General features: G+C 40.5%; 1 protein-coding gene across 1 annotated transcript; it reads left to right on the forward strand.

Annotated features, from left to right (window-relative positions):
- The first annotated feature begins 6,365 nt into the window (after positions 1-6,365).
- On the forward strand, positions 6,366-49,869 carry ROR2 (receptor tyrosine kinase like orphan receptor 2). The gene is made up of 8 exons (XM_026081963.1): positions 6,366-6,438; positions 16,452-16,739; positions 17,758-17,788; positions 37,958-38,085; positions 42,050-42,364; positions 44,317-44,562; positions 46,176-46,378; positions 48,069-49,869. The coding sequence occupies exons 1-8, from the start codon at positions 6,366-6,368 to the stop codon at positions 49,509-49,511; spliced, it is 2,727 nt and encodes a 908-aa protein (XP_025937748.1). The 3' UTR covers positions 49,512-49,869.
- Positions 49,870-72,089: the final 22,220 nt, after the last annotated feature.

The raw sequence follows: 72,089 nt of genomic DNA on the forward strand, positions 1-72,089 counted from the left end.
AAGTCATTGGAAAATACTTTTTGGATGGCTAAAAAATAAATTTAAGTAGTTTAGCCAATCTCTGTGGTAGCTACGTCTCTGTGCCCTGCAAACAGTACGTTTTGCTCCTGACAGCAAGCCAAGCAATGTCCGTTTTTAAGACTGCACGGTCGTCTGAGTAGAGCAACTGAAACAAAAAGCGCAGGTAATTTTCCCCACCCTCAGCTATTTTTATTTGAAACTACGGCAGTTAAGCAACATGCGCCGCAGAGGTCCCAATCTGCCACGGCTGTGAAAGGGCTGTACTGATTTTATGCTACTAACTGCGCCTTTTGTAGGCTATTCACCGCCCCGCACAGGTTTGCCAAGCCCACTCTGCGCTGGGTTGCCAGGGGCTGCAGATGTCGGAAAAGCGACGTTGCAATGAAAGGCCCTGATTCAGCGAGCCAAGTCGCCAGCCTCCCCCCAGCCAAAGTAATCAGATTGGCAGCTGAATCAAAGCATACAGTGGGCCCTTTGTCCGGGCACTCCAGAGGTTAGTAATTGACAGGATGGCAGCGCAGTTTTACGAAGAAAAGAACAGAATATTAGGCGGTATTAGGCTGAAGAGAGTCGGGGAGTGTTTGTTTTTATTATTGGAATGAAGTTAGAACCTGAGCTGAAGGTTACAGTAGTGAGAAGCAAAGGCTGCGCGTTGCTGTTTCAATTGGAAAATAGTTTCAGCTCCACGAATAGCATTATTGATAAGTGGAAGAAACAAAGAAAAATCAGTGGCTTCCCTAAATGTAGCTGTATGCAGTTGTTAGGATTGAAAGATTTATTCTTAAGCTTTGGGAATTAGCATACGATGACAGAGGAATGGTTGTTTTCCTCACAGAATCATAAGACTGGGAAGGATCTTGAGAGGTCCTCCTTCAGCCTGGCAAAAAGAAATATTGACGGTATCTATGCAACATCACATGCTATCGAAGCTTGCCTAATGGTTGCCCCGTCGTTGAAGACCTGTAGAGATGACTTTGTTGCCTATTTGTGCTATCTGCACCAGTGCTATGCTCTCCGTACTATTAGAAAGCTTTTCCTGATGTCTAGCAATAAATCTTCCTTGTTACAGTCTAAGTCCATTACTTCTGGTTTCATCCACCCTGGAAAATTTCATCCATGGGGACCTATGTATTTGAAGAATGCTAGCTTTCAGTCCATGCTTAATTTTCTCTCCTTCCAAGTAAGCAGCCTTAGTCATTCATTTCTTCCTTGCATTAGTCATGTTTTCTAGACCATCCTCATGGCCCTAGTTGTGGTCTTTCAGTTTGACCCATATCTACCTCGAAACATGAGGCACAACACTGGAGAAAGCACTAACGCCGAGCAGACGGGAAGGATTGCTGCTGGTTATATGTCCCGGTCTGATGTTTGCCTCATTTGCAATAGCTTGTGATTGTTGACTCTTGCTCAATTCTAATCCATGTAAGCCAATTCAGTGATGGCTTTTATGTTGGTTATTACTCATCTCTCTGCTTTATTGTAAATGCTTAAAAATAACTTATTTGTTCTATTATTTTTTTCCAGGAATTGATGTTAAGCTGATAGGTCTATAATTCTCTGGCACTCCTTTTTACCCTTTTAATAAATAGTAGGAACTATTTGTGCAATTTCCAGTCTTTTAGGATCTCATCTGCGCTCTGCAAGAACTGAAAGACAGCCATTAACATTGCATGACATTGCATCAGCCAGCTCTTAACTGCTCTAAATTAATCAAGCGCCCTCTGGTTGAATATACCTGACTCCATTATTCTCTTTCTGCTTGAGGCGGAGGCCTTGTCTTGTCCCTGCTAGCAATTATGATAACCACCCGCTTGTGACTGGCTTTTTTAGTGAAGATTAATGCATTGTTTTTATGTCTGTTTAGAGCCATGAACATTTGGAAGTCTGTTCATCGCAATTACCTCTCAAATACCGAATGATCTCTGAACTCCTAACCATTTCAGAAGCAAAAAGTGAATTCTTATATGATGAATGGTGTATGCCCTGTGAGTTGACATCATGATCATTTGGGCAATTTGGTTTTCAAATGTGTAAAAGGACATGCCTGTCTCAGTATTACAGGATGCGTACTTGTGTGTGTCCTTGGTCATCAGCACCCAAAATGCGGCAGTGGGGCTGCCTCCTCTGGATTCCTTCTCAGGAAACAAATCTTCCTTATATTCCACCTTACAAGTGTTGTCTTTTATTTTTTAAGAGAAGGGGATTGACAAAAGCAGGGATGATTATTTATATTCAAATTGGAGAAGGGTTTGCTATATTGCTTGTTTTCTTGCTGCAGTTTACTGTAATAAGCCAAAGAGAGAGAATATTAACTTGTGTTTTATACATCAGAAATATGGGATATTGACTTTAAAGATGCTTTCTCTTTTGGTAAAACTAACAGTTTGGGTTTTCCTTGAAATTCAAATAGCTCGCTTTATTGCCCAGAAAAGTTAAGAAATATCTTTATTCAATCTGCATTCAAGCCAAGTTCTGGTTGTTTTGGAGTCCCATCTGCTGCTGCAGTGTGCAGCGTTAGAGCCTTCTGAGGAGGACACTACTCATCTTTTCTACCTGATGCTATTACTGCGAATGTAGTTTGAAGAAAAATGTTCAGAAATAAGCAGTGATGCATTTAAGTGTGTGAGCACAGAACATATCTAAGCTAAAAACGTGAGAGCAACTGTACTGGAGGAGACCAGAAGTCCATCCAACCCTGTATCTTGTCTCTAACAGCAGCAAAAAGGAGATGCTGAAAGAGAAGCACAAGAACAGGGCTTATATAATACTTCCTCTGAGATTTTTCCTAGCCTCCAACCATTTTTGTTTTATAATAGCTGTTTGTAGGTTGCTGTTAATTTGCAAGTATTATGGTTTGCTCACTTGCAAGTTACTTTTTTTTCCCTAGTATTGTATGACAATGCTGTAGTTGTCATATATATGCAAAAGATGCGACTATCCAGTGTCTATTATCTTTGCATCTGAAATCAATTTATTAAACAGTTAGGATTTATCTTAACAGTAGCTGCTTGTTTGTCGAGGCTGACAGACGTGGAAGTCAGACATCTAAAGTTACTTTTGTGTATTTTTTCCCATTCTGGCAGCAGGAGAGCATGTAAAAATGCCAGGAAAATATATGAAAATAGCAGGAAGAAAAGCAAAATGAGATACCCAGGCTGGAAACTTGGAAAATGGGAAAAGGGATCTAAGATAAAAATCAGAGATGTAGGCAGAAGCACAGTTGTGTAGGGGTCCTTAAAAAAAGTATGAGGGTGCAGACTTGTATAAGTCAGTAAGGCACATAATAGGGTTGCATCTGCTCTACAGTTGGGGGAATGAAGGAGAGGAGGCAACAAGGATTACTATCTGTTGGGCACAGCACCATGGTCTCACTCATAGCCAGAAAAAATGCACTGTTAGGAATTCAAAATCAGGAAGACTAAAGAGAATTATTCAACAGGAGTGGACAGGACTTTTCCTCTGAGCAGTTCTTTGACTGCAGGATTCTTTTATACTGATTAACTCAAGAGGAAGAAGCTTTCTTTGGTTGTAGTGACTTGTTGGTAATCTGATCCAGCAGCATTTATGGTGTAGAAAACTTGTAATTTTTCATGTTGATAATAACTTGATAGTATCTTAAATTGGAGTTCAGAAACTTCAGGGTTAAGACTGAGAGTGCATAATAAATGTGGGCTAAGTGGAATTTTGCAGTTTAGAGTATAGAAAACATAAATATTTCCTTCATAAAAAAAAACAGTTTGGGTGAAAGATCTGTTTTTACAGAATGCACAAAGGATTTTCAATTTTTATGTTGCTTAGTCATCAAGACTTTGCTGGTAGGTGCTGTCTGTGGTTTGTAATTATCCTTTCTGATAAGGCACATCTGGAGATAAATGTTCCTGCCAGACATAAACATGGCAAGCAGAAGAATGAATCACACAAAACTATTGAAATGTTTTTCAAATCAGCAACCGCTTTTGTCTCGTTCCATCTTTAACTGAAAAGCTTTAAATAATCAAGAGATACGGCCCTGGGAAGGAGGGAAAGGAGAGGAAAAAAATTCTGCATCCATTTCTCTAAATTTTGAATGTCTTTTCCTATTATGAATCCCACTAAATGACTAAAGGAATGACTAAACCACCAGAAGAAAAGTTGAGTGCACAGCATTAAAGCAAAAGTGGCATTCAGATCATGGGCAGCTGGGAGTCTGGAGAAGGACTGAATCTAAGCTAATCAGATGTCCCCGAGAATGGGTTTCTGTAAATTATATGTTATCCCGTAAATCCTGGTGGATTCTGATCGCCTGAACGGGCCGAGTGCATGTGGCCTGAAAGAACAGTCACTTGTCCTACTCTGCCTGTTATTCCAATGTCTCATCCGAAATCTTGGTTTTAACTCCACTGCATCTGGTAAATGGTGGTGTCCCATTCTGAACTCCTTGTGGGACCTAGAGGAGGTCAAGCAGAAGCAAGGGAATAAAGGTGAACTTGCCGTGCTGCCCCCACGGTGAAACAAGGTTATTTATCTCTACTATCATGCATTTATCAGTTCACCCCAAATCAAACAAATCAGCAAAACCTCTGTATAGTAGAGACTCAGGCTTTGAGTCTGCCTCATGCCCTGCGCTTCACTCAGGGGTAAAGACCAACTGGGACAGGATTGGCAAGGGCAATTTAAGATGCCACAGCCTTTGGCCACCCGTTTCCCATTTCTCCCTCCCTTTTGCAGAAGCAAATTTCTGTAGCCCAGGACTAGGAACGATAGATGATGTCTGTCCATGCCTCAGCTGTTCCAGTTCAAAGGAGTGTGTCTTACCATGGATAGAGCCCTATTTTCCCCATTACTCTCACTGTGGTGACTGGGAACGAGCTCACAACTCACTTGACATCAGCACTGTGGGGCTGGTAGCCTCAAGCAGTGGGAGAAGAAGGGAGAGATGGAGTAATGACAAGGTGGCAGTAATGTCACAGAATAACTTCAGACCCACTGCGCAGTAGAGGATGTCTCTGCTTCCAGTGTTTCACCTGGTAAACTTAAAGGCAAATTGTCTAAGCCATCTGTTCTCAAATAACGGGCAAAAGTATAACAGGAAAAAAAAAAAAAGACAATCTCAATTCTTTTCTTCTTTAACTGTGTGGGGGGAAGATAGAGATGGGCCTACCTGTGTGTCACTGCTGTGACTTGGAGCCAGAATGTTGTCGTGGGGTTTATTTACACTGAAGGAAGGGGAATGGGCACAAAAGGAAGAGTGAGAGCCTTTTATCTAGTGCCAGTTTGCACACCTGCCAAAGCACTACCTACAACGAGTTTCAGATTTGTCACTTCGGATGCTGACAGCCTTAGATTTGCGTGCTGTGTCTTGGCAATTTGCTGAAGCAAGCAGGGACTTAGATATCTAAATCCTGCCATCTGCACCCACAGGCAATTGCCGCTGCAGGACAGCGAGTACAAATTACTGAGGATACAAAAATATAGGCGATGTCATTTGAGAAGTTGTTTTAGTAAAAGCAACCCTGTAACTTTATCTGACTTATAAATTCAGCTCTATTGCTTATAGAATGGTATTTTTAAAAGGAAGAAGGGCCAGGAAAACCCAGAGTTTATAATTAGTCAAGTGTCTGTAAGATCTGCAAGAGCAAAACACCCTGTCAGTGTTCTCTGTGGGAACTGTGAGCTAGCAAACATTTTTTGTAGCTTGTGCTGAGATATTTTAGATACATCTAAGGAAGACAAGCAAAAAGATATTCATTTCATCGCCATTAGGAATACTTGGGTGGTGGTGATGAGTTCAGTATAGTTCAGTTTCTGGAAAAGTGATAAAATCATCAGGGAAAAATACTAAATTTTACTAAATTATACTAAAAATACTAAGCTCTCCTTTGTGGGACATGTCATTTAGAGGTGTGTTGCAGCATAGGATAAGAAAGCCAGCAGAGATGATGAGTCTAACCTGTGAAAATAGAATTTGAGTTACTGTAAAATAATTTCAAAAGCAGATTTATGCCCTTTTGTACTTGTGATGGTCAAGCAAGTTCTGGTACTGCTTAGGTTGCTGGGCCTCTGCTGCTTCTGGAAATGTTTGATTCCTTTGTAAAATTGTGTGAATTTTATTTAGGTGAGAACTAGAATGTATTTTCTAATGCTGTCAGCGAAGCATAAGTTGTTCCACAGAACTGCATACAGGAAAGCTTTCTAATATGCAATGGATAAATCCTGATCTCCTTGTTAGTAGGTGTTTCCGGTGTGCTGCTGTGAGACCAGGATTTGGACTGAATGAGTTGCAGAACTCACCATCTTAATTCTGTTGAAGAGGAGAAAGACCTCAGACCTAAATTCAACAATTCTTTTTTTTCTTCCTAGGCGAAATGGAAATTCCAGATTCAAATGACCCCTTAGGTCAAGTGGATGGACTTGAGAGACCAATTCCAACACCCAAAGGTAAAATTAATCATAGTTCCAATACTCTTTTTCTTTTTTCAAGTGTAAGCATACTTTAGAATCCTGTTGTTATATGTTTGCTTGATTTACCTGTGAATAAATGTCTGTGAGAAAGGTAGCCTCACACGACTTCATACTCTTGACTCTAAGCAGGGATATTAACTAGGTTTCAGGAGTCTATAAAAAATAATTTTTAAGCATGTTCTTAAGGCATATGCTGAGGCATTGGATGATTGACCAAATACAGAGGGCTGTTGTAATTACCTGCCATATTGTCTCTCAGGTGGCTGCCAGGAAAAGAATTTGAATTTTTTAAGTACCACATTGGGTGTCTATGTATAAATCTAAAGAATCGGTATCTCTGAATATCTTTGTTTTAGATAATTAAGTCTAACCCATGACAACATAAGAATACTTACTTTTTAAGTAGCTCTGAATGTTAGTGATTTTTTTAAAGCAGACCATAATAGCAAAATTTCTGGTAATTTGTTGGTGAGCATAAATTTACATTATACTTTGTCACACTTGGACCATAGATCCAATTTCTATTCTTGTTTCTGTAAGTTTTCTCGTTAACAAATGTGCATCTTTACTGCAAACTGTGATTCCAGTTAAGTGGTGCAACTTCCTAAAGTAGAACAATTTCAGTGTTTTACCTGAGAAACACATGTGAGACAGAAGAAATGCAAGATTAGTTTTTAGCTTTCTTAATTGTGATACAGATTTTTCTTGGTATGGATCCACTGTTACAGTAAAGTCAACCCTTATAACTTAGCAAAAATGACAGATAGTTTCATTAGCATGAAGAACTTGACCTGCTTTCTGCCTTATCATTAGCAGTCTCAGCAAGATAAGAACATGTTGAAGTCTAAAAAGCTCTGCGATACTGGCCAGACTTTCCCCTTGGAGTTTCTCTTTCAGGAGAAGATAAAATTTTGAGACCTTGGAATATGGTTCCTGCTCTCCTAATATCTCATATAATGTAATCCTTTCTATTGTACTTCACCTTAAAGCTAGTTACACTGCTACCTTGGTTATGCCTATTGAAAGATTGTTCAGAACCTTCCATTAATTTTCCATTACTTTCTATCCTTAACTAGATAGAAAAAATAGCATGGATTAAAAAAATGGCATGTTTACTTTTGCATGTCTCTAACTAGGTTCCTTGTGACCATTGACGTGGGACGCTGTGCCCTTCCCACGTGGGAGGAAGACTCAGTGCACTCCTCTTCCCAACCCTCTTCCTGTTCCTGAAGCTCACAAATTATTTTAAACTGTTGTTCTCTGTTATGGGAATGAATTTCAGTAACACAGTCATTCCTGCCAGCAGCACTGCATGCTATAGCTGTTTTATCCACTCCACACTCAAGTACCCACTACTTCTCATGGCAGAGGGTCCACGTTTAATCTTTAACTGCATCCAACAGGCTTGTTTACTTGGCAAGTTAGTTCCATTCTGCTCTTTTGTTATGTCTGGACTTTTAAGACTGCAGACATGAAAGAAAATGATTTTTTATGTGGCATTGCTTGGTTAAATTCTTGCCCAGAAAGGAGTTGCAGTTATTTCCTTTTTTTTATGCAGGGCCACAGGCAATACCTGTCTGAGGAAGTAATTAATCACATCTCAAACATTTCTACATCATAAGGATTTTGTATTTCCTTCAGAAAAAAAAGAGACCCTTGTTCTTATATGACTCGTTGCTATAGAATCACTAGCTAGTTTCCAGCAAGCATGGTCTAGAAATGGTCTCATTTTGCTCCTCTTTTGTGGCTACAAAATTCTCCAAGTAAGCAAAAATCCTTTGGTTTGTATTTTTTGTTTCTTTGGTTTGAATCTTAACCTGTGTGTTTCTATATCATACCACAAATGCATGAAGCTTTTGTTTTAAGAATCATTGCACAGTTCTATTTCAGACTTTGTGCATACCATGAGACCCTTAAAAAGAGTCCTACAGCTTCTTACATCACATCATCTTGCTTTCCTTTCTTGAGAAAAGTTTAGTTAGCCTGATTTGCTTTTGACCTCTATTCTTTCCTTTCTCCTTGATGGCAGAATTGACACAAAAGAGGCTTGAAAATAATAGTAGATAGGCCTTAATAGTGACAAAAGTTTGATCCACTTTAGAAGAACTAAGTGTAGATCAACGTCTCCTCCAAATCCTCCAGAAGTCTTGAAAAATGATTCTGTCCCCGAAGAAGTAACAAGGTTAAGCAAGATATTATTAATTGTGTGCATTTAAAAAAGGTTGCACGTGTCTTCCTTCAAGTGAAACTAGCCTTCTAAAGTTGATGGGATAGGACCATGACTTTGCCAGGGCTTTAAGGAGAATTTACTTGTACCCATTTCCTTTAACTGAGCACCTGAAATGCCAGAACAAGGCTGCCTCTGAGCTCGGTTTCACTCAGAACCAGCGTAGAGCAATGAGCTTTTGCTATGGAAGAACTGGGGTCTACTGGGTATGCTGGAATAAAAATAAAGGGGTTTGAAAACAAATCTCCCCCCACACCAGTGAATCCTTGCAATGGTGGTCCTTTCCTCAGATCTTGATCTCAATCCAGTGACTGTCAGTGGCTTTCTGTGTTAGAACAAACCCTTTCCTGGTTCCTGAAAAATCTCTTTCCACCTGCTCTGAGCTGGGACTGTGTCAGCTCCCTCCTCCTCTCCAGAAACATCACAAGCAAACTAAAGAGTTGTCAACTGTGTCACAAGTGGAAACCAGCTGGGTTTTTTTGGTAATGAGTACTGCTGGTGTGCGCAGCGTTACATAGGACATCAGAGAGGAATTCACTGCTCACAATTTCATACTCTTAAAACATACCCAGGGAAGGAATTAAAGGGTCCAGTACTGACCCTTCATACATGTATGAGCTGCCAGTAAAATCTTATATCAGAAATGCTGTCTGGTGGCAGAGGTGTTGGAGCAATACACTTTAATGGTCAAAGAAGTACATAAGTAAGGGCAAATTGCAGCAGCTGAGATGTTCAGTGAGGTGAAATGCTCTGGGAGACACGATGCTTCAAGCCTCTGACCTTCAGTGTGTGGCTTCTCCACAAGTCAGTCCAGGAACTCTAGCTCCTTTGGAAAGGCTCTTGTCTTTTCATCTCTTTCTCTCTCGCTCGCTCTCTTTTTTTTTTTTTTTGACTGAATGAAGATGTTGAGCTCTTGTTCAACATACTTCTTTTTTCTAGTTACAGGCTTTTTTTCTTGTTAAGAAAAACATATACAATAAAACCCATTTATGATTGGACTGTCCTGGTTGCTTTGATTTGAAATGAGGTTACATGTCAGGAGTCATTCGTATATACTCCCTAGGTAGTGACTTTTCATCTGCACGACTGGTGACCCTAAGGACAGTGCACACTCCAACTGCACTGTTGTGTCCCCCCCAAGATCTGTTCCTAAATAGGCAGCAGCCTGGGACAGAAGGTAACTCTCTGTTCACAAACTCCACTGAGAGCTCAGAAAGCAAGACCATACTACCCAGTAGACTTCGAAAACAGGGCTAGGTAGATGCTCAGTCCTTTAAATATGGGAAAATATTGCTCAAAAATTAATTTCCTTCTGCCAAGAGGACAGAGCTAACCTCACTGTCTACACTGGTTTCGGAGATTGTGGGGGACCATGTTCAGCTTGTGGCAATGTTTCAATAGTAATTCTGCTTCATTCCTGAATTGACTGTAATTTGTTCCAAAGCACATCTGAAGTGTCCAGCTGCTTGTTTAAGTGCATGTGATCCAAATTGCTTTATTTTACATGCTTGTGACTGCATTTTTATACATTGAGATCACACATAATATGGAAGACTGGGTGCAAATAATGTGATTAAATTATGCTGTAAAGGTATCACTTCATCTGGAAACACTATGTAGCGATACCTAATTCAGTGCGGTTTCCTTAACTGCTCACGTGTATTTTAGGAGGGCTGCCAGCTGCCCTTCCATCTGCTAACCTGCCTCCAATGTGTTGCTGCAGATTGCTCATCTTCATGTGGTGGTTAAATACAGAGGGAGAGGGGTGAAGACTTGGGGATGGTGTTTAGGAAGAGGGGCTGTGCAAGAAATTAGGAGTCTTAGATCTTTCTCCCCTCCTTATTAGGATGGTATTTCTCAGTGTTTTTCCAGAAATGGCTTATTTGTGGAGGGAATCACTTTACTGGACTCCAGGCACCAGCTAAGGTGTGCTGGTTTGACCCATGTCTCCTAAACTCTTGTACTTACAGCAGTATTGCTGTACACGTCTCTAGAAAGAATGCTTTGAATTTTAGTAACTTTTACCTTTGTTTCCTCTTATGGTTGCATTTGGTTCTTTTATAAACCAGAACACTGTGGCACACTTTGATATTCTTTGTGTGCTACCTGTCAATTGTCTGAATATTTTATGCTTGTTACTCTGTTCATAAGAAGACATTATTTGTACCGGTAAGTTTAATATTAATATGTTAATATTCTGCCATTCCATAGGCTAAAATATTTTCTTTGTGTGTGTAGAATTTTTCTTATTTATTAACAAAAAAAAATTATGTCTTATTATAGGAAATGATTGAATTGTCTCCTAATGGAAATATCATTACTTGAGCTACTTAAAATGTTTTCCAAAAAAAACCCCTTTTTAATTAGAAATGAGATTTCATTAACCTGAAAAAAATGCCATTATTGAAGTTAGTCATTTGAAAAAAACTTGAGTGAGAGAACTCATGTTCTTTTATTGATATCTGAGAATGTGAAGAAAGGGTTATTCGAAGGCAAAAAAATAAAAAAGAACAGGGAGGGAGAAAAAAAGAAAAAGCAAGCGGCTGAGGGAATGAAAATACCACATTGCTTTTTAAACAAATGGTAATGTATGTTTTATTTTTTAATGGTTTTGAACATTGTATCAAAATACTTGGAAAGTTTTAACAGATGATTCTAAAAATGCTCTAAATTATATGCAGTTATGCAGACAGAAAATATTTCTTTTTAAGCAGCTGAGTTTAAAGTTTTTAACATTTAAAGCTAACAGATGAGTTTATGGATTTTTTTGATTCTTTGATTTAAAATTATTTTTTATATATATATATATATATATGTCTTATCTAGAAAGATGTGTTCTAAAAGATGATAAAATACAAGTGTAATTATTATTGTTGCTTCCTCTGAAGAGGTTGCTTGTATTTTCAAATATCTAGCAATTTAAGACTCAAACTTTCCATCCCTTTCTCAGAAATTAGACATTTTATATGTTTGTTTCCCTTATGTGGTACAGGAAGAAAAGGGAATCAACTGTTCCACGAAAAGGCACAATTATCTCATTCCCCTAGCAGGGCGGGAACATGGGAAGACATGTAACTTGGAATCGTATCCTACAGATTTACCACTTAGTCAATGTGTAAATTTGGCAAGCCACTTAAGCACTCCTTGCTTTAATTTCCACATTTGGAAAATAAGGTTGACGATATTTTCCCATCTCATGAGACTCTAACATGCATAAATCGTTAGGAGTTCCCAGATAAAAAGAGTTTAAAAATTTTAATAAGTACTACGAACATATTCAAGGACCCATCTTGAAGCTGTTGAAAATCAGTATTGCATAATTATTTTTAAAATCAATAAAGGCAAAAAGGAACAAAAAGAAGAATAGAAATCAAAACTCAAAGCAAAATCAGATAAACCAGAATTAATTTGATTCAAAATAGCTAAAGAGATTTAAAAATATATGTATATATATTTTTTTAGAGGACAGATCCAACTTGTAAATCACAGCTAAGGTCTTAAAAAAACCAGAAGCAGGAACAATCATTTTGTATTATGTTTATGCTATGCTTAGCACAGAAGGTTTGAACTTATAACATGGACTTCTAAGTGCCAGAATAATATAAATAGAACTAAGAAAAATAATATGCATATGGGGACACAGTGACAGTTGCATCCTTTATGGTTTTAGCTTAATACCTGTACTTGTGCATATGACAATAATTCGACATTCCTATTCACGTGTGGGAAAATTTTACTTTTATATTCTTGCCAAAACACACAAAATGGCCCTTTCCTCTTAATCTGAATTTGCTGTGGGATTCTGTTTGATATATTTATATCAAATTTATTTCTTTTTAAAACATGAAGGACTGGCAACCTAACAAAGGCATTTCAAAGTATGAAAGAGTTTTGCCAACATTAATGTCAGTTATTTCCCTAAACTATTCATAGGGTACGTTAGGGTATCATACTATAACATAATATATAGATTAAGTTCTATTATCCTTTCATAACATCTTGACAGAACGGTTTTTACTCTGTTCAAGCAAAACAAACTGTTAGTATCATTTGTAAACTATGCTGGAAACCATAACAAAAGCGAAATTTAATTTAGAGCACCTCTGCCCAGAGCAAATGCAGAAATATCCATCAGAGGGCTTTTCCCTTTGAAATACTTTAAGCGTACAGATGTCCAAGCCAAAGACCACTGAAGGCAAAGGAAGTGTTTTCCCTCATTTCAGGGGGTCGTGGACAAAGGCCACTATAGAAAATAGTCTATAACAAGAATTGTTATATAACGGAGAAAACTGCTCTCCATTATACTCAGATTAAAAAACAAAATCTATTTGAATAGCCATATCCCAAAGGAAGTATAATTGTTTGTAATACGACATTTACTTAGTATTACTATTTAAACATAGTGAGCCCAAACCACTTTAAAGAGAGTATTTATTCTATGTTTCATAGGTATGTCAGTATTAAAACAGACTAGTAAATCTGTTCCAGGTTAAAAAAAACCAAAACAGTTGTTTGGTACAAAATACAGGACTCAAGTTAAATAGAATACAAGTTCTAGTGCTTTAATTTTCCTCCGTATCTGGCCAAATGGGTATTTATTACAAGGGAGAGAGAGATCCGTTGCAAAAGTTTGCTTCACATGTTGCTGGGTATTCTTGAGGTGCCCAAGTCAGCGTAGGAAACAGCTTGTTCTTACCCCAAATCATTGCATCAAACCGGAAGCCGCACCATATTTGTGGCGTGCCATGCATCATAAAAAGCAACTGCTCATTATCGCCGCAGAAATTAAATAAGGAAAACATTCTTAAGAATACAGGCGGTTAAATTTTCCACTCTGTTTGAAAGATTTGCAATTATGGGTTATCTAAAGCGGATTCCAAATAACAGGGCAGCTTAACAAATGGCTGGCCGCTCTGTCGCACAATTACTTCAGATTTAGTAAGTATATAAACACCAGTCTTGGGTATCATTTCTCGAAGAGGAAATGAAAGTCCCGAATAAAGCCTGTGCACTTGGGGGTATTGGGCCAGGCAGTGGATGGGTAGCGTGTCACGCTAATGTTTCTGAACTTCTCTGCCAAACTTTGAAGAAAACACTAGTGCTGCAAAGTTCAGCAGGTTAAAATATTTATTACTCCATTTGTAATAACTGTAGTTTAAAACACTGCAGAAAATGCCTGTAAAATTGGCAGGAGAAATAATGAACTAAAGCCAAATTCTGACCTGCAGGAAATGGATTCAGTTACACTGACTCCAGGGGAAGTGCATCTAATCACACCTGAATTTGGCCATAAATCTCTGGCATTGCTTTCTGTGATAATAGTTTTGTTCTAGTTATTAACAGGATCTGATTCATAAATTCATGTGAAATATTCTGGGTTGCTTCAAAGCTACGGGCCAAATTACTTCCTACAGTAACTCTAGTTTAACCGGAATAACAGCGAGGCTTAACCTGGAGTTTGATCTTGAATTAATGACATTCCTTGGTCCTAATAAGTGAATTTAATAGCTATTTTCAGCTATCTTCCTCTTCTCTTCCTGGCCCTACTCTGTGGTTCAGCTGCACCGTTTGAGAATAAACTACAGATCAGATAAAGTGACAAAACAAGGGTTTTTCTTTTTCTTTTTAATAATGAGTTACAGGTGAGATGGTCAGGGAAACTCCTTTTCCACTTTGTAAGTAGGATGGGTCATGCTTCCTAATAAAAATGCTGATGTATGTAAATTGCTAACTTAAATAAATAAGCTTTAGTAAATTGTTTCTATTCCACGTAATAACAAGGTAATATGCCGATTTCTGTCACCTACAAGAATGTCATCTTATTAATTCTAATTCTACAGTTGTAAAATTTGACTGTAAACCACAATAAATAAGCATGACATTTCAGAAAACATTTGGGTGCTCTTTCTCCTTTTTTCTTTTTTTTTTAACCAGGTATTGAAGGTCCTTGAAAAACAAATGTCTCTTGTGTTCTGTCAAAAGGTTTTAAATTCCACTAAAGGTTTGTAGGCTAAGAGCAGGGAAAACTGAAGTGAAGTTACAGACAGACTAATTTATCATTTTATGAGAAAAGAGGGCAACAAAATATTTTTCCTGTAAATTTGCAATGTCGTATGGATATCTTAAGTCTTTTGTTTTTACTTCATTTTCTGTGTGCACACTAAATTTACACTTGCCTGCACTGTATTTCCATACTGTCTGTCAGAGCATGATTTCTTTTGAAAGGCCACTTGTAGACAGCAGTGTAATACCCAGTAAGACCCAGATTTCCAGCAAAATGTGGTTTTCCCAGTTCATTGTATTCTGATGTTTCTTCTACCACTTGCTCACCTCTCCAGCACTGTACCTAGCCATTACAGAGGAATTGAGGTTCATGGTCATGTCAAACATAGATCAAGGCAGAGCATCAATTTTCTCCAGGTATTTCAGCAAGTAGACTGAGAACGTTGACCATTACATTTCTGGTGTTGGACTCCTGCACAGTAAAATGCTATTTCCAAATCAAGCAGATGCCAAATAGTCTACCTGATGGGAAATGGCACATGTAGACATGCATCAAAGTCTTACCAGTTATAATGTATTGGTAGTATTTTGCATTTTTGGATCCAGATGACATAAAAATGTGGTGTAATGTAAAGTATGCTTAATGCTCTGTGCCTAGTTAGTGTAAATCCAAGCAAACCTGTGAGCATGACAGCTGGATGCTATTCTTACTTGTTTTGACTATCTCACTATTATTTCAATAGAACTACATGCTTTCAAGCTCTCAACATGTGATGAGTCAGTTGCAAGACTTCTAACACCAAATTAACTTTAACAATAACAGATAAAAATTTTGACTGCCGAGTTTTTTACAGTGTTCTTCCATTTGTTATTCCTTTTTTACCACTTGAGATCATCAATACAGCACGCACGTTTTTTTGACAAGCCTTTCAGCTTTCAACAGCTCACAAATTAGTAGCTTTTGGCTCCCATTTATAAAACTAAAACCCATGAAACCTGATTACTCAATATCCATACAGGCCTTTCTTTGTCCAGTTTAGCACTGTTTTAGCACTTGATGTAAAATATGGCAGCCTACAATCAAGTAAAAGTACCATCTGTATCACAGGTTCTTTATGCAGTTAAGACATCCTTTCTTTAAATTTGCGTATGAACTTTAAAATTGACTTGCAAGACAAACCTATCCAAATCAGCTTCATTTTAAGATTCTTTCATCAGATGAGTATCTGGCAAGGCAAATTAGTAATATTTAAAAGTACTTTTTGCAATTTTAACAATTTGTAAGACAAGCACACGCCTGCGTAAGAAGATTAAGTGGTAAAATTATAGTGATATCCTACTGTAGTTGCAACTAGGCTTACTCTTTGTATGGAATAAGAGTGGGTTTTTCTATTATGCCATAAACTCTTTCCCAAAAGACTTACAAACTAACTAAAACAAGTCACTGTTGCTCCAGAATAGGTGCTCGTGAAGGCAGTTAGATTTGTAATGGTATTAACTCATACTTTATATGATTATACTTCATAATGTGTGTACGTACCTGACTGCAGATAAACCTGACGCCAATCGTGAAAGACAAACTGGAGCATGATGCTGTTCTAGATCTAAGAGAGTGAATTATATTTCTTTGGAGTATATGTTTGAAAGAAAACTCACATGGCTTCTGACACCAAGATCTGCTCATAAAAATGTGCCTCTGGGCAGTGCCTTATACCAGCCCAGCTGAAGTTTGATCCTTTCTGACCTTTTACCCTTCCAGGTTACTTTCTGACCTTTTTGGAGCCGGTAAACAACATCACCGTGGTCCAGGGGCAAACCGCAATCCTCCACTGCAAGGTAGCAGGCAATCCCCTCCCGAATGTCCGATGGCTAAAAAACGATGCTCCGCTGGTTCAGGAGCCGAGGCGGATCATCATAAGAAAAACAGATTACGGTTCGCGTTTGCGAATCCAGGACCTCGACACCACCGACACGGGGTACTACCAGTGCGTGGCTTCCAACGGGATGAAGACCATAACGGCAACGGGAGTCCTGTTTGTAAGGCTCGGTGAGTTTATGGCTTTTATAATCACTCCGGTTGCTTTATAGGCTGGGTATTAGTTTTCATAACGGCACAACGGGAAATGAATTTGGTGCTTTTTGGAAAAAAAAAAAAATTCTCAGCGCGAAAGGAAATGAATAAAGCCACTACCAGGGGCCTCTCCCCCAGCGCATGGCTTCTCGGTTGAACTCGATACCCGTTTACTGGTAATAAAAGAAAGTAAATACAGATGGAATGGTCTGCAAATACATAGTGCAGAAAAAAATTATAAAGTGGTGCCACGGTAAAGTCTGAAAAGGTAATGTTTCATTGCTGGGGGGGTTCATTTTGCTACTGACCTGCCTTCCTTGTCTGCCCTTCAATAGCTGAACTTACACCGCACCTTTCAGGAAGTACCTATATTGCATTTTGGAGGCTCGATCATTCAGGCTGGAAGCCAGGCTTTTGCTTAGTGTTTTTGCACGTTTTGTTTGCAAGTGTTTCTGAAGTGGTGCGGAAAAAAATTTGAGAAACGTTTCCAAAAATTCCTTTTAATTTTGTGATAGTAATAGTTAACTCCCCAGTTTATTTTGCGGTGATTTATTAAATGTGGGGCACCATATCTTATTGCTGTTATGACAAAGGTTAAGGGCATGCCCTTGCCATATCATAAACTCTGATAGTAAAGCTCAGGTGGATTTGATAGGGCTTAGTACTGGGTAAGTGATGTGTCAAGACAGAATATTGTCAGGATAACACATTGTCTTTTTAACAGCCTATTTTTTATAACGGGAGACGTTTTCTAACAAAAATGAAGTCCGTTCAAGTTGCTGCCTGAACAGCCAGAAGATTCATGTGATTTTTATCTGTGGCTTCGAAAACAGCAATATGTAATTATGCGCCGGAAGCCAGAGGCTTTTGTTTGAACCTTGAGGCAAGCCTTCCTTAAAGAGACACCGTTTGCCTTCGATTGCTATTGACTTTTTTTATGCTGCCGTCCTTGAGTCAAACCTGTCAACAACGCTTCTTTGTTTTATGTTTACAGGTCCAACCAACAGCCCAAATCACAACCTGCAGTAAGTACTTTTTGGAAGTTACTTAATGAACTCTGACCAAATTTGTTCTGTAGGAATTTCATTTGTAAACACAGTTCATGCTGCCTGCGACCACCGCGTGTTTGCTAAAAATATTTAATCCAATTGAAACCTCTCAGAATGGCCGAAGCAGTCTCAGACAAGGATAGCATTGTGTTACAGTGGGTTTTGGTTTGATAGAAATTTCTTGAGCAACTTCTGCTTGCGTATTTCATATTTTAGAGAAGCAAAATACCACAAAGTCATCATGTTTGAACAGTAATCATTTATAGGGCAAGTATGAGCTTGCAAGTATGAGTGGTTGAAAATGAACAGGTCAAATGCTTAGGTTGCTGCAGTTGTAAATTTACCTATTCCTATTTCCTAGCTGGAAAGGTCAGATAAAATGAGACTGGGATCCTGGTTTTGAGTGGTCAGTGTAATTTTGGCTGTTTTAGTGGTGACTTGGTGATTTTGGTTAGTTGCCTGGGCTCGCACGCTGATCCAGTTATAAAGATGAAAATAGATCAGTTCTGCTTCATCATCATTGCTTTATGTGTTAGTATTGATTTAAATCCTGTGCGTTGTATAATTTCTTGAGATAGATTCTGCAGTGGCTCAAATAACAGAATGAGGACTGCTGTCTGAGACCCTTGCATATGTTAGTTAATTGCTTAAAATCAGTGTTGGTGGTGGAAGAATTAAAAATAAAAGAAAAAGCAAATTCATAAAGGCACATGGATGTTTTTCACAAGTATCCTATCGAGCAGTGTTTGTGACCACTGAACTCCCAGTGGCTTGAACGGGAACAGAATTAGGCCAGTGATGAGTATTTTAAGAAGTCTTACTCGGAAATTTCACCTACTTTGAAACCTTAAACACTTTAAATAACTGCAGTGTGGTGACTGGTGATCACTAATCTGTCCATCTTATATGTACTTCACACAATAGTCTTACATACATAAAAATTAATATCACATGGTATACATTCCTGTATTTTTATATGCACAGAACGTGTAAGTGAATTTAAAGGATTTCAACATCATAGATTTTTCATGTTTTTCTTAAAATCAATTGCTAACTACCAAGGATTTAAAAACAGCTCTTGGTATGACAGTGTACAAAAAAAGTAATCACTTTTGTAACCACTGAAATCTTTCTTAAGGTCTTTCAGCACTTTACTTTATAAAACTGTTACACACCTGCTCTACAAAGAGAAAAATAGTCAGATATCAGGAAGCTGTCTGATCTTTTGCAAGGTCAGAAAGTGGGCACTGGTACAAGAGGCAGGAAGCTAAAATATGCACAGGGAAGCACTCGACTGCAGTTCAAAGCACACGGTCCATCTTTACTTCTGGCTTTTCCTAGCTTTTGACTGCTTGACAAAGCAACCTTTACCTTTTTGGAAATATAGGTTAAAATAAAGAAAGAAAGAACTCCAAAAAGTCCTATCAAATTCCTATGTGGGCGAAAAATGATGTACATGTCATTTGGGTCTGAAGCTGGTTTGGGATAATTACACCTCTAAGACTGTGCTGTACCACCTGTATCAGCAGTGTAACTGGAAGCAGTGTAAAGCTGTGCCATGATCTTTTTGGAACTGCTATTAAAAGGTGAAGCGAAGAATATCCTCACTAGGAGACATTGAAAGGAAAGCTGAAGCTTGAGAAAAACAGGTTCAGGTCTGAGTTCTAGCGAGGAGTCTTCTGGGATTTAGCCTATCAGGTTTTCAAGGGTTACAGGTCCTTCTGCCTCGTTTTATCCCTGCTCGTTTTTCGATTTTCTTGTTTCTTCCTACTTATCCAGGTTTTGTCCACTTTTCCCAAATTCTTATCCTTCCTTCTGACACCCTTTCTTTCATTTTTACTCTTTTCATGCCTCGCAGTTGTTCCCACCTTCCTCTGCTCTGCGCCTCCTACCTACTCTTGCAACTAAACTACTGTTATTTGGCAGTGGTGGTTTGGTTTGGTTTCAAGAACGGATTATGTTTTTTTACTGAATATTTTGTATTAAACAGCATAGGTCGAATTGTAGGCTCAAAAAGAGGAAAGGGGGAAAACAGGACTGAACTCGCTAGCGGCTAGTGAGAGCGGAGCGCCGGAGGAACGGGTGGGAACAAAGGGCTCTTTCTCCCTGCTGGCCGCCCGGCACAGCCGCGCGTTGAACCACCCGAGTACCGTTTCTCTTGGCATTAGTGCCTCCCAAAAGATACGCTTCAGTGGAAGTGCTGAAACCTAAAACCATTGTATCTTAGCTTTAAACTATACCTAATGAATTATTAAGGGATAAGAAACCTTTGCCTATGTAGATACCATCTTGCAAGGCATTTTTATGTAATCCATGTGTTCTGCTGTGGGTTTCTAGGAATCATATAGCAATTAAGGATTGCCATAGATCAAATGCCGCATTATGCAGTCCGATTTGCCAGTGCACAAAAGGGCCCTGACTTTCAGATAATGAGGTTGAGACTTTTCCTTAAAAATCTTAAAGTAAAAATTTAAAACCAAGTACATAGTTTTAAACTGGGGTGCACGTGGTGGGAGATGTCTTTATTTTCTGTGAAGGTCTGTATCTGTACAAATCTCTAGAGATTTTTCTATAAAAATGGAAAAATACAAATCGATCCAAATTATGTTGGTTATCAAAAGTATTAAAATCACTGAAAGCATTAAAAGCTAGTACAAATTGATTTACAGAGGAAAGAAAATCAAAACACAGTCATAAAACTAGGCTCTGATGAGCCTTTGCTGTCCAAAGGAATGTAGTATCCAAAGGAACTAGAGGACTGTTATACTAGAGGACGGGCCAGCAGGTTGAATTCTTTCTCTCACTTCATAATGCCTTAACAGTTTGTATCATTAACACTTTCCACTTTTGTCTTTCTAAAGAAAGCGACATGCTGTCCATTCAAAAAGATGCAAGTGCGGAAATAAAGCAACTGGGAAGCAAATGTCAGTGAATGGTATTTTAACATAATTTAAAATTAAGTGATAGATGTTACTGTCTTGGAGTCTAAGAGCAGGAGGGCAGAGACAGCTGCCTTTCCTTCCAAAAGCACTGTTCTTACAAGATTATTTTATTCTAAAAGACCAGTGACCCCTACTCTAACTTATTTTTCTCTTGAATTGAACTGTAAGATTGAGTCTCACCCCTTGTGCAACTTCCTGACTTGAAGTTGTGAGTGGCATACTCATTAAGACTCTGTCACTGTAATGGGGCCACCTTGAAGGGGACTTGGGATGGAAGATACCTAAATGTTTCCTGCTCTAGGGCTTCTGGAAAATCTGACGAGGCTTTAGAAGAAGTGAGGCAGACACAGCAGAGCCAAAAGAAGTAGTTATAAGTTAAGCCCTTGCAAAGTGCAGCTGAAGAGAAGCTGCTCTGTTACAGTGGTGTCCATTTTTCCTGATGCCATCTACTAGGGCTGGATGCTGGGAGGTGAATGTCTCCGTCCAAAGCCCTGTGCAGGGGAACCCGGCTGTCTAAGAAACTATGTGAACGAACTATGAGAAATCCCTGTCTTATCAAACCCTGACTAATATCTGTTCTGAGCTGAGTCATTAATTCCTGCATGCTGAATCCTTAGAAGGAGAAACAGATGGAAAGAAACACCCTAGTCATAGCAGAAGTCACTGCTGCTTTGGGCAGGAATTTTTGCTGTACCAGCCATTCAGCACAAATTTGCATTCTCCCATCCCTTGGTTCATTCAGGTAGTTTGGGGCAACAGTAAAAATTAAAAAATTCGGTCCATTGAATAAAATTAGTGAAGGAATTAGAATTTAAGAAAAGCAGTTCTTTCAGACAAAGCAGAGTGTCTTTAAAAACTAGTAGCACCTCAGAGTTAAAACACTGGTGAGGAACCCATAGGCTGGGGTAGTCAGTTTGTTCCCTATGGGCCTGCATAGTCCATCACTCCCATCGCAGGGCCAAAGCGCACCTCTCCTTTGAGCCCAACGGGGGCCTTCCATGTGATGTGACGGGTGCTCCTACAGCCATATGGTGGGGACAAGTGTGTTTTCATGTGACAAATGTCTGAGTAATTTTAAGATGGAGAAGAGGCAAGAGGGTCCTTGGGAAGAGGAAGCAAGGGAGTGGATCTGAGCACTTCACCCCAAAGCCACCTCCCTGCTCATGTCTGATGGACTTCCAGCAAAAAGGCAGTAACTGAGAGGGAACTTAAAAATGTTTTTGCAAGCTGGATCTGGCTGCCAAGGTGAAGGTACCAACATTGCATTAAAAGGGAAGAATAATTTCCTTGCCTTCGATCAGCAACACAACTCATATCTTCTCCCTCTCCTTGGGTGGTGTAAATGCTCTCCTCTAGTTTCAGTCCAGTTCAGCCACTGATAATAACATTTTCAGTGTCATACAAGGTTTTCTTTAAATTCTATAAGGTTTTCTTAAAAATTCACAGGCACAAATATTTTATACCCAGTGCAACAAAGTTATGCCATTTCAGGAGTTCCTTTTTTCTATTCAGGCCCATAAGGACCAGGTGTTCAAAGGTGGTGCTCCTGCAGAACCACATGTGCACCTTTTATTTCATCCAACTTTTCACTTGGCTGAGATGACCATATCTGAAGTGGATATATTTTTTTCTAAGATATTTGTGGTAATGTTTTGAAGTTATAGAATAAGTGCATACTTTGTATTCTGGTTTCCGGCTTTAATGAAGGAAGAAGAAGTATTCTATGATTAAAACCCTGGACTCTGATTTTAGAGATCTGGATTCAATTTCTGGCTATGCCCCTGCCTCCATGTGTGGGAAGCTGTTTAACCTTCGTTTCTCCATTTTTTTTCTGCATGAAATGGAGATGGCCAGTCTTGGGAATCTCTTTGCCTTCCCTTGTTGTGGGATGAGATCATTTCAAAATGTTTAATGTACCTTCTCTCCCTGTAAAGCAGGGAATGTTCTTCCTATTTTACCAATGAGGAGCTCAGGCACAGATTATCCGAAGCTGGTCTACATTAAACAGCATGTATTTGCCTTGGCAGATTTCCTGGCTCCCTGACAACCCAGTCTGGGATCTGGCTGGAACATGCTGCAATTCCCTTCTAGCCTGTGCGTCTCAGTTTTGTGGACTTTTTTCCTGCCCTCCCCAGCAAGGCATGAGGGTGGAGGCGAGGCTGGATTTCAGCCTGGTGCGGGACTGGGGCTCCTGTCAGAGCATGGAGATGCAAAATCTCAGAGCTGCTTCTGGGCCCGTTAATTTTAATGTCCTTTGACAAGTTGTTCAGGCCGAGACGGGAAATTTGCAGAGGAAGGGGGGAACTGAAACCAAGGCTTCCATGGTGCTGCACTGAACCAGCCATCGCACCTCATTTTTCATGCTGTTCTTCTACCTTATCTATTTTGAGAGCGTAATTTTGGGGTACAGTGATTGTTTTTTTACTGTGGCTCTATAGCACCAAGCCTAGTAAGGCTGATGTGTGTACTGTGTCACAAATAATATATATTACTGAAAATTTTGTCTGTCCAGAACCATAGAGCACACTCAGAGGAAGCTGTGACCTCTGTCTTATTACGGAAATTCCCTAACTTACTTTTGTGGTTTGGAATAATTTGATTTTGTTCAGGAAAACCTAGAATATGGGTAGTTTAAGGGAGAATTAAAGAGCAGGGGAAGTACTGGTTTGGGTTGCTTTGCACAGCGCTAGATCCTGGCTTCTTCCCACATTACCCTGTTTCTTCAACTTTGATTTTCCACTTAAATCTTGTCTAGTCTTTAATAAATAAATGATGAAGGATCTAGTACACTTTATGTTATTTAATGTTAGAAATAGAAATGAAATGTGGGCTTAAAAAAATGACTAATTTAAGTTCCAGGTGTGTATTTAAACTATTATGCTTAGTACCTTGGAGGTAGGTACAAATGTCTGTATTTCTGCAACTTGTTATCCAGCAATACAATTGTGAGTGGTAGTCTTTTTCTTTCTTTTAGAAGAATGAGAGAACTAAGGAAGGAAGCAAATGGGGAATATTGGGAAAAGGTTGTGGTAATCTGTCATGCTCACTAATTCATACCGTCCAGACATCCAAAAACCAATGGGATGCTAAACGTATATGTAAAAGATGATTAAAAGTAGACCTCCAGGAAAGCTTTACCTTCCCTGTGCTACCCTATAAATCAGATGCCCCAGCTCCTTAAGGTGTAATAGAGCTGCTTTGCACTGCATTACCTGGTTAGAAAGCCAAGAGACCAGCCTTATGGGACTCTGCTGCTGCTGCAGCAGCAAGGTTTCCAAATAGTGCAGGAAGAAGAGGCCATCAGTTACACTTCTGTGTAATATTACAGTTAAAYTAATTTAGGGTTAAATGTGAGGCAGTACCTTCCCACTTGTGATTAGCAGGGCCACCAAGAGAGTGTTTTATGGGTTGGACAGGGTATGATGAAGGTAGGGCTTGCAGTTTTGCCTTTATATATGGGGCTACAGCAGGCAGCGCACCAAAGCACAAGAATATTTTCCTCTCCTAAAAGTTCTGCTTTGCAAAGTTTAGAAATTTAGCTTGTTGATAGATATTAAAGGAAGCTGATGGTTTCTGTAGGGGAGGACTTAGGCACAGCCTGTGTGCTGGCAGAGCCTCCTTCCTCCTTTGCAGAGCAGCACCTCGTTTTTTCATGGCTGGCAGTGAAGCTGTAAGGTGCAACTCTGGGATGTGCAACATACGGCCAGGAGCCAAATGCAGCTCTGACTTTGTAAAAAAAAAAAANAAAAGCACACCCAGCACGCCCTGCTCTAGTGAATACAAGCTAGCTGAGCAGCAGCAGGTGCTTGTGTTTGGGCAGCTCGGGGAAACAATTGGTATTAATTCACCAAAGAAGTCACAAGCAAAATAGGACATTTTTTGTTCCTTTTAAGGCTATATGTAAATTGATATTCAAAAGAGTAATGGCCCTTGGGCTCTTGGCAAGTAGCTAGTGCAGCTGTTGGACAACCCTGATGTAACCAGTGATCTTTAGTTTGTTTTGATTTTACTTCCTCCCTCTCTCCCTCCCCTTCCCTTCTTCGTTCAGTAGCTTAAATGGCTTTCAAAGTATTTATTGTATGTCCTACAAAAGGACAGTTATATGTCCCTGTGACTTCCTGTCATCATTTGATGCCCCACTGAGTTTAAATAGAGTTCCTTAGGATGCTGGATAGCCTTTAAGTACATAGAAGGAAAGGGTGAATATTGTAGTTAGGCACAAAGGTAAAGGAACACTACTCTAGCAAAAACCGGGTAATTAAAAAAAATGAGTTAGTGTTGTAACACTGTGCCACAAATCATCCTTTCAATTTTTATGGCTTTATAGTTAATTTTTCCTTACTTTTGTGTTATTCTTCTCTGCTCCAATTTGGAAGAATCACATAAAATATAAATGCAGCTCATTTACTGTGCTTGAGAAAAGGAGAAACAGATTTTACAAACTTTAAATTTAAACATTTCCCTTCAAACAAAATAGCATTAAGAGTGATAGAAGGTATTATTTTAAAAAAAAAGTGAAAGAGAAAAGAAAAAAGTAGTAAGGAAATCTGTTCTTTTAAATTGATACTGCTCTTTTAAGTCTAAAATTTAAGGTGTTGGAGGTAATATTTCTCTAAAAATAAAATAGCAAGAAGCATGTCTCATCAGCAGTATCTCTCATGTTCTGCAAAAATAGCATTCACAAGTGTCCCATTTGTCATGAGAACATTATGAACGAGGCAAAGGATTAATTTACATGGGAGCCATAATTTTATCACGAAAATATTCAGTATGCAACAGAAATTTTGATTTTACGTGTATGTGCACGAGTGCACGTAACTTGCATGCACACACACAGATGCACACACTTTTTTTCCCAAAATTTTTTCCAAAAGTTCAGTTTGCAAGCTGGAAAGAACTCTTCCTCCCCCCCTCCCCACACACTTTCCTTCAAGTTGGAAAATCACTCTCGCTTTAGTCAGTCTTTGGTGGAACACAGAAGTCTCAACAGGCCGGCCTGCATACAGTCCTGATATGTTCACCTAGCTCAGTTCTGCAAAATTAGCTTGAAAAGCTCCAATTTTTAGCCCACCTAATGCCAATAAAGTGGTTTTATGTTGTAAAACAATGAGCAGAGGAGTAAAAGAAACACATGTGATGTTACTTCAACAAGTATCCCCAAAAAATAAGCGAGGCCAACTCAGCAGTGAATAGTATAAGAAAAAATATTGTTTAGCACAGGAACAAATCTTGTATTCTTTGAACAAGAGCAGCGCGGACTGTCTTTCTATTTTCTCCTGTAATAGATCGCAGTTTATTACATTACGTAAATACATATTCATAACTGTCAGATCTGCTAAATCGCATGGGAATCTGAAATTGAGATCAAGAGCATTCCTGGGAGTATGCTGTGTTAACGAAGTTCAAATACTGGAGCTGCTTTCTGAATCTGAGCTGCGGTGGTTCAGAAGGGGTGCGATAGTCCCTGTTCACTGTTGGTAGCTGCAAGGTAGCGTGTTTATTCTGCATTTGGTAATTAATGTGGAAAAGAGTCTCAGCGAATTATGAAGTTTTACTGTGGGTTTTTTTCTTTCACCATTAGTTTGGGGAGAAAGAGAGAAGCAAAAACGTATTGCAAGATTATGCAAGACTGTGGAGTGGGTGATTCACCATTACTCTGAGAGACAGAGCAGTATATGCAGCATCCTGCTTTTCAAGCATTAAGAACGAAATGCTGACATGCTAAACCTAGGAGCAGCATTCTATTTCCTAATTAAGTTTCTGAAGTATTTGTTTTGATTAATGAAGGGTTTATTAACTTTAAGCGTGATTAGATTAATTTATGGAGCTGCCATGCTGGTACAATTGCTACTTACCACCTATCAAGCTAATAATGTTTGCGTAGCATTGTGTGTGTGTCGTCTGAAAGTAAATTATAGCTGTGATTTTCCATGTGAGCTGTTTTGCTGTGCCTGAGATACAACGCCGTATCCGCTATTATATCGTAGGAATGTCTAGATGGAAAAATGTGGCACTCGGCCACTAATTAATTCTGCAAAGGAAGAAGCAGAAAGAGGAGCCTTTAGAAACAAGGTGTGCTATACACTCAATGAGGGGCTTTTAAGTCAAAAGGAAGAAAAGTGAGGGGAAGTGATCGTTTGGCATCACATGAGTGCTGGATGTGTGCAGAGGACCCCCAGGAGTTAGGGGTGCTGCCAGCCCCAGCAAAGGGCGGCTGCCGAGCCTTGGCCCCTGCTCGGCCGCTGCAGCCACACGTTGCCCATTGCTACCCAGAGGGTAGGAAGTGGCTGTGAGTAGTGGAGTGTATTTTTATTTCCACTTCTTGAGAACTCCGGAGGCTTTGACAGAAACAGGCATAGAATTTCCTGTATAGGGAAAGAAAGCTAATTTTCCTAATCTGGAAAAAAATCAACAATCCTATTGTGTGGAATTACAATGGCACAGCAGATTTATTTTGTGAGGACTGGATTTCTCCATTGCACCACCCGGACCTCGTCACTGGAGCCACCCGACACACGCAGAGTCGTAATAGCAGGCTGCTGCCTCCGTTAGAGACCAGTCCAGCAGAGGAGATGCACATCTGCCATCAGAAAGGAACAGTGAGACCTAGAAATAGTAGGTCTTGCCCCAGGTTCTGGGGGACTTCTGAGTGTAGCCCCTCCTGTGCATTGCCATCCTGCCTGGTCCTCCTGTTTCCAAGCCTCCATCCTCCCCAGGCGCTCAGCCTCCTACCAGCACCACGTTTAACCTTAGGCGCTAGCCTTGATGCAGGTGCCAAATGGTGTTGTTTTCCCAGACATGTCTGCAAAGCTTGGTGTAGATTGGATCTTTGGAGAACATATCGACTATGTTCTCATGGGCCTGGGCTGACCATATAAGGATGGAAATGTCTTAAAGGTTGGACAAATTTGGGTAGTGTTTCATGGCACCGGCAAAAGGCATCTCCTGGCAGGTCTCGGATGACTACTCAATAGCTTGGGCATGCTACAGCATCACAGCCAAGCAGCTGCTAGTGTTCGTGGTGGTGGGTTTGCTTTGCTTTGTGATATTTTTAGGGTTTTTTTTCATCTTAAAGGGCAAGATGGTAATTTTGTCTAGCCTCATTTTTTGAAATGTCTGAACTTAAAAAGAAATTAGCCTAGGACTGTAGACTGTTTCAGCTCAAATAAATTCCACAAAGTTAACAGCAACTGTGACAACAACCTCTAACGCTGGGAAATATTCTGAAACCGTAGCTCTGCAACATTGCTATATTAAGTAGTTCATGTTATATCTATATTAAATAGCAGAGAAACTAACAAGTTGCTGAGAGGCTTCATATTGTTGCTTAGATGTTTTTAAGTCATTTACTCTGGGATTTTCTGATAAGTGGAATATGCTAAATTTTTATTAAGACTGGAAAAATTTCTGTGAAGCTGACATGTTAACATTTTATGACTATAAATAGTTTATAGTTTTAATAAAAATGTTCTGGGAAGGACTTTGAAGATGAGCACTTCCATCTACATATAACTACATAAACTTGAACTTTGATGCTATGATAATTTCTGGCTGTATTACAAAGGGTTCTATGCTATTAGACATAATCTCTGTTTTAGCTGAAATAGCAAAGCCACCTTTTTAATCATTATTTAAAAAAAAAAAGAAGAAAAGAAAAAAAATCATACCAACATGGTTTCTGTCATTTTTGAATTCGCTCAAATTCTTTCATAGGGGAACATCTTTTTAGTGCTACAGTCGGTTATAACTTTTCTAATTATGAAACAATTTTGAATATGGCTCTTAACCATTTTGTGCAAAAACGTTTGGACTTTCTGGCCTCCAATAAAAGCTAGAAAGCACTTTACAGAAAACTGCTTTATTTTACATCATTCAAGAAAAACTCGGAAGTGGAGAAGCATGAGGTACTTCCGTAGGACTTGTTTTGTTTGCTTTGCTTTGCTATTGTTCTGTCTTCTGGTAACCTCTTTCTTGTTGGATTTATAAAATTGGCCATTTCTGACCATGCCTTCTTTTCCTCGAGACCGTATACCTCCCATCTGAATCTGCCATTTGTATAAAGTTCCTGTAGCGACTACATCAACTGATTTTAACAAATTAAATGAAGATATAATACTTGTATTTATGCATATAATTTGCTTACACCAAGTGTTTTTCATGAGCTGAAGGCAAACAGAAAATTTATATTTGTGCATAGAATTTGCCCGCGTAGGCATAAATCACAACGCATGAATAGCTGCCCGGAGTGACCAAACCTGCCACTCCATCCTTTCCCAGTGGCTTTGCCGCGTCCCTGTGCAGCCGCCATGCCCTCCTAGCCCAGCTCTTTGGCTCATGTCTGTGGTGCCTTTTCGGCCGGTCGATGCTGAGGCCATGGCTCTTCTGAGCCCTTTCCGGAGCAGAGCTCCGAGTGCTCGCTCGGGTGACTTGGCACGAGAAAGGAGGCAGGATAAAAGCAAAGGCTTTTGCTTTCCTCGCGCAGTGGGGGAAATAGAGAGCTGATATCAGAGACACACTAGAAGGCTCATTGGGCTGCTGTTCTCCTTAGAGGTGCCAGAAGGAGGGGTTTTATTAGACAACCCTAACACACGGTGAGGGAAAATGTCTATAGCCTCAAAAAAAAAAAAAAAAAAAAAGGAGGGTGGGTGGGGAGGGAGACTCATACCACTTTTTTTAGTGCGCCAGTGGCTGGAACGTGGCCGGACTAGTCCTGTGCTTCCATATGCTGAAATTCCCTCTCTGAAATTTAGTTATTCAGTGGCCGTGATTGTGACAAGGATGTGTCCATGAAAAACAGCTAATACTTAACACAACTGACTCACAAGCTTCCTTGAGCCTAACTCATCCGATGTCAAGATTTCGTCCCAGCATGTTTGCCCAATGCAACAGAGGGAGAAGTTAGAAAAATACCATTTCAGTCAATCAGAAGAGAGAGTTTGTAGATAGAAGTAACATTAGATCATCTGTTTGAAGTTACGTGTGGTAATTCAGAGGAGTCTGTAAGAGGAATAGTTGGTAATTTCTCCAGAGATTAGGCTCCGTTCCTTGCAGAAATTTAGGAAGTAAATGCCCCAGTTCAGTTGTGCTTCTTTCATCTTCACGTTGCATAATCTCCCTTTCAAATGACAAAATTCTTTATCTTCTGTCTGCTAACAACATCTTCATTGTATATGAGTGATTCAATTAAACTGATGTATCAGAAGCCAGACTTTTCACTGCTCACTGAGTAACACGATACTGGCTAATGGGTAGAACAGCACTTAGTAGCTTGTATTTCTGTAGGACCGCTTCAGTTATTTTACCCAGGTAACTGTAATAAGGGTAATAACTCTGGTACAGGGCTGATGCAGGGCGATTCTGTGGAAGAAATGAAGGCAATACCATTTGCTGTGGATTTTATCCGCTTAAAGGATAGAACGTAGTATCTTGACTTTTGTGTTCAAAAACACTACTGTTATAATCAGTTATGGAAATGAGGCAACAGGCTAAAAATAAGGTTGTTGGTTGCATGTCGCTGTTTGGCAAACAACTTACTTTTCTCTAGCTTGTCTTAAGCACTAAGTCCATTTGCAGTTGTGTTTTTACTAATGACAAGTCAATAAATTGCTTTATCTATTACTACGATTAAAATGATGTCTCAAATACTATGATTAAAATTAACAAATTCATCATGCCTACTGCTTTAATCAGCAGAATAAAGAATAATTGTTATTTTCTACTAATTTTAGACATCAAATATGGAGTTTCAGTAAATTTTTTTTCAGGAACTTGCAGATAAATATTCAAATGAAATTCAACACTTTTTTTAGGGGTTCTCTGAAGTGTTATTTTTTATTCCAAATAAAAAGCAGCCAAACAAATGCTGTTTGTTAATGTTTATGCAAGTACTGTGTTAGCGGTAAGGTAATCTTACTTATTTGGGACTGCTGTTACACTCAGTGAGCATCTGGCAGCAGAAGTCATGGGCCATATCCCTAGTGAGTGTAAATTGTCATAGGTCCATTGACTTCAACTGAGCTATGACTATTTATACAAATTCCCCAGCTTGTTAGTTTTTGACTTTTTCAGACTAGACTCCTTTTCTTTTCTAATACTATTTATCACATTCCTTTAGTGAACAGGAAAAGTTTCTGCGTCCATCTTCTGCTTTAGGGAAGTCCCTGAGGCCTTAACTGTTTTACCGGCTATTTTCTGCCGCGCTGGTAGGTTTGATCTTTGGACACTGGCGAAGATGTGCAAACAGATGATTTTATGTGCAGGAAAGGTGGGTCGTTTACAGCCGAACCTTTGGTCGGAGAGTGGGAGCAGGCAGCAGAGGAGTATTGGCGTATTGGTTACGGGCAACTTTGGGAATGCCTGCTGTTAGCGCAACCTTTCTCAGCAGAGCAATAGTTCGGGCGATGCTGCTTGGGAAAAATCCCATTCCTTCTTTCCATTAGTTATTTGTACCCCACTCCTGCTGCCTYAAAAGTCAGTAGTAAAACTCCCATTGATTTCCTTGGTGCGATGCGACGGAAAGAGCAATTTTATAGCCTCTTGCCGTGCGCCAGCAATGACTACTTTAAAAGACGGTTCTCTTGACAAATTTTAATCCATGGCAAAACAAGAAATGGAGAGAAAAGCATGTTGTTTTATTTGTTATTTTCCCTGAAAGGCAAATAGACAAGCCAGACCTCCAAAAAAGGGAATTAAATTTTTCCTCTTGCAGATTATGTAGGCTGTAAGAGAGAATTTCCGCATAAGAATTTTTGTACAATAACGTTAATACAGATTCGCTATGTTTTTGATGGGAGGCAAATTTGATAGGACTGATGGCTGTGGAAGGGTAGTATGTCCCTGTTCTCTCCAGATCTTCCCTGTGACCAGTTTCGGTGGGAGGGAGTGAATATTAAGTGACGTGAACTCATTTTAGCCRTGGAAAAGTGATCCACTTGTGTGTTGAGTTAGCTCCCCGGCGTTATGATATGATGTACGTCAAGTGTAGGGGAAATAAATTACCAGGGCGGTCGTGCCAGTTTATATCAATTCCTGGTTTGAAATGCGGTATAAACAAAACAGGAATAGATGTTTATATTAAAGACAGAAATTCCCAAACTTCTCCTGGTGCTCTCTGTAGCACATTTCCAACATGTTAGTGTGGTTTGCCTCTCTTGGACCCAAAGTAAGCCCTTTATTCTTTTAATTCTATGCATTGCAGTTCATTTAACCTGTGTGCTTCTTGTTTATGAAGTAGCCACGTACTGGGTTAAGTAAACTTGGAATCTGAAATATGCTGCCTGTCCTTTCCCCTCTGGTCTGGTGACTCGTTGATTATAATCTTCCTCTTTACACGGCTTCTGCCATAAAAATTCTCCAGCCAGAACTATCAGAAACTCTGGGACTTTCCCAGAAGATAAGTGACCTTTTTCCAAATTCCCTGTTTCTCTGCCCATAACAAACAGGATGATATAATTTTTTCATCCTTTCCTTAGCCCGTCACTGTTTAACTGTGGGGTTTTTGTGCACCTTTCCCTGCTTTGCCACTCCACTTGTGGAGAACATAAGGGGAGTCTTAATATCCTCCCTTAGAATTTAACATTTTTTAATTCTAAGCTATTTACTACCTGGGCAAGATGAAAAAAAAGGTTGAAACTTCAGGTTTGATATTTGTTTGGGAAAATTTATAGGTAATTTTAACAGCAGTTGTAAGTTTGCTTATGGGAAAATCCTATAAGACGACATATTTTCTAGTAACTTTTCAAAAACTCACCTGTGGGATATCCTGTTACATTCTATAAATTGGTTTAATATCATTTACTTTGGTAGAGTATAAGTTGAAGTTTCTTCCCTCTAAATGACTTTGAAGTTTATTATTTGAATATATTAAAATAAATTGTCCTCAAATTACAATTTTAAATAACCCTTTTGTTCATTTTCTTATAGGGTACACTGGTAGGAATTTTTAAGTTAGTTTTTAAAAAATGTAGTAGATCTAATTGTCTAACTGGATCCTTTTTATTGAGTTTTATCTCAATATTTGGGTTCGAAACCAGAAAGTGGACTACAGTAGTTGGTATTCAGAAAATAAGTGAGATTCTGGTTTTGCCTGAATGTAAAGAACCTGTCTTGAACAATTAAATTTTCATTTTGCATACAGACTAATGAAACACCCAAGGATTTGTCATATTCTTTTCTCCTGAAACTCTAATCTCCCATCTCAGGGAGGTACTCGAGTATAACTCTCAGGGCTTTCTTGAAGACGTGCAAAAAGCACACTCTTAATTGCTTTTCCGAACTACTGCTGTATTTATTGCAAGCTGTTTAGTCCTCCCAACTCTAGCAACTCTGTGCCAATATGGATTTCTAGTTACTTAATTTTCAGTGCTGGTCATTTGGAAGTTATTCATCGTTATTACAAGGAACACTTGGGAACTTCTTATGTTTTAATCTGAATCTATATCATAGTGTTGACCTCTCATGTTTAAATAGCAACACTGAATTAAATGAATGAAGAACATGAGTTACTTATTACATTGTAACAGGCTCTCAATGTGTACCATATGTCAAAAAAAAWTTTCAAATTTTGCTTTGTTTAACTAGTTGTTATTCAATTTCTGAATACTCAAACTGACAAAGTTCCTCTTTACAGCTGATGTGTAGTATTGTGGCTCTTCTATAATCAGGAAAATGATTTTATGACGGGTTTCTCTTTTTAACTAAAATATGTGGGATACRATCAGAAATAAGGTATCTTAATAGCAAATAAGTATTTGGTACCTCTCCACTCTACTTTCAGAATTCATTTCATGAGCCCTTATGTCTAAGGTCTAAAGATTTTTAAGCCTTCATGTGTTTCTGTGCACTTTCTCTATTCAGCTTTGTGCTGTCATATGTTCTTGTATCTCCTTTCTTAGTAAGTTTGAAGTGGAAATATTCTCTGTTTTCCCATAAAGCCAGTAGGTCTGCTCTCACTGCATTTTTAGGGACAGCAAATGTATACCGAAAGCTCTCGTTAGACTTATTCTGATGTGTTTCACAATATGATTTTAGTAGAGAATAAACTTTCCACAGTTGCCTCCTATTTACTGGCACTTTTTTGTTTCATATGCCCTCCAGACTGTTCAGCTGTGACAGTTGCATACAATAGATTGTGTTACATAGATATCATATATTATATTATGCCCAGATGTATTCTTTCAGCATTTCAGTTTTTCCATTAAGAAAAGCCTCTTTGTTTTCTAGGTATTTTCTTTTGTAGTCTTTTGTTCAGTGTTCTTTGTGTCACATGTGAAATTAAAGTAATGCTTAACGTGGAGGGGGAGGAAGCTGTGTTCAGGATATTTTTTCAGGGTATGTAGTATTCCTAGAATTATCTCTATAAACCTTTAAATGAGATATTTACCATATAGTAGCTGCTTCAGGTACAGTTGATATTATGTATTTAATGCTTATACATAAAGAAAATCATTAGTTCTGAATAATACTTCTTTCAAGCTGTCTAACCCAAAACTGCTGGGTTTTGCAGCCTGCCCCCGGGGGCTGGGAGGCATCTGAGCAGAGGCCACTGCATCCCCTGTGTAATGGGGAGGAAAGGCTCAATTCCCAAGGGGAATTTAGGTGTCTAAATGCCACGTGAGGTTCCTAAAACCAAACATGGTGATCGGGTCGAATCCTGGCCATGCCTGAGTTCTGTAGCTTAATGGCACCGTGCGCCTGCCTCGGGCTGAGATCCCGGGACCACTTTATCCGGGGGTCCCGATGCGGTATGACATTTCCAGACCCTGCAGGCCTAGAGTATCTTGGAGGCACTCCATGTTATACATAGAAGCAGTATCAGTGCCTCAGTGGTTTTATTACTGCGCCCTCTTATTCTTGCTTCTCTCTAAATCAAAGGTTCTTCCTGCTTTAATTTCATAGTAGAAATGTTAGTTCATAACTTTACTGGTCTTGCAGAAGATCACCTTATGGATCTGGAAAGCTGATGGTGTTCATCCTAAGAAATGGAAGTTGAGGTTTTAGGAATAGAGGGACTGTTCAGTCAGATTCTTCACAATTTTGTGTTTAAATCTAAACTCTGCTCAAACATCTGACCAGTAGTTGGGAGGAGAGTTTTCTCAGTGGGAGAATATACCTTATCTCCAATTGAATGCTGAGAAAATTTGTGTTCCAGGTGTCCTGTCTTCAAGACAGTCCTCCAGCAAAGATGGAAGAAGAAACTCAAGACACAGGATGTCCCTGGCTCTGTGTTGTTAATATATATATATATATATATATAAATGGAAAAAAATCACTAGTGGGAAAAAGTAATGCCATCTTGAAATATTCAGCAAGAAACAATAAAGGTAAAAAAGCCAAAATCTGGGGCAATTAGCTCGCAAGGCTCTTGCGATTGAGACAAATTGAACTCTTCTGGATTCCTCCCGTGGAGTTGGATTTCTGCTTTTACCGGGGTTCCTGATCAGAACAGACTTTACAGCCCAAGTAGCAGGGAATTAAGGAGTCAGTATTTCTGCCCATTTTCAGCAACTGTTAACTCCTGCTCTGATCAGCAACTGAGTTACTGGCGTATGATTTGGCGCAAAAATCAGCGCTGCCCATGAGCTTGAGGACTTCTGCCGGAACAGGGAACGATGCCTCTCCCATTTTATTTTATTGGCTTCCCCCTATGTTGCTTTTCGCTGCAAATGTGTTGCCCTGCGCCAAGTGTGCACGTAGCAGAGGGGAAGAGTYGTCAGGAAGGGGACTGTACGTGCTGCCGTCTCTGCAGCTTTGTTGAAGTCAACTGTTTTGCTAAAAAGACTCATTTTGTCCCCCTTGATCACGAGTACTGCCAAAGCTCTGTGCTCTAAAGACTTGTCTGACCTGGCAGCGGTACGTGCAGAGCAAGAGCCCCGCTTCTCTCCGAGTATCTGACATCGGGTTACTGTTTACTTTTGCTTGCGTCCATGGTAATGGTCGTATCCAGTTTAGTTTAATCAGCAGTTGCMTGTAACATGCAGCAGGGGAAATCTGCATTAACATACGTGTGTATATATAGTATATAAGCTGTATTCGAAAGTTCGTGACAGAAATAAATAAATGGAGCTAAGTAAGAGATCACACAGCTTTTGTCACCAAAACTATGCTGTTTGGAGTACTGTTTTTTATACTTGTGTGTGTGTGTGTGTGTGTGTGCGCGCGCGTGCTGGCAAGGGAGCCCTGTGCTGAGAGTTGAAGTGCGAGGTACAGTTACACTTTGATACATAGTGGACTTTGTTCTGCAGGATAGGGGTATGAATTTACTCTCGAGAAAGAGGTCAGATAGGGGTTTCTTATTCATTCAGCCCCTTATGGGAATTGCTGACTTCCTACTGAGGTGGTCAGGGCTCATAAAACAGGCACAGACAAAACGCTTTGATATTTGTGTCCCTTTGGGCATGATGCAATTGTTGAAAAATTAGACGTTTTGTTACGAGTGTGAAAGAATTTCGCTGCAGGAATTAACTGATCCCGAAAGGCTCCACCTCTGCTTCATCCTCCGTAATAGAAAAATTACGCATCTTTGTGGAAGCTGAGCTCATTTTGGAGTGTGTAGACAAAATGTTGTTTTATAAATATGGAGCAATCACACCGTGATAGGAAATGAAGGCCAGATCTGGACAACAACTGTGTGAGGCRCTTCACGTGCATATTGTAAATCAGTGTGGTCCATGTAACAGCCGTGTGATGGATCAGGCCCTTCCACTGAGTCCTTTTTTTCCCAGAGGAGAGGGAGAATTGCTCCTCGCATGGTGGTGGATGGTGCCAGTTTTGGACTGCACAATTACAGGACAGTCCTGCCCAGCCTGCCACTTCCGAAGACTTTTTATCTAAGAAACAGTGGTGACATTTCCCGGAAGAGATGAACTTTATCAGGGAGATGCAACAAAGGAAAAATGAAGGGGGAACCTAAGGCAGGATGAGATACCAGAAGCAATGGGCTGCACTCAGCACTGCGCGGATGTTGGGTGAGCTGTTCATCATGGCTAGGTCGTGTCTGATGGCAGGTTTTTGTGCTTTTCTGGCCCAGCCAGAGTTTAAGCAGGCTGGTTTTACACATTTTCTCCAACAATTTTGTCCCACTCATATGCAGGACTAGTACAGGAAATGTGAAGATATTTGTAAGAGAAGTGTATTAAATGGGTGACCAAAGCAGGTATGAATGTCTGAAGATAATAAATAAGGTACAAAGCACAGAAGAGTATTGAAATAACACTTCAAAAATATAGGGGGTCACCACAGACTTATGAACTGACTGTTAAGTTTTGGGGCATGCTAGGATTGCTCTAGAGTAATGGTTTTCCAGATTGCATTTTATATTTTTTTCAGTCTGTTTTGCAGTAGCAGATCCTAGCGCAGAGGCTGCGACGTGCCAGAGGAAGAACATGGTGTGCTGGATATCACACCTGAGAGCACTCTCGTTAGGGGGCCCTTTTCGATGCTTAGGCAGTTATGATCTACAGACCAGCTCTTTATTATTTATCAGGGCGTTGGGGAGGATGTGTTGAACCACTGGGCCTTTAGGCTAGTCCTTTTATCCCAAAATATTTACACTGCGGTAAGGAGAGCAGAAGCTGGTCCAATAGCTGAACTGAGCAATGCATTCAAATGTATGTTGGAAGGGGAATTTGGCATTGACTGAACAAGGAGAGGAGGAAAAGAAGTTATACCCTTAATTACTTTTCATTCTGTTTATCTAACTCATAGTTCAAAATTATTCCATATTTTAATTAAATCTTGGCAAGTTCTCTTGTGCTGTTCACTACAGGAAATGAAGAATGGGAGAAAGAGGTGGGAGAAGAGAATCAACTGTTTGCCTAATTGTACTGAATGCAGTTATATGCCAAAAAAGCGTGAAGACAAGTAACATGATCTATGTTACTGTCTCAGCCTAACAACGCTTTAATAGATTTTGATAGATTCATCTGTCAAATCCCATTACTATTAGCGTATGATTTTCAAATTAACCTTAGTTTTTGGTTTACTTCTTTCGCTAACGAGCTATTTACAGGGTGCCTCATTAATACTTCCAAGGTAGTGTAAAGTGTAAAGAGAGAATTGGAGGAGTAAGCTGCACTTGGGGAACTAAACCATTTCAGATTTACAATTTTTTGTTGTCTTTTTCCTTTTATACGAGTATGTTTCCTAAAAATTCATTTGGGACAGCTAGACATCTGCTTATACAATCCCAATCTGTCTTTTGCAGAGAAGATTACCATGAAGATGGGTTCTGTCAGCCATACCGGGGAATTGCGTGTGCACGAATCATTGGAAATAGGACCATTTATGTGGACTCCCTCCAGATGCAAGGGGAAATTGAAAACCGAATTACTGGTAAGATTATGTACTTTTGTAGTAGGACAATAAGCATTTGTGAAAGTATCCAATTCACGTACAAATATGTTATCATCCTTTTCAGCTTTATCAGGTAATGACTGAGATATATAAAGGTTTACAGTCAGTGATCCATTTTTCCTCTTCTGTAGTTAGAAAAATTTGGAGTAAGGAGGGTAAAAATTGTTATCATGTATAAAAGAATTTTCCACCTTAAGTGAAATGTCAGAGTCTTGACTTTTTAACAGCTTATAATTTGCATAGGAGCTTTTGGCATAATTGATTCAAACAGAAGATTTTAAAAAATATCAAGTGTGTTCTGATGTAATGAAAATGATTGTGTTTTGGTTCTCTTGAAATAAATATGGTAGTTGTTCCCTTGAGTTTCCCTCCCCTACTGCATAGTCCCAGCAGAGTTTGGATTTCACATTGATTTATATAAAACAAGAGCTGACCTTCCTGTGCTCTGCCCTTGCTGATTCTTTCTCTGATCATTTCTGTACACACTTGAAAATATGTGTCCAAAGCCTTAATGACTTTTAATGGGTTGTACGTCAACATAGGTTTTCTTTGCTGGACCTCATCAGAGTGATCACTGACGTTAGCAGCTGTGATTCGGATGCACACAACTAGAGCAAGCAAATGAATCTGTGGAACAGAGCAAACTGCTTATAGTAATATATGGCCAATTAACTCAGTCCAGGAGGAGCTTTTTCGCATCTGGTCAGATATGGCTAACTATTTGAAGCTGTTATTTAAACACAACCAGTTGCCAAAAAAGCTTGACTTTGCTCGTCAACTCTATTCCCATAAAGTTGTTATTTAAAAGAGTCAGTGTCAAGCCAGAAATTCAAGGTTTTTTCCTACTCCTGATATGGGGATACGGTGATCAGATATTGGGTTTGTCAAACACTTCCCTGTGCTGTTAAGACTCATTCCCATCCCTCCTATCTCCTGCACTCTGTTATAATTCCCATCTCTTATACCATTCTATCATTAGTTAATTCATACTTATAAGTATTTGAGATCTTGTTCCCTATGGCATCATCTCTGTCCTGTTTAGATGGTTTTTCAGCAATGACTAACCTTGTAATTTTGTGAATTAGGTTCAAAATGCCCTTTAAAAAAAAAAAAATTAAACAGCAACGTCTGCCAGAAAAATTTTGTTGATCAAGTTATATTTATTTCTGGACTATATAGTATAGGCGTTCACGGTCAGACTGCATGTTCCCTAATACCACTGATTATTGGTTAAATTATGGAGGTTGGGGGCTGGCGTTGTGGAGAATTTCTGATCGAACCGTTCTTTATTGGGAAAACTCACCACACAGAATACTGTAGTGCCTATCGAGGCAGTAATGATAACATAGAATTATATAGCATTTCTAAAGTTTATTCATCTAAAGGACATATCAAAAGCCTTGTGCAAAGTATTCACTGAGGATTTCACGGAGTGCTTGCTTCTTGCAAATCTTAAATGCAAAACTTAAGTATTGCAAGACTAAGTGTTCTCTGCACAAATGCCAGGATACTTCTGAGACCGAGGTGTTTTGTTAGATGAAAACCCAACTATATAACTTTTGCTTATATTCTGCTTGTATTTGCTATATGCTTTTTAAGTATAGTTTTTGGTGGGATCTCTTTGTACTCAAAGTCATACAATATTTTAAGTGGAAGCTGCGAATGGCTAATAGTGACATCTACCGTCCAATGCCAAGAACCTATTTAAAAAGGATCCAGGCAATATCTACGGGGAATTTTCATTCTGTTTTTTCATGTCCCTGCTGTGCTGATGTGTGATATACATTCCCTTCATCTCTACCGCCTGTGGGGCTATTTGGTCCTCATCATGAGGTTTGGTGAGAATCTCAGCCTTCTACTACAGAAGAAGGGCATTTCTGGAGAAAAACTTGAAACATCACTTAAGAGACAGGAAGGGCAACAATAAAGAGTGCACGGACCTGACCCCTGGTCTGTGAATGCGTGTGATTTGCAATGTCTTTACTGTGCTGTTTAATATCTGTTTGACTGAAAAAATAAMCCCCATAGACTCTTTAATTTTTCTCTTCTCGAAGTGCCCTTTCCCACATATTTCATTCAGATGCTCTCCTGAAATGATGCCAGTGTTCAAGACTCCTAAGTGCCATTTGTCTGCATATTTTTGCTTGTGTATTCACTTTCTCACCTGATAAAATTATCTAAGATGTCAGATCTTAAAAACTTCAACTTTTCCCCTCTTTTTGAATGTTTTGAGCAGCTCTATGCTTTCCCACTGATCCCTGCCTCGTGGCCCTTACAACTAAGTGAACTTGGAAAGAGGCTTGGGAATAGAGTAAATTCTAGGGTTTAACATAGCTTTATAGGAGCAGGCAAGCTTTGAGAAAGGAGCTTAGAAAACATGAGTGGTTAATTGGCTTTCTGGGCCGTTTCTGGCATTCTTTGGAGACCGGGGATCTTAGCAAGAATGTGCAGGGCTTGGGTGGTGAGGAAGACTTTTGTATTTCTGCACCCAGGTGTTTAGATTTTGGTGACCGCCTCGCTTTCACAAGGTATCACTGCTGATTAGAGGCTCCTCCAGAGGCCAGGGCTGCTGCTATTTTGCTCCCAGCATTGCTGCCTGCCCTCTGGTACCCCGGTCATCACCAGCTCCCCACGTCTGCCTATCTGCATGTCTTAGTATAGTGCTACGCTGTCACCACCCAGCCCTGCTTGCTTTTGTTTCTCCCATCAAAATAAAGATGTGCTGATCCAAATTCTGAGATATCTTCACAAAAATTAACATAGTATTTTGGATAACCAACAGTGACTAGTTTGCTCTTTGAGGTTTATTTTTCCCTGTTAGTCCTAGGGACAAGTGCACCTCACAGCTGTCATTCAAGGCCTGATATCATGCTTATTTGTGCAGTATTCACAGTGGGATTGATGCAAGGTTACATTCCTGTATTAATATTCTTGCATTAATATAAGCAGAGCTGTAAACCATAGGCAAGGCTAGACCTGGTGCTGCAGCATGGATGGCATTCAGGAGAGGGGACTCTGGTAGAGCAGGAGGCAGCAGCAAGTGGATGGTGGCTGGGCAGATGGGAAAGAACTGATTTGTAGCTTGTAAACGGGCTGCCGAATGACTTGAACTGCTCATTTCCTTCCTTCTTACAGCGTGCGTTGGTGGGATGTGCAGTCTAGCAACCTTCACTCACAATTAATGTTTTCCAGTGTGGGAATGTTCTTTCATTCAAAGCTTGATTCATCCCCAGATAGATGATGCACGTGCACATTTGTCTCTTCTTTCAAATGTGCAAGAAAACTCCCAGATAAATGCTAGCGTGTAGGCATTGAGAGCTTAAGGGGAGGATCAAGTGCTTAATTAATTATGACATTCATCTTAATGTGATCAATATGCTGAGATTAGTGACATTCATTTTTCCCCAAACTGCTGCCTGTTAGGCTTCTCATATATATTAATAGCAATATCTCCCCAAATACCATGAGCACATTTCCCTTTCCCTTTCAAGGCTTGAAAAACGCATATCTTGTTTGCTGATCAAAACATCTATAGGAGCAAGAACCTAAATGATCGTCATTGAGATTTTACCTGCTTAGAAACTTTGGAAGCACAGGTTACCATACTGGCAGATGCACCTTGACTTGGATCTTAATTCTTTCATGCTAAAATTAGTCAAGTGCCACACAGCTTGCTCAGTACCAATCACCTGGGTGAACTTCCAAAGAAATGAGGTCCCGCAAACTATGTGCAGACATCAGAGAGACACTAGAGTGGTGGGTTTGCTTTTGGCATTTGTTGTCTGTCCTCCACAGCAGAAATGACCTCATTTCCCTGCTACTCAGTAGGCTCTCAGATCCTCAAGAAAAGGCAGAGCTGTAAAAGGCAAACGATGTAAAAATTAATTTGTTGCTTGTACGTACTGTGAATTGGTACTTAACCACAACTTTTGTTTCTTTCCAGCTGCATTTACCATGATTGGCACTTCCACGCATTTGTCGGATCATTGCTCACAGTTTGCCATACCATCTTTCTGCCACTTTGTGTTTCCCCTGTGTGATGAGCGCTCCCGGACCCCTAAGCCACGGGAGCTATGCAGGGATGAATGTGAAGTCCTGGAGAATGATCTCTGCCGGCAGGAGTATAACATCGCCAGGTCAAACCCCCTCATTTTGATGCAGCTACAGTTGCCTAAGTGTGAGGAACTCCCACGACCTGACACCCTAGAGGCTGCCAACTGCATAAGGATTGGGATCCCCGTGGAGAAACTCAACCGATGTAAGTTTTGATGCTTCATCATGAGGAGAAAGTGGAGTCTGGGCCTTCAGCACTGGTCAGGTTGGGACTGAGAGATAATATATTATCAGAGGTTCTTTTTGCACAGAAAATACTGCTGTACTGGACATTATTACTTTTTACGGTGTTAATACTGACCATAAACTTGCATCGTTGCAAGGTTAGGGTGGTGAGGAAGCTAAAAAGTTGTTGTTTAGCACTGAAAAGTGTTATATTGATGACTTTAGGCAATAAAATTCTGTGTTCACACACCAGTTTTGGCACAGATTTGCTAGGGAAATCAGTGCGTTGCAGGCTTCCCTACCCACACACCTCTCCCTGACCTCTGGCTTGAGGTCCTTGACAGTGAAAACACAGTTCATTTATCCACCTTCTTTAGTCCTTACCTTTCTGGACAAGTCACCCTACACAACTATGTGTGAGTTCTGTTTAAATATCAATATACCTTAAATAAGCTGCAGAAACTTCACTGGGAATGGTTATTAAGTAATTACACATTTTAGGATATTTGATGCTCATTCTTTCTACATAGAAATCCACAAGAATACTAATCCTGTAAATCACGCTTGGAATGTACTTGTCCTTTGATACACTGGATGGGTGAAAACATTCATCTTGTTTCTGTGGATTTATATTTGCACCCAGGAAGAGAAAGGTTGTCAGTTGTTAGCACGGACACTTTTTCTGCCTACTCCATTTCCCAAGAATTGATCATCACCGCCAAATGCGGTTCCACGGGGACGCTGCATGACAAAAAAAGATGTTTAAGACTCAGTGTGTTCATCTTATTCTGAATATCCGTTTTCTGAACCCACCGTTAGTAGCAGGGGTCATGGTTAAACAGGGGGCATGGAAAACTAGTTGTGTGCCAGTAGGGCATTAATCCATTGGAACTGAGAAGCAGAAATAACTGAGAAAGTGATGACAGAGCCAGATCAGCCAGGGAAGAGGTAGCAACCCAAAGGAATGAGAATAAAAACAACCAATCTGAAAACTGGCAAGCGGATTTGAAAGTGTGGTTGTCTTTGGTGCTCAGAGCCAGTGGTTACTCCCTCTAGCGAACAGCCCTGGTTAAGTATTCATGATTTTTTTAGGAAATGGAAAGCGGAAGTTTTGAGAGGGTTGGATTCCTGAGGGCTGGGCAGGGAGACTCAGCAAAGCAGAGAGTGTAACGTTGCAAACGTGCGGGGAAATGCATGACTCGGTTCAAGTGCTGTGTGTGGCAGGCAGGCCTGCAAAAGGATGTGAAGAGAGGATAGCAGCAAAACTGAGACAGAATAAAGATAAAACCAGAGTTCAGCAGACACAAAAGAATGGTGTATATAAAGAAAAGAAAAGAAAAGAAAAGAAAAGAAAAGAAAAGAAAAGAAAAGAAAAGAAAAGAAAAGAAAAGAAAAGCCTGAATTCTTTTTTCTTTTTTTCTTTTTTCCCAAAAAGAGGAATGAAGGAAAAATCAGCAAGAAGCATTACAAAACGCAATGCTAATTTCTCTAGGAAGTGAGCAGTGTGAGAAAATAGGAAGATTAGAAGAAACAAAAAGTGATAGGAAGTTTACACTCTTGGCATCAGGAGAGTTCTGCTGAGGTGAACCTCACATCTCTAGTTTAGTTGAATTTATCTTGTCCTGTGTCTAGAGGTCCAGTCTACATGCTGCTTAGTACCAACTTGCATTCAGAGCAAGTGTGTAGCCATAGGATGGAGACATTCAAGAGCAGAATTCAAAAATATCCATGTCAAAGAGGAGAGGTGGCCACAGAGCTGAAATTTCAAAAAGCACAACTTTTCTTTAAATCTTGAAATGCCTCCATTTAAGTACTTAAATCCTAACGTACTTCATTTTATGCACACGTGATGCACGCACTTCAGCTGTTTTGGTTTTGCTGGCTCCTGATTGTTTTGTGATTTGTAATGTTTTGTCAAATCCTGCATTACAGATCACCAGTGCTACAATGGCTCTGGAGCGGATTATAGAGGGACGGTCAGTATCACCAAATCCGGCCACACTTGTCAGCTCTGGGACTCGCAGAATCCCCACAACCACGATCTGACCAGTGCACAGTTTCCAGAGCTGGGCGGTGGGCACGCGTATTGCCGAAATCCCGGCGGCCAGATGGACGGGCCCTGGTGTTTTACAAAGAATAAAAACGTACGCATGGAACTGTGTGACGTACCTTCTTGTAGTATGTATTCTCTTTCTTTTTTCCCCTACGACTGGCCTAAATCCTTTGTGGTTTTAAATGTTTCATGTTGTCACAAGTATGCTTCACTTAGCAAGTTGTGCTTTCAAATGTTTCACTTGCTTTAGTGTGGCACCCTTGTTTTGCGTTGCATTTATTCAGTGTTGGCTTGAGAGCAGAGCTAGTAACTGAAATACTGTGCTACTTTTTTATTACGTATTGAAGGCTTAAGCGGAGATGATAATTCATAATACTGTTGTGGTTTGGTTTCAGACTTGTTAAATGTCATGCCTTAATGTACTTATCACTTTTACTCTGTACAGCGTCTTGCAGGCAGCAAAGACTTTCAGATCCTGTAGAGGGAGATACAGCACTGTGCTTGGTTGTAAGAAACCCAAAGCACAGAAGCAGAGATGTCATGAAAGAGATGATTTTTATCAGAAATGCCCTATGCTATCTGCTTCTGGATCAGTATTGCGCTACTGTTAGCAAAAATAAGCAGCAGCCTCTCACAGCATGTTGATGCAGTCCCGTTTACTTTCCGTACTGGTGCATTCTAGAGCTGTTACGGTCGTAACAGTCTTCAGAGACCACAAAGCAACTTAATACTGTGCTTATTAGGAAGAAAAGCATGTTTCCTGCAGCAACAAATGTACTGTGGAAGCCATGCACGTGGTTTCATTGCAGATTTCCTGACTATCTAAGAGCACCCAGAACTGATATGAAATTTCTGAGTTACTTCACTTTTTTACAGTAATAGCATTTGACATGTAAAATAAATTTCTACATTGCATGTAACCTAGTGTGAAGATTACGCTGGGAAGTGGTTGTGGTAAAAGCAGCAGTCACAAATAGCAAAACCATGGATTGCAGAAGACAACCCAGACAGTTCCAATAAAACTTTTGGATGTCATTGTGCTGTCCTGTAGCCTCTAAACACCAAGAAAAAAGCATTTTACAAAGGTTCCCAAACAGTCCTATTAAATGTATCGATGGCCTTTTCATCTTTGTTGTACTCTAACTTGTGTTTACAAGAGCACTTTAATTCTATTAAGTACACAATGTCCCTGCCAGTGAGAGGTGAGATTTCTTTTATTCTGCGCAGAAGTAATGTCAGTGGAGGTAAATCAGAGGGCAAAGTGCTGATGAAATGGCTGAAGCTGGGTGAGAAGGCCAAATTGCCATGTTGTGCTGCAGTTTATGATATTGAGACTTTATATACTATAAGGAAGACTATTCACTTACTTTATATCCACTGAACAAGTTAACACAATGATTCTGAAGTCCATGTTCTGCTCTTTCTACAGCAGGAAACCTCAAAAATAATGTAAGATAAACCATGCACTAGTACAGTCAAAGCAGACTGTGTTAAACTTGGGAGTCCTGTCTTATCTTCACACTGCTTGCTGCTGTGTTGGGTCAGATTTCTCTGAAACATTTAAAGGAAAATTACTGTGTGGGGAAAAAAGCATGACTTCTGTTTTCAGGTTACAGGGGCTTACTTTTTGTTTAAAATTTGTTGTCAATCAACAGACTCTAGTGCTTTTTGTTTTTCTTTACTGTTTAACGCATTAAAAATGCTGATTGTAACCATTAACTATTTCTGTGCCCTACAGGCCCACGTGACAACAGCAAAATGGGAATCCTCTACATCCTGGTTCCCAGCATAGCTATCCCTTTGGTTATCGCCTGCCTTTTCTTCTTGGTCTGTATGTGCAGGAACAAGCAAAAGGCATCTGCTGCTACACCGCAGCGTCGCCAGCTGATGGCATCTCCTAGCCAGGACATGGAGATGCCACTCATCAATCAGCACAAACAGGTATTTCTGGCAGAATTTGCTTAGGCCCCAGTTTTCCAAAGTGTCGTGACTTTCTGTGTCTCATGTTTTTGGTGTTGAAATTGAGTTATGTTGTCAGGGACCTACTTTTCATCAAGTGCTAGCCACTACTTCAGTGAAAACCAGGTCTTGCAGGCGCTAGTTGTTTCTAGAAATCGTGGCCTCCAGCAACAGCTTTCAGTACAAAATATTTTTATGGCATTTGCACTCACCTGCCAATCCCCATTTTGCCTCTTGTCTCAGTGACTAGAAATGTTGTTTCTGATTCAGTCTTCAGTTTGCAGCTTGTTTTTGCTCCTGGAAATGCCACTGCTGATTTACTTGTTTCAGGCAGAAAACATGATGGTATTTCTTTTCTAATCTGTCTGCTTAGTCTTCTGGTTATCCGAGCCACCACCAAGCTGGAAGTTTAGTCTAAGTTCAACATGTTTCTGAGCATGTATATCCCAAAGGACAGTGAAACAAAAATGGCTTTGAACTTCTGTCTGTACTCTCAGCTCCTGAAAATACTTTTCTGGGTTAACTAAAAGATCTCCATGTTAAAATCCTGTTCGGATCTACTGCTGAATTTTTAATCGTAGCTTTTACTAGACACTGGTTCACAAAAACAATGCTCAATTTGGAACAATTGGCAACATCTGTTCAGGAAACTGCAGAATGAATGGATATTACCAATTGTAACAAATTGCATTGATTTGATGCTCTAAGGGGGGGGTTTAATGGCCAAGTCTGGGCTGTGCTGGAGACTGTTTGGTCCAGTTCACAGCCTGTTGGCTACTAAAATCCCACTGTGTTCCCAAATCACCTGTTAGAGCCTCCTTCCAGCCTGCCCTGCTCCTTCCTGCTGCAGTGCCCTTTCTATAAAGTGGTGGCTCAGCTGGGGGCTCCTCGGTCCCATGGCTGCTCAGGCTGGACCCATCAAATCCACCCGCGCAGACTCCCTTGCTTCCCCTGCCAGGCCGCAGGAGCGAGGACTCTCTGGGGATTTATTAGTCTCGACTTTGCCCCCTTTTCCTTCCCGTAGCAGAGAGCAGCTCCTTCCCTCTTCAGCTCCTCTTCCTCCCCGCCTCGGTCAGAGCTGGTTCAGGGTTTCTCAGCAGTGGCATTTAGTGTTGCTATCCATGGGCAGGGGCTGCGCCAGCAGCGCAACGGAGGAGAAAGGGCATATCTGGCACTGAGGAACCGCAAGAGAGAGGGTTCGCTCCTCCTTCTGCAGGGGGGGATGTTTCAGTTCCCCCCCACCCAGGGCAGCTGTCTCCTGGGCCTGCATCTACAGCTTTTCTGACGGCTCTCCAATGGGCAGTGCGTCTCTGGGCAGACCTGTAGGGCAAAGGCAGTTGCTGCTAAGAGGTGTCGTTATTTGCCAGATTTGCTGTGGATTGGTTGTTCTTTTAGTTTGCAGGACATATCGTAGCTGCTTTGTAAAAATAATTATACTCATCATCTTGCAGCATAATTCAATTTACACGTCTGATAATGGTGTAACTCGTTCCAAGGTTAACTGTAAAATCAATATACTGTTGTGAGTATACAAAAAGCTAGAAAGTCATTTTGATCCAATTTATCTTCCTTCCAGTATCTAACCACTGAAAGCTTTTCTTTAATAGAAGATTCTGCTGTTTAGAAAACACTGTGGTTTTTTACCTTTTTTTTTAAATTTCTTTCATTTCAGGCTAAACTTAAAGAAATCAATCTGTCTACTGTGCGGTTTATGGAGGAACTAGGAGAAGAGAGGTTTGGCAAAGTCTACAAGGGGCATCTTTTTGGTACGGCACCAGGTGAGCAGACACAGGCTGTTGCTATCAAGACACTTAAAGACAAAGCAGAACTGGCTCTTCGTGAAGAATTCAAACATGAGGCAATGATGAGATCACGATTACAGCACCCAAACATTGTTTGTTTGCTGGGAATAGTGACGAAGGAACAACCCATTAGCATGATTTTTAGCTATTGTTCCCACAGTGACCTCCATGAGTTCTTGGTGATGAGATCTCCCCATTCGGATGTCGGCAGCACGGATGATGACAAGACAGTCAAATCCACTCTGGAACCAGCAGATTTTTTCCACATTGTGACTCAGATAGCTGCAGGAATGGAATACCTTTCAAGCCACCATGTTGTCCACAAAGACTTAGCCACTAGAAATATATTGGTGTTTGATAAACTTAATGTGAAAATATCTGATTTAGGCCTTTTCAGGGAAGTTTACGCTGCTGATTACTATAAACTGATGGGAAATTCCCTTCTTCCTATCCGATGGATGTCCCCTGAGGCTATTATGTATGGCAAGTTTTCTATTGATTCGGATATCTGGTCATACGGAGTTGTGTTGTGGGAAGTTTTCAGCTATGGCCTACAACCTTACTGTGGTTATTCTAACCAGGATGTCATTGAGATGATCAGGAATCGACAGGTTTTGCCATGTCCTGACGAATGTCCCACGTGGATATACACTTTGATGTTGGAGTGTTGGAATGAATTTCCCAACAGAAGACCAAGATTTAAAGATATACACAACAGACTAAGAACATGGGGAAACCTTTCTAATTACAACAGCTCAGCACAAACCTCTGGGGCAAGCAACACCACACAAACAAGCTCTCTCAGCACAAGCCCCGTTAGTAACGTCAGCAATGCTAGATATGTTGGACCAAAGCAGAAAACTCAAGTTTTCCCTCAACCGCAGTTCATACAAATGAAAGGGCAGATGAGGCCGATGGTCCCACCTCCTCAGCTCTACATTCCAGTCAATGGTTATCAGCCAATGCCTGCCTATGGTGCTTACTTGCCAAATTTTTACCCTGTCCAAATTCCAATGCAAATGGCTCCCCAGCAGATGCCTCCCCAGATCGTTCCGAAACCGGGCTCCCACCACAGTGGGAGCGGATCCACCAGCACGGGCTATGTAACAACAGCGCCCTCCAACGCCTCGGTGGCCGACAGGGCGGCTCTACTCTCGGAGGGCACGGACGACACGCACAACGGGACGGAAGATATTGCCCAGAATCCCGTCCAGGAGGAGGAGGAAGAGGAGGGTTCAGTGCCAGAAACAGAATTACTGGGCGATAATGACACACTTCAGATGGACGAAGCAGAAATTCAATCAGAAGCCTAAAGAATTTGGCCTTCTTACTAAGAGTTTCACATCGCTTCAGTGCGTGGAGACTAGATCCTTAGACTTAAGATCAGTGATTTTGATCTGACTAAATGAAACGAAACCAAAAAACCCTACACCCATATCAAGTGCAGCAATAATGATGTACCAGGTTTATTGACCGTTGTCACCATCAGATTTTGCAAATATGATGGTATGGAATTGCTGGGTTTAGTCTTTTTTTTACTGTCCTACAGTTCTTGAGAGAAGCTGCTTTTCAATAATGTACTGTTGCTGTGCAACATATTGCAGAGTAGCATTGCACATCATGTATATCATGATATGTGAGTGTAATGTTAGTGAATTATGCTTAAACCAATCACACGAGAAGGAATCAAACTACAGTTACAGAATTGCTCTGAGCATAAAGAAGTGCCCTGGATGTGATGGACAGCTTAGTATATAGTATTTATCTCTTTGATGTAATGGACACAAGATTGTTTGCTTTCTGGGTCTGAAAAAATAACAAATTGAGAATACTGATCCGTGTTTGTATTACAACAGTCAGAAAAGTAGGGAAACTGAACATCAGAATTGCTGTGCTGAGTCAGACCGTGGGTCTGTCTAGCCCGGTAGCCTGTCTCCAAAGGCAGCCAATAGTGGCTGCCTAGGGAAGAGTACAAGGACAGGGCAAACATATAGTGGTATTTCCCCAGAGCATTTTCCCAGCCTCCAGTGCAGCTTAGGGACTTCCCAAGCCAGAGGTGGAATCTTTTTTTCTATAATAACCTTTGATGGAATTTTCTTCCGTGAATCTATCCAAATGATTTTGAATCCACATAAACTTAGAGCATCCACAACATCCTGTGGGATAACATGAGAGGAGAGAGGATGTCTTTCTTTCATCATTCCCGATGAATGACTGTGACAGAAGCTTCCAAATGAGCATGGCTGACTGCATTTGTGGATGAAAGTACTCCTTCTCTGCTGTGTATTTTTTGCAGCAAGCAGCCTTAATACACTGTTAACCAAAAGAAGAGATATGGTAGGTGTGCACTAACTTAACGATCCAACTTTAATTGCATGTTGGTTGTTAAGTATAGAAAAGGGCTCCAGATACATGTTCCTATATTGTAAAAGTTTTGGTTTTGTGCAGGGTTATAAACTCACTTGATTTACTGCAATTAGTGGAGGACTGCATGTGAAGCCATGCTTGTTTCCTGCCTCTTTCGTGAAAAATGGATCTTTGAATTTTAGAAGACCAAAATAAGCAATATTGTACAGAATGCTGGTTTTGTGCTTCTATTTGCAAGATGAATCATGTACAGACCTTTAAATGTAATTTATGTTTTATTACATTTTATATACTTTTTTCATTGAAATACTTGGATTTTTGAACAAATGACTTTATAATTTAACCATTTACAATATTCACATGTGGTGAAATCTTATTGTATGGCTGATTCATTTTGTAAAACATGCAGACTGGTCCATACATTTCATGACTCTTTCTGTAGTACAAACAATACACGCTCTCATTGTAGCATTGTTGTAGCCAACACACACTATAGCTATAAGTTGTAAGTCCAACACATGGAGTATTCAATATCGATGCAAAAAGTATCATTAAGTATGTTACCTTTATAGTTGCTACAGCTGTTGTTTTGTCATGGTACTTTGTGGAAATAGAAATGGCCACCGTTCCTTATGGTTGCAGGTTTCATACCGAAACTGCAACTTATTTTTTATTACATTGGGATTCACTTACAAGTCATGCATCATTGTGACCTACAGCCTGTGTCGAAGGCATGGCAGCATTACTTGCTTCCAGCACTTCACTTGGATTTGGAAATGCACTGGTAGGAAAAAACATGAAAGCTTTATTGCTTGTGTTAATATAATGTAGCTTTGGGTGCTATTAATAAATAAGGAATAAATAATAAATGTGAAGTTCATTTACTTTAAGTCTGTATTTTGTTTCTTCTAGGTTTCTCATGTTCTCATGTTCATGTATTCCATTTGTCAACTTCTTTTTGCTTTCTTTTCTAACTTACTGAAAAATGGAGACTAGGTGGTCCAGTTACACCACAAATTCAGAGAAGAGATACAGTAAGTGAACAAGTGGCAGCYAGTGGGAGCTTCTGCACAGCTCGGTCTAAAGTTTATCCCACTTCCAACAGTCAAGATACATTAAGACTTTTGGTGCTTAATGCAGTTTGGGAAACTCCTAATTAGCCTCCTCAAGCCTTGTAAATTCAAGCCCATAAATCACAACAGTTAGAAAAAATACCCAGACTTTTACCTTGGGTTTCCTGTCCCCACAAAGAGATGGCTTCCCTCTCTAAGGGGCAGTGGAGGAGAAGTATTCAGTTTTCTAGGCCAGTCTTGGTGATCTGCAAACTACTGCAGAGAGTTTTTCTCCCATCCGTTGGTGGGGATGTACTTCTCTGGACTGCTGCGACCTGACCCAGGGATCAGTAGCTTGCAAACACCTGTCTGCGGCTCAGGTAAGCACAAACCAATACCAACTGGTATTGGTTAGTGGTTGCCCTAAATTGTGTGGGTTGGTGGTGACTCAGTGATCTGTGATCCCCTAGGATGCTCCCCTGATGATGTCTGCCACAAGGACCCAGCCAGCGTTGGGACCAAACTTTCCCCTTCAAGCTTTGGGACCTGCCGATGGGGAGGTAAGTGGATGGGACAAGGCTGTGAGCTGGGACATGGGGAGAGAGGGATTGGGGTTGGGTCCCGGCACAGTGCTCCTCACGAGGGCATGCAAAGTTGTTGGGGKTTTTTTTCTGCCTTGGGTAGAAAAGTTGGGGTTTGCACTGGTGACAGAACAGTCGTTCCAGGCAACAAATATATGGTTGGATAGCCAGGAGAGGGCAAGGTGGTTTTGAGGAGATTGTGGGAGGTGTCAGCAGCTTTCTCTTGCGTCTTGCTAGTCCCCTGCTCTGCCTCAGGCAGTCTGATCTTTCTAGGAAGACAGGAACTGACTCTGGAAAAAGCAAATAGAGCCCATGGTGGCATTAGTAGTGTCCATGACAGCCTGCAGACAAGGCAGGAGGTGGTGCCTGGCGAGGCCTGTCTCCTTCCCATTTCTGGAGGTACGTGACCATCAGGACCTGGAGCATGCTGCCCCGGGTCATTTAGCTGCAGGCACTCCAGCCCAGTGCTCTGATGTGGTGCAGGTGTCTGATCTCGTCAGGCTCTGTGCCAGATCCGCTTGTGATGTCCAAAGTAGATGGGACAAGGTGGTGAGGGGGGACATGGGACATCACTCGGACATCATGAGTGGGTCCCTGTGTGCAAAAGCATGGGGGGCAGGCAGGGGAGTGGACCTGGGGGAAGAATCTGTGAAAGGACAGGGAGGATTGTGGGGGGCTGTAATTTGGGTAGGGAAGTTAAGTGATTGTAGATGTGCATGTCTCCTGCTCCATGGTAGTGCAGCCTGGCAATAACACTGCTCTGAATCCAATCCTGGTAAAATCCAGCGCCCAAGTTATTGCTGGATGCATTCACCTCTTTTAACTGTTGGGACTATAGGGAAGAAAAAACCAAAAACAGTACAGTATAAATAGGTGCGTAAGAAATAGAGGATTCCCTACACAATGCAAACTGATAAATACATATATGTCCTATTATTACAAATTTTGATAGGCAGCTTTGATTCTTCACCATCATCTAAATGCCACTATTTTCGGTTTCATCTGATAATTTCCCTAAAGACTGACCCAGAGGGACGTGCTTCCCAGGGAGATGCAAATCCTTTGTGTCCTGTATCTGCCATGGTTATGAACATGACAGTAATTTTCAAAGGGAAATTACTTCGTGGTAACATCCCCTCAAACTTTATTAGTGATATGAATTTGAATCATGTTTCTCCATTTTCTAAGGAGTTAATAAGATGTTACTTCATCCCATGTTTGGAGAAATCATCTCCCTTTGGCAGTATGGGATTAGCGGGAAGAAGTGTGAGGCTTACTGAAAGAGAGCTCAAAGACACCGACTGGATTGGAGCACTCTCAGAAGATGTCAGACACAGACCTCGAGGTGTTTGCCAAAAAAAAAATGTAAGAATGAAACACCCAGCTAAAAGCATGGTTACCTCTTCAAATAACCTCATGCTTTACTCTCCTTTAAATCATAGTCTGACCTTGCATAAAGAGTAACTCTCAGTTTCTAGACAGGCCAACTCCACCACAGACTGTTCTCCAAGACATCATTCCAGTTTCCCAAATGTGAAGAAAAATCCACTAGCAAAGTCCTCTGTTTGAGAAAAGAGAGTAAATGGGTCAGACATCTTTACTGGAAGGAGCAATGTATGCTCTTGTTGTATAAATAAGTCTGCAAAACGTTAGTGGAAAGCCAGAAATCAAGATTTTGGTTTTTTTCTCACAGACAGTAGGAGGAGCTGGAGGCATGTCTGCATAGCTGCTGGGCCAGACTATTACTGATTTTTGCTGCCTGCCTGTTAAAGCAGTGCTGGAGCTGTGCGTTGAGATCAGGCCCTGGCAAGCAGGAATCAGAAGGGGCATGCCAGTGCCATCCCCCACCGCAGCTCTCTCCCATGGGATTGCCCTGGTAGCGGCCGGCAGCGCCGGGTTCCTGTTGCAGAAGGCTGCATCCCCTGGCCTTATATGTGACCTTGAATATTAGGCCACCTCTGGGCAGTGCATCTGTTTTTAGGGGAGAAAATATCCTGGAATATAAGGCAATAACTCTGTGTTCGAGGTCGGACATCTGTACGCACACACACGTGGACGCACAGGCACAAAACAGCAAGGCGCAACGCGTATTCAGGCAAATACAGTTCTTTTGGGGGTGCTTTACCCTTTATCTGCTCTGCAACGTGTGGAGCCTCCAGGGCTATATTTCACAGGTCCAAAAGGAGTTCCTCATAGTGCTAAGTGAACTCTTTCTTTGCCACCGGTTTCATTTTGCTATGGGGCTCGGGAGCACGCCATATCCTCGTATGGCATCCTGGTGAAGTCGGCTTGGAGCAGTCTCTGAGGAACCTGGAAAACATTTCCTAGGCACCTCAAAGAGAAGACACTTCTTTTCTGACAGGTCTGCCTAAGTTGACCCATGAAGCACAGTCAGGCCCTGTTAAAATTGAGCATTTGTCAATGCGGCAGCATGAGATGACTGGGCCACTGCAYGTCCAGGCACACCTGAACTGGCCTTAACCGAGAGGCTGCAGCGCTTGGGGCTCTTGGGGACCTGAGGCATCAAACATAGGTGCTGCTGGTACCCTGTGCATCAGCACGAGCAGTGGTGGGAGCTGCAGCCGTTGCAGCTCCGGTCCATTGCTCCCGCAGCCCCTCCGGCTCCTGAGAGCCCTGGCGCTCTTCCTAATCCAGGTCCCACGTAACTGCTTGCAAATGAAATACCTAAGAAAACATGGCTCTAAATCTTAGCTGAATACTGCAAGATTGCACAAGTAGAGGGAAGTAATATAACTGAATTTACGGCATGAGCTGGAAATAGTGTGGAGTTCACAGGGTTATAAATCTCCAGGAGAGTCGGAATTTAAAATAATACAATACTGAAGGAACTCAGAATCAGATGTAGTTACTTCTCATTTCTATTGATCTGAAAGAGGAACTTTACTTTATCTCATATACAGTGTACCTGATGGTTTAACTGTCCTTTTTAAGACTTGTGGCTAAAATTGGAAATAACACATCTGTTCACAAGGTTCTTTTGTTAACTCTAAATGTCATGAAGTTAGAAAAAAAAGTAGAATAAAATTAGCATGTTCATTTAATTAACCCAAAGTTTGTTTCTATGCGCCAAGCAATAATTAATCATCATGGGAATTTACAGTATGAAAGCATTTCTGTTGCCATGTATTTTAGATTTGTTGCTTAAAACATATTTTCTGTAGAAGCCACCCTCCACATAGCCTTTCAAGTTTCTTTTCAAACTAATAAGTAGCCAGTGGAGWTTTGAGGAGTTGTAATTTTGATTCGTAACAATCAATTTTAACAATCGTATCAAGAAATCCAACTCTAATTTTTAGTGTGCTTTAAAAGTAACTGATATATATCACTATTAACTAATTCTGAAAGGAATTCCTTTCAGAATCACAAAAGCCATCGTAATTAAGAGATGGGATGGTGGCTAGGAAAATCGGTAGCAACCTAGAGAACTAAGTGACCACATAGGGACTGTCTCTAAGTCATTTAAAAACAGAAGCACTTCAGGTGCATAGCATTAATTGGATTTGGATAATAATATGATTTCGGCTGAGGCTGATTTTTCCCCAAACATAGTCTGAAGCTTTACAATTATAATAAAGATCTTTGTCTTGCTCTGTTGTTAATCCTATGAATATGTTTTTCAGAATCTGATGTGGTTTAACATTTAATTACTTTCATATCAGATTTAAATTAAAAATATATTTGAGATGCAACCTAAAGTGGAAAACGCCTCATAAAAGAGCTAATAGCCACGTGCCTTTCATACTAAGGAGGGGATACTGCGTTTCAGTTTTTCCCCACTCTCTTGTTTCCACACCAAACGTGTCTCCTTAGTGTATCTTTCTGTTCCCAGCACAGTTAGGTGATCATTTCTGTATAAATTACTGAGGAAGTTTTATCTTTGCGTCCTCTGTTCCTTGTTCTTTTAATATCTTTGTTGTCCTTGCCCTCCGTTAGGTATTTCTCAGAGGATGACCACAGCACTCGCGAATGCATTTCCTCTTCTTGAAATATGGTTGTCTAAAGGCAGGCTAGAAGACCCGAGTTTTATATTTATAAACAAAAATATGCTTACAAATGCAATCAGTCTTGTCAGGTTGAACGGCATGCAACAGTGAAAGTGCAAAGACGTTGTCGTTTGTTAACTTGCAAGTCCAAACGCTCCCAAACAAGAGGGTACATGGAAGCAGGACCTTTGGTCTTCAGTGCGAGTTCATCTCTAGCTTTGCTATGGCCTGCACCTTCCTATCTTGTGCGACATAGGTATTGGCTTTTCATCAACATTTTGCAATATCTTTGTTTATAATTAGTGAATTTTTTTGTAATTTCTTTACTTATTCTGTTATCTAGATATCTGACATGAGGAGTTAGACTCCTAACAGTCCCCCGCGTCTTTTACTTAGGCAAATCTTCTCTTTCCGTTGCACAGTTGAGTTCTCCCTGCGAACGAGGAGCACAGTAACTACTGTTTGTAAAATTAGGTAGGGGAATTAAAACCGCATTTCTACAGCACAGGGGTTTCTGGTTAAGCATGGGAAACTCTCTTCTGACACAAAAGACTACTTTGACAGACTTCAGCAATGAGTATACCCTGGCTGGACTTGTCGGTGTGCCTTAAATCCGGTGGCTGGGAGTTGCCTAGACCGAAAGAGGGGCAGCGAACCAAGTGTCATGTGACTCCTCGCCGGGCAACACATAAAGAAATTCTCCACGGGGCTGTGAGAAAGCAGGCCGTCAGCATAGGACTTGCGGGGTGCTGAGGTGCACGACTGGACTCCAGTAGGTTGGATAACCTAAGGAGAGAAATGTCTCCCCGGTTATCTAGAGAACGATGCAGATTAACGCTTGCAGCTGGAGGGAAATGAGCATATATTCTGTGGTCCTGTTTCACGTGGGCGGATGTGCTCAGTGTCTGTTAAGGCTGCTTTTGTGGAAAGAGCTACGCCGCCTGACACCAAGCAAACCAAACATGAGTTGCACCGCAGCCGGGGCACTTGAGGCTCAAGCTGCCTCCCAGCAGCTGGGCGTCAGGCAAAAGCCCCCACAGGGAGCAGTGAGGGCCCTCCGTACCCACTTCAGCGTCGGCAGGCGCTTTAGCTAACTCCCCACCGAAGGTGGGTTTTTGCTAAGCCAACCGCCTTTGCATTGGCCCAAATTAGAGTCTCGGGATCGCTTATGGGGCAGTAGCCTCACGCTGAACGCTGGGGCTGATCAGCTGCAGCTGGTAATCCTCTAAACTGCCCTAACCAGGCTCGAAACGGCTTGTCCCATTGTGGTCAGTGTTCATCCCAAGAGCATCCATGGAGGAGCGGGACGTCTGGACTGAGTGCCCACCTCTGCCAGTGGGACTCTGCACAAGTTCTTTAGCTTCCTCTTCTTGTTTCTTCTGCTGTGAATAACAATACTGTGGTGCTTCATATGGGTCCTGTGTGAGGAAACCCACAAGCTACAACCACATGCGTATCACAGGCAAGCTGAGCAGCCAAATGATGGCATCCACTACGCTAGAGGAGGTCTGAAGGCATCACAAAAAGGCATCTTCTCCCCAAAAGGCTGCTGTATAAACTGGCTGAGAGGCTCTGGGGCTAGTTCTATGCTAAGTGTCTGACTACAGACATACTATATGCAGATGTAGCACTTTTTGGTGGGATATTGGGCTGAAATGAGTAGGTAATCTCTCTCTGTTATAATGACAAATGGTCTTGAGGCCTGAACCAAAGCCCACTGAAGTCATGGAGAAAAACTCTTCAGCTTCAAAGGATTTTGGATTAAGGTCGTAAGAAACATTCATCTTGTTCTTTTAGATAAATACTCCCCAATTTATAATCACTATGTTATTAAAACATGGTTAATTTTTTTTTCTTTAATAGCTTCTATTATACAGAGTGAACACTGTATTCTTTTCTCTATGGCTAAAAAAAAACATGATTTTTTTTTAAATGTGGCAATGTGACATTATAACACCTTAAATTGTTCTATGCATGCCAAAAAGTATTCATGGTACATAACGTATTTTCTTGTAATCATTCTTGTTTGCTAATCTATGCCCTTGGGAAAAATATTTGCCAAAATAACATAGCATGAAAACCTTTTTTTCCTTTGTGGCTTTGCATAGAAACCAGAGTACATATTTGCAGTAATCTGCTTTTAATAAGTGGGAGTTAATATACTTATTTTGAACATGCATTTTTAAGCTGGCTGGCATAAAATGTTTTACTGAACAAGAAGACAGTTCCTTTCCAGAGCCTGATAAAAGAGTTGATTGATCTGAGGCTTTTAGGGGGGTTTATTAACAATGGGACCTCGCAGGTATGTCGAACAGCTCTGAAAGGCGCCCACTTCCAGTTCAAGTCTACCAGGCTGCGCCTGAGCAAGGGAGAGAGTGGCCAAGAGCGACATGTTTCTCTGCCCTTTGACAGCATTTCCCCAAAAGCAGCCGACCTCGATGCTTTTGCCTGGCCCTCTTCCGAAAAAGCACCTCTAGCAAGGAGACGTTGGTCTCGGGCTTGTCGGGAAGCTGCAAGAGCAGCCGTGAAAGTTAATGAAAATAGCTTTTCAGCCCAGGTTGTTGGGATTTCTCTTTAGGACAGAAGTACGGCACAGCCGACCCACTTGTGCTGTTTCAGCACTTCTGCGTCTGGCCGGCCCCCGGGAAGCGAGGAGGCATGTGATAACGGTCCATATGAAGCTTTTTGGAGGCCCAGAAGACACTGTGCACAAGTTTAAGATTAAAAAACAGTTTCTTACATTTTATCAAAATCAGGTTGCGTGTTCTTCACGTGGGTTTAATACACCGGGTTTATTATTCTAGTGCTTAATACAGCAATTTGGAAATAACATAAATTTCACATTTATCTATTTGCTTAGCTTTCAGTTGGTGTTTTTCAAGAAGCTGTCATTAATATATCTTCTCATGCATATACTCGCATCCAGTATTTCTCCTTGAGTGATTTCCCTGTGAATATTGGATTGCAAGTTTAGAATTATGCCAGTTCTCTCCAATGCCAGGATTTCATGTTGCTATTAAACATTGCAGTGCACTGTCAAAGTAATTATGGTGTGAGGTTTTCCTAAGGAAATCCCTAGTTTGCATTGCTCTGAGGAACTGGTAGACTTGATTGTACAAGAGTTTTTCCCAGAAAATCCACTGAAGCCAGAGTATTTTTGAGCTTGGGCTTGAAGTGAATTGTGCATAATTGCACATTAAATTCTTATTGTTTTAGATTCCCATTGCAGAAACATGCATGTGCATACCATTGTGCTGTCACTGAGGCTGAGTGGACTGTTGAATTAATACCTATTTGTAAAAACAGCCAATATTTCCCCATGTTTTCAAAGCTATATTAAACAAACAGAACCACCTCGTCCTGTAACACAATCCAGCACAATACTGTTTTGGTAAAGAGTGCACTTTAAGCAAAACTGATTTAAAAAATGTGAGAGGGCAGTGAAATTCTTATCAATATTTTTAAAGGGATTTTTAAAATAATTATTAATTTATTTAAGAATAAAACAACGTTTGAAGCCCTAGACCTCGAAACCGGTTCAAGGAAAGTCACTGAGCAGTAAGCATCTGTATTTCAAAAGTGTAATACAGCAAATGACTGATAGAGAATTTCTTGTGTTTTTGGAAGTAGGGTGATGCTTAATCTTGTGTGATAACCTCTTATAAATGAAGAAAGCTATAAATGAAGAACTTGGTCTTTTGCTTTTATGTATTAGAACTTCCGTTTCTGGAGTAGTTATGCTGCACTGCTGTTGTTTAGCAGATAGAAATTCACCCTGCTCAATTCAGAGTCATTCTCAAGAATATTTTGCTTTTATATCTCATCATTTTGCTTGTGCCGTGGTTCCTGCCCTGCAAGGAGATCCCAGCCCCTTGGGAAGCACAAGTGAGAAGCAGCAGTGAGCTGAGTTGATCAGCTCTGCTGCGCCAGTGCCGATTTTGCTGAATTCAGGGGAAAAATGGAATATTATCAGTTCTTTTGAGTGAATCGTGGCTATTGCAAGGTTGGTCTGTATCTAATTGGCTGGTCTATACCTAATTTGAAAGTCTTATGCTTTTGAAAGTAGTTTCCTTTAGAATCACAGCATAGTAGAGAGAAATTGGGCTGATTCACTTTATTGCAATTCAGGTTCCTGATAGTGGTGAAAACAAAGTAAAAATGTTTAAAACTGGTTTACTCTCAGTCTCTGACCTTGGCCTCTTCTTTGTCTTGACTTTCACTTATCATAGTAACACAAACAAACAGTCGAGCAGCAGCACTTCAAAATAAATCTTTCCTAGGGGCTCTCACTTGTAAGACATGTTGCATTTGAGGCCCGCAGGTATAAAAGGCCTGTCAGGGAGCAGACAGTTTGAGATTTTCAGTTTATTCTAAACAGGAAAAAAACTGACATTTGAGAAATAAAATAAAGCCAAAAGATGTGATAGAAGCCACTTTCAAGAGAGTGTGATTTTCTGTTTACTGAGGTAACATTACTGCACAACCAAATCCATGTATGCGTCTCGTTTTACAAGAAGGACGATATGGAAGAAGGTGATTCTTTTTTATGTCTGACAATGACTCTTTGCTATTTTTTTCGCTGTAAGCCCAAATCAGGTAAAACTTGTAGTTATATGTTTAACATCAGGCACAAATATAGTTCCAGTGACTATTGCGAGTAATACTGAACGGAGGCCACAGAAATGAGAATTGCGATGAAACAGCAGAGTGCCCAAAGATTCACAGAGATGTTTCGGATATTGTTATATATCTGCAATATGTAGGTTTTTCGCAAATAAATACAGTTGCAATAGGATAGCACTAGGCAATAAATCACAGAAACACTTTTAAGAAACACACCGCCCCGTTTCACCAATGTGAGATGGGACAGAACAGATGCATCAGGCATTTCAAATAAAAGGCCTTCACTGTTCATTGCTGGACTTTAGAAGTTCAGTTTGTATATATGGTTTCACAGCACTGAGAACATAGGAATTTGTGCTATAGTGTGTTCAGTAATAGGTTTTGGCCACTAATACAAATATACATCAGCCTATCTTGACTTTTCAGTAATCCTTCAATAAATTTTCTCATGTGCTGAGATCTGTGCATTTTTCTCATAGGGGTGCTTCTGTTGCCAGTGATCCTGAAACTAGGAACTGATGTTAAAAAAAAAAAATCATATTTATATGTTGTTGATTCATTTCACAATCTTAAAAAAAAAGACCAGTCGGAACCTCTAGGGTTTAATAATGTGAATGGTACTGAGCAAGGCAGATGCTTTTTGGAATATCCCAGAGAGTTGTGATAGTCAGGCAGATTTGCCCATATGTTTCTTTTCACACTTTTGCAAAGGTTTTTATTGATTTGGTTAAAGTGTTGCATGAGTATAGCATTGCCAATAGCAGAGTATTAAGATGTGTTACCCATGATGGCACCGTAGCTATGAATTTATTTGGAATCCTTCGTTATGCAACAAAACATCTTGTGTTGACAACCTTAAGGAAAACTACGTAATTGTGTTGGTCATTTGCTGTCTAGTACATCACCTTTGAAAGGCAGCTCTTTGCTTGGGTAATACATTTATCTGAGCAGTCATTTTGATTTTCCAAGCCATCAGTCTTCCAAGCTTCCACCTTTGCACTTTCTCCCTCATGCTAGTGACAGTGCTCCTGTTATTGCAGATGGCACTTCAGTATGCGCTTGTCTGTGTTCCCACTCCCATAAATTTAATTTGCACTATGCTTCAATGTTATAATTCATATATAATCTATTACACTTGATGCATCTGCTGCAGGTTTGCTTGTCTCCCCAGCAGATTTACTTATAAGGCATTGTTTTTGCCATCTACTTTTGCTTGAATTTGTGCATCTTGATGATACATTTTTTCTTTAGTGACAAAGGACCATTCTGTTAAGCYGTTTTAGTACGGATGGCAAGTATAATTACAGGGAGATAAAAGCATAATCCATGTGAATATACAGAGAAAGGGACAGCTGTATACGTCTACAACGTATGTGTGTAGTATTATCTATACATTGCAGCATACTTGCAGCATTGTCAGAGACATGGGTTTAGTTCTGCCTTGTTGCTGAAATACTGCAGAATAACTAGAATGCGGTGCTCCTTCTTATGAATAGTCACATCCATTTTCATTTAAGAACAGGTCGCTCATAACTCCATGCCACCGAAATGGATTTACGTCAGAGGTGAGCGTGTGATGCTACATTTGTCCGACGTAGTAATTAAACAGCGCAAAATGACCTTGGTGTCACCGAACTGTTGCTGTACGGAAACTTACCCTGGCCAGACTGTTGTGAAGGGCGACGGCGAGGGTGCGGTGCTTGTTAACGTTCAAAGATTCAGCCTTTGATTAGTACCTGCGTTTAGAGACTACACCCAAACCCGTCTTCCAGAGAAGGGTGGATTGACTCACTCCTCTTGACTGCTGCTATAGCATACTGTTTTTCATGCCGACCTTCATAAARCTTTCGTTTTTTCCCCATTATCCATGACGGGATCTTGCATTTAAAGTAAGATAACTCTCCAGGGAGGGACAAATTTAGGCACTTAACAAAGCCTCTTTCTTTCCRGCTCCATTGAGTCAGTGTTTTCCCTCCCTCCTCCCTCTCTGCTTTGGAAAAACAGGTAAATATTTGTTTTGGAGCAAAATGAAGGCAGTCACAGTTTTTTGGGTCCCCCCCCGGCAGATAGGGTCGGGAGCAGCTATACTGGGGCTTTTTGGTTTTGGTCTGGGGTCATAAAATATTCCTTTTGTAGACCTTTGCCTAGTCAAGTAAGCATAAACCAGCTAAGTAAAACAAACCATTTAAGACTCTGCTGTTTGGACTCTGTACATTAGTATTTCGTGTTCTCAGTTGTTGACCATGAAATGTCTGCTCATGTGTGGCAAAACAAGTACACAGAAGACTAAAATTTCCTCTTCCCCAAACACTTTTACAATGAGGAGACGTTACAGTGAGTCCGTCTAGAGACTTCATTGGTTTATTGTAACAAGTCTCTGTCAAGAATTCTGAAAATTTCCCTGAAATTTGAAAGCTAGCTGAATGAAAATTGTGAAATCTTTGCCCTACTTTTTTTGAAGGCTATTGAAGCTTACATATAAAGTTTAAATCTGGGCTAAATTCCTTAGTATGACTTTAGGTCATTTTTATTTTTCATTCTCTTTTGTGTTTGTTTAGTAGATGTGCAGAATGTAGCATTCCCCTCTACATGACTAATCTTATGCAAACCTGTTTATTAATAAAACACTGAGTTTCCCAGCTAAAAATGCTGTTATTGCATTTGCAATTCCAGCTTTAAACCTGCACCATTGTATATCTATTTCTTTATAACAATTATGAAGGGCTTAGTGATACCTAAAATTTAGGTTTTATTGGTTTCCAACGCACCGCTGTAGCACTTCGTTCCTAGCAATTGCTTATGATTTTGACAAATCTTTGACAAATTATGACAAACTTAACCATTCAGGCTTATTTTTTCCATTCTTATTCTGCACTCTACAAAACAGCAGGTGTTAGCAAAATGGATGAGCAGGGCAGATGCTAGTTCCTAAACTTATCTTAACAGCGATCCCCATAGCTTCAGTTAGGCCACTGTGGTAAATCTGTAGTATCTTAACTGGTTAAGCATTTAGCAGTACACACACTAACAGAAGAAGCCTCCTGCAGGAGTTCAAACGTGCTGTAGTTTATTTATAAATAATGTAAACCCTTGCTTGACGGCCAGCTTAACAAGTTATATTTCCTGAATTTGCGGTTTGCTGGTTTAGTGGAAATATTCTGCACGGCTGCCTCGGCTGAACAGTTTGAGTACCCAACCTGTTGCCTCTGGTTACTGTCGTTGCACTAGTGACTTGCAAATATCCATGTGTGCCTAGCAATGGGGTGGCTTCCACCTTGGTTCAGAGCTAGTTTGTCTCTTTTTCTTTGGATTTCACCAGAGGACCAAACTGTGCTTACAAAATGTGGCTTCCAATATTTGCTTTGTATCTTATCTGGTGGTCTCTACTTTTTTTCTCAAGAAGCTTAGTTTAAAGACAGTTGGGAAATACATTTAATTTTCATGTTTTGCGTGTGTATGTGGGGGGAAGGTTGTTCTTTTTAATATTAAGATATCATGGTTTTATATAGAAAGTGTAATACAAAGATCGTTTGTTCTCCTTCCTGCATTACTAGCTTTTCCTGTTCTCAAGTTTACATGTATGTGTAAAATTTCACAGGGCTTTACAAATTTGTCTGCTCTTACTAGGTATAAATTTAGTTTTTCAACTCTAGTATAGCAGTTTCGTACAACTTCAACACTCACCTAGTATTTTTTATTTTAATTAATTCTGAAATGCATTTTCTGTTTAAATGAAACATTGAGAATCCTGCTTTGATGCATTAATTTCTTCCAACGCATACTTTTGAGTGTCATGTAAAGATGATGATTTATAATGAAGTTCATTTAATGTGATTCATTTCTTAGTAGTCTCAGACCACTTTATAGTTGGAGAATTATACTTCAAATTAATTTAAAAATTAAACAGTAAAGTAGTGACAATCATCAGCTATTCATCAAGTGTAAAAAGCTCTCATCTAAGAAATCATTTATAACTGTCTGAGAAGGAATCACCAAAACACTTTGTAAATATGCATTACTGGCCTGTCGGTGCACAGAACTATATTAAGAATCTTTAACGTTGACATTGACTCACTTTCTGGTGCAGAAGGCTCTGGCGTCAAGGCCAAAGTCGTACCCATGGTGGGGACAGGTACTCACGCCATCCCCTTTATACCTGCAACTTAGATGCGGAGGAGCAACATGAGGCGCAGCTCCCTGTAGAAGGACTGGAGAAACCAGAATCACCCCCATCTCCTCTCCAAGGTGAGGGACGATGGGGTGCACGTCACTGCTGCTTTATGTGCAAGGAGACTAAATAAGGAGAACAAAGCATGTCAAGAAGCGTTGCAGGAGCGTATTAAAGAGAAAATGTCTGACAGCAAGTAAGAGGGTAAGAAAATAAGGTTAAACGTTGCAGTTATGCTGTGAAATGTGAATAAGGAAAACTGGCAGATCTCTCTGCTTGCCTGCCGTAATGGCAAAATGAAGTTTGCGCTACCTTCTGCTCCTGCTAATCCTACAGAGCTGGACAGGGGGGAGCTGTTCTTCTCCCTTTCTCTCCTACTAGCAAATTGTTCGGCAGCTTCCAGTCAGTTCCAGCTGTGCGCTCCTGCTGGCGGCATTAGGATTGCTGTTACTAATGACATAAACAAAGCCACAGTCCTCAGATTAGGTATTATCAGCTGTCTAATTTGTCTTGCAGAACCTTTATTGCTGGCGATGAGGTACCTCAGGTCTATGGATATGGCTCCATTAACATAGCTACCAAATTGCCCTGGTACTGTGGCTGACCTCAGAAGACTTTGTTCACTTCTCTGCATCAAGGCTACTTAGGCTTTATTTTTTAATAGGAGCTATAGCATTGCTAAAGCTCGCAGTGATCATAAGCACCATAATGCCTGGCACAATTCTAAAACCCTGCACCTGGAATTGCAAAATTGTACCAGGACCTTAGCCTTCAAAGGGAATCTGGAAAACAAGATTCCAATAAACTTTAAAGTCTCAAAAACAGACAAAATTTCCTCTGACTCAGCTTTATTAGTTTAAATCTTGTAATTTTTAGTGGTTAATGTTTTTTTGTGTACCTGAGGCTGGCAACACAAGGAATTCTGGATGTTTGGTTGGCTTATCCAGTCTATGAGCTGTTCTAGAGAATGGATCTTGGGTCTGGAAGACATGCTCAAGCAGAAGAGGTGTCACAGGGATCATCAGCATGGACAGATCTGGGGACTGGGTCTGAGTCAAGGAAGGAAGGGAGAGATACCAGGGATAAAATTTTACATCAGTTTACACTATTGTTATTCAGGACTGAATGTAAGGTTTTGCCCAGAAAATGATGTTATTTGTAGCACATACACAGCAGCAGCAAAAAATGAACAAGAATGTGCACTTACTTGAATTCTGGTTACAAAACACATTCTAAAAGGAAGAGGACATAACTGTACTTTGTTGCACTCTAATTTAGAGTCTTGTTAATCTGTGTGAGACTGCAATGTGACTTCAGTTCTGCTCCTACTGAAAAACCATCAACAATAACCACCTACAACAGGTCTGGTGTTGGTAATGATGTGAAAGATGGCACTGGAGTAAATCTTTCCATAGACCTACCTTATGAAACATGATGTATAAACTGTATCCCACCATTAAGAAGCAAAGTATTTATGGCAGAGTAAAAACAGATCATGGCAGTTCCTGAATCAACATGACATGGGCCAGGCCTGTAGCAGAGATCTTTGTTCAGCACCTTGCTATTGCAGGGTGAGTCTGGTGCTGAGATTGTAAAGCAGCTCGAAATACAGGCACATACCAAAGGTGGTGAGAACAGCCGGCCGAGAACATAAGCACTTGTACAGCGTCCCACTGTACTGTGTGCTCTAGAACAGGGTAAGAAAGGGGCCAGAAGGGCAGCTCTTGTTTCATGTATAATTCATTGCACAGTGGTGGATTCAGTAATGAAAAGTGGCCAAGAAGAAAGGACCCTGTATCACTGACTCGGGGCTCAAAACTACAGCAACAAAGACCCATATGGAGCTAGAGCTTTGCCACAGACAGTGGACGCTTCTGTGGTTTTTACCTGTTGTGACTGACCCACCTTTGACAAGATCTTGACAGAGCCGAAAGAATAACCTTTCTTTTCCACAAGCGTTTGTATCCCTCTGACAGGCTCAGCAGACTTAATAGAGCAAAGCTCTTGTGGCAATAGAGGAGCAGGAAAGGCATTTAACAGATCAGAGGAATTTAAATAGTACAGTCTGGAAGAGGTCAGCGATGCCATACGTTAGCGCAGTAGCCTGTCATGTCAAGTGGCTTCCATTTAAATCAACTCTCTGTTCAGTGGTCTCGACCTTGTCCTTGGAGGATTCACGACCAATTGAAATGCCTAATGCAGCAGCACGGTAGAACAACGTCCACTCTGGGGAGAGCCCGAAATAGGAGAACAGGATGTGTTGCTCCTGGAGGGAGAGGTGGGGAGAAGAGAGCGGGACGGAGCAATTCAGCAAATGTGTGATATATTAGACAGCACCCAGGCAACTCTTAATTCATTTCACGACGAGGAAACGGTGCTGAGAGCTGCTATCATCCTGCTGTTTGGTCATATTCCTCCCCTGAAACATTACCAAAGGATAGCCATAAATAAGAGGAAACAATTCAAACCCTCACGCGTGCATTTTCAAAGTGGAGGATAGAGATTAACTTTATTGACTCACATCAATGCTCAGAAGAGCTGCTTGTTTAAATCCTCAAGCATTACTGTTATTCTACCATACTCTCTCTGGGGTTTCCTAGCCCTTATCATCTGTGTTCTTCTGGGGATGTAGTTTAGTGAGTGTCTATAGATTACAGATATGGGATTTAGATAAATGTTCAGGTTTCTTACAGATGGAATATTATCTGGCCAAAGAGGGGAGGACAGGAAGAAGATTTAGCTCTAGTTTTGAATTCTGATAGACTGCAAATGGACTTAGAGTGCAGATATGACCTAAAACACTTGCAAAATAATACTCTTTAATCTTCTTCTGAGCTCTGGGTGAGGTAACGCAGTCCGATTTAAATTGTTGTGGCAAAATGTGTTTTCAGACTTCTTTGTGCCGGTCCATTTCCCTGTTATTGTTAATTGATATTATATTGGATAATGGAAAAAGTTAAATCTGATCTTTCATCATTTTGGTAACATGTTCTGTTTTAATTATTGTCACTGGTTTGGGGATTTAATTTGCATTTTAATAAGTTTAATTAAGCAATCAGTGAATATTTATTGTTAGAACAATTAGTGTATGATTTTCAGAAAAAATACAAATTGAGCTGACCAGCAGGCCAGGTGCAAACAAGTATTTCCATTGTGTGGTGAATTTTAAAAGCAGCACATTATCTTTCTGAATAAATCTGAGCATGGAGGAAGAGCTAAAAATAGTGTGTAGCAAGGACAATAGATCAGTTAAAGCTCAGCGGTGGAGACTCAGCACCGTTCACAAAGCATACAGAAAGATGAGTCGCTGAGTTTAGGTGGACTGATCAAAAATATTTGAATGTAAGAAATTAAGTAGTAACTGGTTTGTCAACAGGCAAGAGATTTCTTCATGTAGCAAGCAAGGCTGACCTGAACCAGGCTCTTGCCATTTCTGCTTACACAGAACTCCCCGTAAAACAAGTTTAAGGAGGCTGTCTTGCAATGAATAATTTTTCCACGAGGTGGCACAAGTAATCAATCATTGTCATATCAGCGGTGTTATTTTCCGTATTTTGATTCTGACAGACAGGTATGCCCTAATAGCCTACTAAGCAATTACAATATCATGTTCCCAGCTGAGAGTTTGGCATTTGTTATTGTACATTAATAACCGGGAGATAAGCGTGTGGCAAGGGGGGCACGTCTTCCTATTTGTTGACTAGGGGACACAGAGCAGTATTACCGTCGCTGAATTATTTTTTAACTAATGTGCATAAATATTCATGGAACACACATGAATTTAATTACAAAGGCATCTGCTACACCATGAGGGACTTGGTGCTACAATGGGCACTTCATGCTCAATTGGAAAACAACAGCTATAAAGAACTCTCTCAACCCAATCCCTCTTCATGTTGATAAGATACTAAAATTTATAATAAATCCCTGCTGGAGTCCACTGAAATATTAAGCGTAATGAGCTTGTGGGGAAAAAAAAAAAAGTGGATAGGACGTGGTGGTTTTGGTCTGAATTTTTTGCCAGGTGCAGTGAAGGATAACTTCATAACTGGATACCGTGAAAGGCAATGGTCTGCTTGTGAGGGAGTTTTGTGGCCATCAGTATGGGGCGGGTTGGCGTTAACCTCTGAATTTTCCACGTTGTGGAGGGATTTTCTTCTTTCACAGAAAACCCCCAAACACATATATCCTTGTTATAATTGTTCCTCCTATTTAAAATGGCCTCACTCGCAACAGAGGAAATTGGCCTCTCTTTTGCCCAATGCCTAGAGATGGGATTTGGTAGCAAGCCATCTTCTTCTTTTCCAGTTCTGCTAGTATTGCTGGTCTGACTGCGGAGGCCAAATAGGGCAAAAGCCCTTAAGATGGTTTTTATGGTTTGTGATGCAGAGTTCTCGCACTTTATTCGGGCTTATTCTGCCCTCCGCCAGGGGAACTGCAGCAGGAGCGGGCAATGGCGAGAGAGAGAGGTTTTTACCAGCTCGCTTCTCAGCGCTAAGTCTAGCGCAAGCCCTACCATGTAGGTGGGGTGGCAGGGGTAAGAGTTTTTTCAGAAGGCACATATTCCCATTTTAAAAACGTTTGCATCCTGAGCCGCCTAAGTGTCATTGACACCATTGATACTACCTGGCCCGATATAGGTTATTACAGAAATAGGTCAGCTCATAGCAAAAGTGCTTCTGTCTGTCTAGGAATTAATTTTGTCGTGACTGAATATTTGAACAATGTGATCCCATGTTGTGAAGTGAGGAGCATGATATAAAGGCTTGGAGTCCTGAAGCGCCAAAATTCATTTATTGTCCTTTTTTTTTTGACAGGAGAAAACTTAGGTTATGTACAACTCTTCCAGCGAGACACATTACCACATGCATTATTACTAACATACTTAATTACATTAGTTTTAGGTACATTGCCCGTGTAAAGAGGATTACTGAGAAATTAAATGCAAGACATGCCTGAACCAAATCAAATGCAATGAAGTGTTTCAGTTTCTTGAAATCTCTAGATCTTTCAGATTCCTGAATTATAGTGCAATAATTACAGAGTCATTAGAGAGGTTTTGCTTTATTACAAAACCTGCAATTCTTGGAATTTTTTTAGCATAGTCCTTTTGTTATGATATGTATTCAATAAAGTAAATTTCAGCCCTGGACAGAAAGCCAAGACAAAATTGTCTTACCACAAGAATCTCTCTCCGTGCTTCATTTTGATTTAAATCACATGAATCACAGGGTGAACTTCATTCTGGGTACAGCATTATAATCATGGGGTACTTTGGACTTGGGCACCTTACCCCTACCTCCTGGGATCTCAAAGAGCTTTACAGATAATCCTTGGGATCAAAAAATGAAGTGATGGAGATGGGTTAAGTCATCTAATACACTTAAAAAACACACCTCGCTGTGCACCTTTCCATAGTATTAGTTATGTCCTCAAATGGAAGCGGTGACTTGAAAATTTTTGGTTTGAGCCTGAGTAGCCTTATGCTATGGAGGAGCAAGCTTTAACACAGAAAGTCATTGTTAAACCACTTCAACATACAGAATGGTGCCTTGCTGTATATTTGAGTATGAATACAACTTCCATTTCTAAATCCAATTTGTAACCTTTTTAATCAGGATTTTTTTATCCTCTTTAATAGATAAAAGTTATAATAGACCATAGCAACTGCTGCAGTTTTTTAGCGCTTCAGAGTTTCTAGAGATACGGATAAAATACCCTTAGCAAACCATAGTTCTCCTCAGAATGAATCAAGTGGGTTTAAAATAGGGATTACCTAAGTGAGTGGCTTAGTACAACTCAGTCCCACCCCAAATCTCAGTCTTTCTCTAAATTAGTTTTCATTAGGCTGCCTCAGCTCATTTAGATTTTCTTGCCCCTTAGGCTCTCGACTCTTACTCAGGTACATCYCTACCACCCAGCCACTCCCGATGACATTTATCCTACCAAGAGCTGGTTTCCTCCGCCCACGGGCTCCTGGATCTCTTCACTTAAAGGCTTCAGGGTTATTTTGCTTTTTTCCTGTTTGTTTATTTTAATAGGTAGTCCCTGTGATGGCCGAGCTTCAGTGTATTCATGCACTCTGGCAATAAGTGGTTTACAAAATGGTGTGGATAAGCCTGGAGATGTGAGACGCTTCAATGATGAGCATTGGCACAGGTTCGTGGAAGGATTTTCCCACATCCTGAAAATCCTTTACACGAACCTGACCAAATTTTGTCCAGATCCTTCCTTCCCCACTGATTTTGCCATGAATTTGACAATGCTGAGATCCCAAACCAAGCACTTTGTTTGTTATGACTGAGTTGTGTTCACTAAAGAGGGAAACAAATGATACTGAGGCATAAATTTAGGGGAAATGATGTGAAATGAAAGCAGCAAGTTTTGCATAGTCAGGGCAGGAGCTGCAACTCTCAGGCAAAAAGCAAGAAAGGGGAACTCGGAGTGAGAATAAGCCCGCTAGGGTTGCAAGTTACACTTTCGGAGAATAACAATATCCTCCAATAAAGTAGCCCAGCGCAGTGGCGGTTTTATTGTGCAAACCCACGTTCACGTCTTTTCTCCTTTTTTTCGGACAGTGTAATCAAATACCCTTTCTCCACATATTCCCAAGATAAGGAGGTTTTCTGGGAGCTGCTTTCAAGGCACAATAAAGAGCGAGGGTACTTCACGAGCCTCCAAACATTTGAAGGCTTTAACCGAGCTTGAACCAGACTGTCTGGAACACGTCCATCACCAGTTAAAGCTGTAATGAAAGAGATTTGAAAAGATATGGCTGCTTTCTTTGTGTTTTCGGATGAAAATACTCCTTGGTTTTCCTTTGTGCAGGAGTGTTTGGCCAGAACTCTTAGGGGAAAACTGAGAAGCCAAACCACATGTTAGTTTACTGAGATACTACTAGGTGAATGAATAAATAATGGGTAGATAAATAATTGAATCTCAGATTTTTTTTTTGATGTTGTAAACAAAGATTGAAAGTAGTCATTGGCGAAATCTTACTCTTCTTATCTAGTAGTCAGGATTCATTCCATTAGAAGTATTTTCTTCTGAAGTGACTATATGAATAAGCACATATTAGCTGTATTAATTCCATCTG

This window comes from Apteryx rowi, unplaced genomic scaffold (genome assembly GCF_003343035.1).
Source record: "Apteryx rowi isolate R43461 unplaced genomic scaffold, aptRow1 scaffold_563, whole genome shotgun sequence".
In the NCBI taxonomy this organism is placed as follows: domain Eukaryota; kingdom Metazoa; phylum Chordata; class Aves; order Apterygiformes; family Apterygidae; genus Apteryx; species Apteryx rowi.

Coding starts and splice junctions, on each gene's coding strand:
- ROR2 (XM_026081963.1), top strand. CDS start 6,366: ATGGAAATTCCAGATTCAAATGACCCCTTAGGTCAAGTGGATGGACTT. Junction 42,365..44,316: donor CGTGGAGAAACTCAACCGAT/GTAAGTTTTGAT, acceptor CCTGCATTACAG/ATCACCAGTGCTACAATGGC. Junction 44,563..46,175: donor GTGTGACGTACCTTCTTGTA/GTATGTATTCTC, acceptor TGTGCCCTACAG/GCCCACGTGACAACAGCAAA.